The 62727-nt window shown below is 41.2% G+C and overlaps 3 protein-coding genes across 3 annotated transcripts; all 3 read left to right on the forward strand.

Moving 5' to 3' along the window:
* Positions 1–43217: 43217 nt before the first annotated feature.
* Positions 43218–44075, forward strand: LOC109791311 (uncharacterized). Its single transcript, XM_020350599.2, has one exon. The coding sequence runs from the start codon at positions 43218–43220 to the stop codon at positions 44073–44075; it is 858 nt and encodes a 285-aa protein (XP_020206188.2).
* A 10495-nt stretch (positions 44076–54570) lies between these two features.
* LOC145950506 (uncharacterized) lies at positions 54571–55887 on the forward strand. The gene is made up of 2 exons (XM_083061596.1): positions 54571–54775; positions 54851–55887. Exons 1-2 carry the CDS (start codon positions 54571–54573, stop codon positions 55885–55887), a joined length of 1242 nt encoding a protein of 413 aa, XP_082917722.1.
* A 177-nt stretch (positions 55888–56064) lies between these two features.
* On the forward strand, positions 56065–56412 carry LOC145950507 (uncharacterized). Its single transcript, XM_083061598.1, has one exon. It carries the CDS (start codon positions 56065–56067, stop codon positions 56410–56412), a length of 348 nt encoding a protein of 115 aa, XP_082917724.1.
* The last annotated feature ends 6315 nt before the right edge of the window (positions 56413–62727 follow it).

A 62727-nucleotide genomic window follows, 5' to 3' on the forward strand; every position in this document is an offset into this window, starting at 1 on the left:
GCTTCCATCTTCTTGATTTTCTGCGCGCGTGTGAGGACAGAGAGACGACCAGCCACTTTCTAAAATGAATGTTTAATTAGTTTATTTATGGGATGAATACGCTCTTGACGTGAGCTTGATAACCCTCCATTTTTAAGGCGATGCCTTTTTTAAAACGGAGTGTTACCACCCTCCTTGACTTATGATCTCTCTCCTACGGAGAAACTCAATAGTCGTGGGTCTCTTTTACTCATGTCAAGGGGTATTGGTGAACCTAAAATGCATGGTTTATGAGGATGCATGATGTCTTATTGGTAATGATGCACATGCTCCTTACTTTTATTATATTTTCACACATTGTCTTTCCTCTCATGCCATGGTATTTTCATGCATGAGGATTATTCTTAGACCTTATCACGAGGTTTATTTTTAGTGCACAAACAAGATCACATAAACCTATACACAAACAATTCACTCATCCACGAACAGTCACGAGCGAATCACGAGGTAGGGGTATCCTGCAGAAAAGTGCATATTCAAGGAGGTTCTAACTGTTCTCACTGGTCTGAGGCCCCCAAGGTGCCCCCATTATAGGGACCCAATTCCTCTCGTCGTAAGTCGATGGAAAGTTCCAACGCACTGTCGGACTTGAGTTCATGGTTATCACCTTGAGTGATGTTTTCCGACAACGGTCTGCGGGCACCTATAGACCCATTCGACAACCGGCCGTACTAACATCCACTCCCTATGGATTACCACTCATGCCCCCGGGTATAGAGGGAACTGTTGTGTGCAAAGGTTTGTGTGCAGTTTGTATTTCAAACAATTGCGTAAATTTAAAAATACAACAGTTATTAAAGCCAAATAGATAAACATGTTATCATACAAGTGAGGGGTAATAAAGTAATTTTAAACTATTATTTTGAAAAGAATCCATCACTAAATGGGACTGACTCTCGAGGCTTCCCCAGCGGAGTCGCCATCTGTCGCCACCCGCCGAAACGGACCTTGGCATTCGCGACGATGGTCGGACTCGTTTTAATGTTTTGAAAAGTGGTGGATTGTTAGAACGACTTATTCTCAAACTGAGACCTTATCGAACTAACAATTTTATTAAATGATTCACCAATCCATATTAATCCCAAGCGGGACCCTTCATGGATTAGTGGTTTTCACAAAAAGAAGGGTTCTTGGAGTCGCCACCAATGTTTTACTCAAAACATTGGAAAAAGGGATAAGGCAATTGATTTTCGCAAATCAACCTTGGCCATTACAACCAGAGTTGGGTAAGGGAGTCGGTTACGTGCGGGGAAGGTGTTAGCACCCCACAACGCCCCTTTCGGGTTCCCTATGACGGATTATTTCATAAATAACAGTGTAAAATTACTAAATTACCCCTATTTATTATAAGCGATTATAAATTAAATATCTACATGATGACGAATTTAAATATGCAACAATCAGAAAGCAGTAAAAGAAGGGATTTTAAGAAAGAAACCTTTGAAGCGTGCTTTTTTTATATATTTCAATGAAGTTTAGGAGGCTTTTTGGCGCTCCCTCCCTCTACAAGCTCACTCGCTCCTTCCTAAAAATTAATCTTTACTATGGAAATCAAAAAGATTTCCCTTCGACTAGTCCGAATTCTCAAGCTAAATGCTCGGAACTCAAGAACTTCGTCGGATCGACTCTCGGAGAGAATTCTAGGGCAGAACACTGCTCAAAAACCCCAGAATACTCAGCAAAAGGGTCCAGAAGTCTGGAAAAAGTGTGGAATGACGTCCAAATGACGTCCTATTTATAGGGATGAGGCGCAGTACGGCCCCTGGGTTCAATACGGCCCGTATTGAGTTTTTGTACTTCAATACGGCCGTATTGAATTCAGTACGGCCGTATTGAAATACAGAAACTTCAATACGGCCGTATTGGTTTCAGTACGGCCGTATTGTAGTACAAAATGTGCAGTACGGCTGTACTGAACTCCAAGGAGGCCGTATTGAGCTCCAAACCTCCCACTTTCTTATTTTTGGCTACTCTAAGACCTCTAAACCTACAGATAGTCATCCTATGGTCTTCTGGGAGTCCTTCTGGCTGACTTTCCTTTGATCTTTGAGAGTCTTCGAGTCTTATTTCCGACCCGGACAATTTTAGGGGTCTACTGAACTCCAAGGAGGCCGTATTGAGCTCCAAACCTCCCACTTTCTTATTTTTGGCTACTCTAAGACCTCTAAACCTACAGATAGTCATCCTATGGTCTTCTGGGAGTCCTTCTGGCTGACTTTCCTTTGATCTTTGAGAGTCTTCGAGTCTTATTTCCGACCCGGACAATTTTAGGGGTCTACAGCTGCCCCCCCTTTACTTAGTCGGACGACCTTTTGGTGTACCGGCTGACAAGTAAAGGAGTTGACCCAATTGTCCGGGTGATGTGCCATCCTTCTGACTTGTAGCGTCTTCCGGTGGAAAATTGTTGAGTAGCCTCTCCAGGTTGAGTATTAGTCGTCGCCTCTCCAGGCTCATGCATACCTCAGTGTTTCTGACAACCTCGGTAGCTGAGTACCGCCTCTCCAGGCCCTGCCTCTCAACATTCGGCAGTTGAGTATCGCCTCTCCAGGCCCTGCCTCTCAACATGAGTCAGTTGAGTATCGCCTCTCCAGGCCCTTCCTCTCAACATGAGGCAGTTGAGTATCGCCTCTCCAGGCCCTGCCTCTCAACATTAGGCAGTTGAGTATCGCCTCTCCAGGCCCTGCCTCTCAACATGAGGGAGTTGAGTATCGCCTCTCCAGGCCCTGCCTCTCAACATGAGGCAGTTGAGTTTGCCCTCTCCAGGGTTTTGCCTCTCAACATGGGCAGTTGAGTTTACCCTCTCCAGGGTTTTGCCTCTCAACATGGGCAGCTGAGTTTGCCCTCTCCAGGGTTTTGCCTCTCAACATGGGCAGCTGAGTTTGCCCTCTCCAGGGTTTTGAGATAAGTTTGTCTCCACAGTCCACAATGCTGCTTCGACGGTTTGTTTTTCTGATTTTGTGCCGCTGAGGGCTGGATAACGCAGGGATCCGTCTAGGGGATGTGCAGTCATTCATAGGTTTTTGTGCCCCAACTTGCATTGCTTAGTTGGTACCCATGGGGAATTTCTGACTCCTTGGGGTGTAGACACAGATGCTCTCTCTCTGAGTTGAGCGATGCCTTATGTTTGGCTGACGTCCTTTTGACGTAAGTGGAGTATCCCGGTTGTCCTTATTCGGGTGTCTCTTTTGATTTTCTGATTTTTGTAGCCTCTGTGTAGGCTGTTATCCGCTGGGGGATTCTGTCGTAATGATTTTGTCTCCACAGTCCACGATGCTGCTTCGACGGTTGTTTTTTTATTTTGATGCCGCTGAGGGCTAGATAATCGCAGGGATCCGTCTAGGGGATGTGCAGTTACTCATAGGTTCTTGTGTCCCAACTTTCCATTGCGTAGTTGGTGCCCACTGAGAAATTCTGATTCCGTGGGGATGCAGACACAAAGATGCTCTTCCTGAGGTGAGCGATGCCTTATGATTGGCTGACGTCCTTTCGACGTTGGTGGAGTATCCCGGTTATCCTTATTCGGGTGACTCTTTTTTGGTTTTCTGATCTTGTTGCCTCTGTGTAGGCTATCATCCGCTGGGGGATTTTGTCGTTTTGTTGTGATTAGCCTCTTCTGTTAGGCAGATCATCTTGACGCTTGATGTTTGGCTCGATGCCGAATTCCGCTTGGGGAATGATTATTGATCTTTTTTTGATTTTTCTCTTTTTGAAGGGGTGCCTCTGAGTAGGCGAGTGGGGATTTAAAGTTTATATATCCCAGAGTATTATTTAGAAAGCCTCTTCAGGCTTAGCTTCACTCGTCGCTCGAGTTGGAAAGCTATCTTCCACTGAGGAAGTCTGAGTCCTTTGACTTAGATATTCTGTTTGGATGATCAAGCCTCCCTTGGGGAATCTTGCTGATCTTGCTTTGATAGCTTTCACTGGGGAATTTGGCCCGTGAGTGGAAGCTGAGATATCTCTGGGGAGTATTATTTCGGCGAGCCTCTCCAGGCTCAATTATTCTGAGAGAGTATTATTTCAGCAAGCCTCTCCAGGCTCAATTATTCTGAGAGAGTATTATTTCGGCAAGCCTCTCCAGGCTCAATTATTCTGAGAGAGTATTATTTCGGCAAGCCTCTCCAGGCTCAATTATTCTGTACGAGTATTATTTCGGCAAGCCTCTCCAGGCTCAGTTATTCTGTACAATTGGGGAGTATTATTTCGGCAAGCCTCTCCAGGGTCAATTATTCTGTGGGAGTATTATTTCGGCAAGCCTCTCCAGGCTCAGTTATTCTGTATGATTTTTGGATTTTCTGTTCAGCCCAAGAGTGCAAGTTGAGATGTCTCTTGGGGAGTATTATTTCGGCAAGCCTCTCCAGGCTCAGTTATTCTGTACAATGCGGTTGATTTTCTGAATTTTTGCCTTTTTTGTCGTTTTTTGGCTTTTTCTGTTTTTTTTGCCTTCTTTGTTGATTTTGGCTTTTTCTGTACAGATTGCCTTTTCGTCGATTTTTCAGTTTTTTCTGCTGTCATACACAAGCAATTTTTCCTATTTTTTTTTATTTTTCATTTCATGCGATTGCCTCATGATGAGGTCTTTGAAAATTTCTTTATGGCCAATACGGCCGTATCCATTTCAGTACGCCCGTATTGAGTTGAAAATTTGTTCATAACCCTGATTTTAGTACGGGTGTACTGAACATGGTACGGGCGCATTGTTTTTTCTTGAAGTTTATATTTTTTGTTTTTTTTTTTTTTGGTTTTTTTTGTTTTTTTGTTTTTTTGTTTTTTTTGTTTGTTTTTTCAATAAACAGAGAATAAGTGATCTTCCAGTACACCTATCATCTGTATGCATGTATGCGGTATGATGCACCTAATTCTATTTGATTCATTTTTCAAAAGAATTAACCGATGCGTTTCTTTGTTTGGATTTTTGCCATTCCTCTAGACGGGCTGTGCGTTGCCGATTTCTGTAACCGAGGAATGATGCATGTTATATTGAGATGGGCGTCATCAACCAAGTGATCCTTCCCTTCCTTTAGAAGACATGTCAACCCTCCTATTGACCACTATATCTCCATGTTTCCACTAGATTATCCTAAAATCGTTAGGGACAAGAGAGAAAAGAAAGGAAAGATATTTTTATTCTGAAGTTTGTGTTTTAGAGGGGATTTATTTTTCAAAAATGGTTTTTGTAAGAATGTGATGGAGGACCATCCAAGGAAGAGGAATACATGAAGGCCATTGGACCTTTGACAAGGTCCATGGTAAGGAAGCTAGAAGAGACATCTAAGGAGGAGGTGCTTCTTAGACCCTTGCTCACCATGAGCATTGTGTACTTTTCTCCTTAGTAGTATCTTGGGTAGTTCCATTGTATATATTGTATATAGTAGACTTTGTATAGGATTGTTTTGCCTTTGTATTTTGGAGGCACCTTTTTCTTTTTAGAAGTAGGCGTAGGAGTGGCATTAGTAGACTAAAGTGTGCTCCTAGCATTTTAGCCAAATGTGGTCTTAGGATAAAGGGTTTACATATTGGACTCATTTAACTCCTAATTTTTCATAGATTTGATTTAGCTAGGTTCCATTCACATTGAATGAACCTAACTAAACCAAATAAACCATTTTCAAACCGGGTGGGGTTAAATGAAACCAATCAAAACCGTCCACACCTTTGTGTTCACACCTTGTGTTCACATTGGTGCACACTTGGCCAAATGCTTGGACCTCCTTTCTCTCCTACACTAGGGCGGTTTAGGAAGGCTCAACCATGGTTCCTAGAGAACCATGGTCTAGCCTTTTCTTGCTCCCTAAGTTGGGCGGACCCAACCATGGTTCCTAGTGAACCATGGTCTAGTCTAGCTTAACCCCTAGGTGGCCACGCCTATATAGCCTCAAATTTTCACTTGTATAACACTTTTGGCATTAATGAGAATTGAGTATTCAGCTTAGAGATCCGAATTCTCTCCTCCCCAAAAGTCCTAAACCTCTTTGTGCAAAACCAATCTCTTATCACTTCTCCAAGGACAAGTGTGGCGGGTTGAAGAGTGCTTATCCCTTCACCAAGAGTGGCGCATTCTTGAGAGGCTTCTCCACCATCTTAAGGTGGCCGTGAGGTTCCTCCCTCCATTGGAACCTTACACAAGCATTGGAAGGATTCTAGGAGCCAAAGATCTAGGGAGAGACTTGAAGGAAGCTACATCAATCCGGCCTCCTCCAAAGTTCTTCCATCATTTGGTATCAAGAGCTAGGTCTCCAAGTAATCCGAATTCCCTTGCTTCTTTGTTTTCTTTTGTGTATCTTGCATAATCTTGCTTGAGTCTTGTTCTGTTCTCCTTGTCTTCTTTCCCTTTTCTTTGAGTCTTGGTATGTGCCTTGAGTGATTCTTGTGTCTCACTTATAAATCTATAGAATTCACTCACATTGTCTTGTTTTCTTGATTCATTTTTGCTATTCTTGTGAATCAATCTTGGTATGTGCTGTAGGTAATCTTTGTATGTCTTTCTCCATGCTTTAGGATTGTCTTTATCTTCTTTTGAGTCCCTATAAGCTTCGGTCTAAAAAGAAAGTTCAAGAAAGAAACAAGAATGCATGCTTTTCCTTTTTGAATCTACTAGTTTTGTCTTAGTGTCATGTGTAGTTGCTTTGCTTGTCATTAAATCCGTGTAGTCCCTTTTTCTTTTTGAGTCTTGAAATATTAATCTCTGAACTTGAGTTGTGTCATTGCTGGTTGCATGATTAAATCATTCTTAGAGTGCTCACAAATTAATTCCTATGCATGTTATTAGACCTAACATGTTCTAGAGTCATTTTTGTGAAATTCTTTGCTATTAGTTTCATAGCAATATATGACCAGCAATTCTGTGGTGTGTCTTGTGCTTGCTTTGATTAAAGAAAAATTGAGAAAGAAGTGCATAGAAAACGCCTATTAAGTGTGCTAAAAGAAGTGACAAAAGTGAATAAAAACTAGTCACAAAAGTGCTGAAAATTTTGGTCTAAAAGTGCACTTGTATTTTCTTCTCTTCTTTCTCTCCTTTTCTCCACTTGTTTTGGAAACCTTTTTGATGTAATTGGCCTCTGTCCAGTGCTTAATATTCTGTGTTTAAAGAAAAGAAAAGAAAGAAAAAGATTTCAAAAGCAAAGAAAAAGAAAAAGAAAGCAAAAGAAAAGAAACTAGAAAAAAAAATTTCAAGCTGAAAATTTGACAATTTTGTAGCACTTGGCCTAGTGAATTTGTGTGAATTTTTCATGCGGTTTCCTTCTCTGTACAGTGGCTGAAAAGAACTTTTAAATCATCATAGCATTGCACAAAATTTTATTTTGGGTTTTGTAATCAAATCTAGTGCCATTCTTAGGAAATTCTTTTGAGTGCTAGCCTTGAAATTAGCCTTATTTGTTGCTTTGTGTCTTCTTTGGCTCTCTTTGTTTGTCACATCAATTCCCATTAGAATTTTGCCTATCCTAAATTGTGCTTTTCAGTTTTACTTCTTTGGCCTCTTTCCTCTCTTGTTTTGCTTGCTAAGCTTGGTGAAGTTATAGGCCTTGTTCAAGTCATTACACTTGGAAGGAAGGTATAATTGAGGCATGTGGTTGACCTCAAAGGAGTTTAGCCTTGAAGGAGGATTGAGGTACAAAATTGCTGAGTGAAACACCTTAAGAGAGGCTGACTTGTTTGCTCCTTGTGCAGCCAAATTTTGCTTTGAATTTGTAGGTGAAAATTGGTGGCAATTGGTGGCGGCTTTGGTGTAGATTGGTGGCGAGTTTGGTGCATCTTTGTGGCGGCTTTGGTGGAACTTTGTGGCTGTTTGTAAGGCCTTGAAGAAGACTTGGTTCCAGCCAATTTGGGGCGTGTCCCTGGGGTTCAAAACTGCACCAAACTGTCCCAGCTGCCTTGGTGGAAGATTGGCCAAGAAGAACCATTGTTTTGTGTTGAATATTTGAGTTGTAACTTCATAATTTTGTTGATTAGTTTTGTGTGATTTTTCTTGTATTCAACTTGCATTTAGGGGTGGCTACTTGGACATTAAATAAGCTCCACCACCTCCTAAATAGTCCTACTTCATTCTCTTAGCCTCGGATTAGTGCTTGTGGAAGGGTCCCCAAAGGCTTTAAGTGCCACCTTGGGCTTCCACTAGGAACCGACTAGACTTAGTTTTAGCTTTCATAAACCGTATTTCTAGGTTGGTGAAAGTGTCCCAAAAAGCCTTAGGTGCTACTTGGACTTTCACCTTAGGATAATCGACTAGTATATGCTTTATTTGCTTTCATTTTAATTGTTTAGCTCCTAGGTTCGTTTAGAAGGCTTCTATTGCCTACTAGGGGTTTCGTGCACACACACACACTACTTTACTTGTCTTGTGTGGAACTTTGTTTTGTAAGAAAAGTACAAAGGGGTTTAGTAATTTCCACTTGAAGAGGCTTGGTTATTAAGAGGCTCCTTAGAGCTCACCTCCCTTGATAGTGCAACTTGTATACTTAGACCTCTAAGTACTTAGTACTACACCAAAAACTACAAGTTTTTGTGAAAACTTTTATCACTCACTTGGCAATTTTCAAAGACTTGTGAAAACCTTTACCTTGCAAAAATGAGTGATCATTCTCATAATAGTAGTGTGCATGGTCATCACTCCCCTAAGAGTCATAAGAGTACTAAGGAAGAACTTAGGGAACTTAGGGAGTACATTAGAAAAAAAGAACTAGAAAATGAAAAAAACAATGAAACAATTAGAGAGTTGTTAAATAAACTTGTTGTGGGTGAGACTAGCAAACCCCACGGCCATGAGGGTCATGGACCTTCTAGGCCCAAAAGCTATCACTCGCACACACATTCACCAACAAGTGAAGGGTTGCATAGTAGTCATCATGATGATGGTTACTACCAAAGACCCCCTAGGCACCATAGGCCTAGGCATGAAACAACTCCTAGAGAACCTAGGTTTGACCTTCCTCCCTTCCATGGCAAGGATAGTGTGGATGACTATTTAGATTGGGAGATGAAGGTTGAACAACTCTTCACTTGCCACAATGTAGGTGAAGACCGAAAGGTTCCCATGGCTACTCTTAGCTTTCAAGGGTATGCCATGTATTGGTGGACTTCCCTAGTTAGAGAAAAACAAATGCATCATGAGCCTCCAATCCAATATTGGAATGAGCTAAGGAGTGCCTTGAGGAGAAGACACATTCCTCCATACTTTGAGAGGGAGTTAATGGACAAGCTCCAAAGACTCCAACAAAGAAATTTGAGTGTTGAGGAATATAGGCAACAAATGGAGTTGCTTATGATGAGAGCGGGAATTAGGGAGGAAGAAAGAACCACCATAGCTAGGTTTCAAAGTGGCTTAAACCTAGAGATTAGGGATAAAGTTGAGTTATTGCCCTATAGAGACTTAAATGAACTAATTCAACTTTGTGTGAGGGTAGAACAACAATTAAAGAGAAAGCCTAGTTTTAGGAAGGAAACTACCCCCTACCCTAAGAAAGACTTTAAGAAGGAGGGTACCCCCTCCTATTCAAAGGATAAGTCACTAAAGGAGAAACCTAAGGAAAGACCTTCCCATGAATCTAGAACTAGTTCCATTAAGTGTTTTAAGTGCTTAGGAAGGGGACACATAGCTTCCCAATGCCCAACAAAAAAGACCATGATCATTAGGGGCAATGAGATCCTAAGTGATTCATCTTCTTCATCCTCCTCAAATGGAGAAGACGAAAGTCATAGTTCTAGTGAGGAAGCACCATGTGAGGGTGATCTATTAATTGCCCATAGATTATTAACTAACCAACTTAAAGAACAAGACCAATCACAACGAGAGAATCTCTTTCATTCAAGGTGTAAGATTTTTAAGAAAACATGTTCTCTCATTGTGGATAGTGGCTCTTGTAACAATTTTGTAAGCCAAAGGTTAGTTGATAAGCTTAACTTGACTACTATAGCCCATCCTAAATCTTACAAACTTCAATGGCTTAATGAGGATGGACCTATAGAAGTCAAAGATCAAGTAAATGTGCCTTTTTCCATTGGGAAATACAAAGATGAAATTTTATGTGATATCATTCCCATGGATGCAAGTCATATTTTACTTGGTAGGCCGTGGCAACATGATAGACAAGCCATCCATGATGGTGTCACCAATAAGATTCGCCTAGTCCACCTAGGTAAAAAGCATACCTTGATCCCTCTTACACCTTCCCAAGTGTTAGAAGATCAAGTGGCAATGAAAAAGAAAATTGAGGAAGAAAAAAAAAAAGAAGAAAAAAAAAACCTCTTAAGTTGTGAAAGAGAGGGTGAGAAGGTTATAGAGTTGGGAGGAAGTGTCCCTTCCAAGGTAGTTGTTCCTAGGAGTCAATTTTCTATAAATCATTCCATTAAACAATGTCTCCTAGTTGATCAACCTCTTTTCCTTCTCTATACTAAAGAGACACTTGCTGCCACCAATCTTGGATTTGAGTCTCTACCAAAGGGGGTTCAAAACCTTTTAAAGGAATTTGATGACTTATTTCCCAAAGAAGTTCCAAGTGGGCTTCCTCCTTTAAGGGGAATAGAACATCAAATTGATTTGGTTCCCGGGGCAAGCCTACCCAATAGGCCCGCCTATAGGACCAACCCCCAAGAAACAAAAGAAATAGAGACCCAAGTTGAAGATTTGATGAAGAAGGGATGGGTTCAAAAGAGCTTAAGCCCTTGTGCTGTGCCAGTTCTTTTAGTTCCAAAGAAAGATGGGACTTGGAGAATGTGCACGGATTGTAGAGCTATAAATAATATAACTATTAAGTATAGGCATCCAATCCCTAGGTTAGATGACATGCTAGATGAGTTGCATGGAGCACTGATATTTTCTAAAATTGATCTTAAAAGTGGTTATCATCAAATAAGGATCAAGGAAGGAGATGAATGGAAAACCGCTTTTAAAACCAAGTTTGGATTATATGAATGGTTAGTCATGCCTTTTGGTTTGACCAATGCTCCTAGCACCTTTATGAGGTTAATGAACCATATCTTAAGGGATTGTATAGGTAGATTTGTAGTTGTTTATTTTGATGATATCCTAATCTATAGTAAAAGCCTTAAAGAGCACCTAGGACACCTTAGAAATGTCTTGCTTCTTCTTAGGGAAAACCATCTCTATGCTAACTTAGAGAAATGCACATTTTGCCAAGAAAGTGTGAATTTCTTAGGGTTTATAGTTAGCAAGGAGGGGGTTAAGGTGGACCCCGAGAAGGTTAGAGCCATCCAAGAGTGGCCTACCCCTAAGAATGTGGGAGACATTAGGAGTTTCCATGGATTAGCAAGCTTTTATAGGAGGTTTGTTAAGGACTTCTCCACCATAGCATCTCCTCTTAATGAGTTGGTCAAGAAGGATGTGCCTTTTGTATGGGGGGAGAAGCAAGAAAAGGCTTTTCATAACTTAAAAGACCAACTTACACATGCACCTATTCTAGCTCTTCCAAACTTTTCTCAAACTTTTGAGCTAGAATGTGATGCAAGTGGTCTTGGAATAGGTGCGGTCCTACTTCAAGGTGGCCACCCCATTGCTTATTTTAGTGAAAAACTTAGAGGTCCCACTTTGAATTATCCCACCTATGATAAAGAGCTCTATGCTCTTATAAGAGCCCTCAAAACTTGGGAGCATTACTTAGTGACTAAAGACTTCATTATTCATACCGATCATGAGTCACTAAAGTATTTGAGAGGGCAAGGTAAGTTAAATAAGAGACATGCTAAGTGGGTAGAATATTTAGAGCAATTTCCATATGTGATCAAGTACAAGAAGGGAAAAAGTAATGTGGTGGCCGATGCCCTTTCTAGAAGATACACATTACTTACTACCTTGAGTTCCCAAATTCTTGGATTTGACAACATTAGGGAATTGTATGAAAATGATCTAGATTTTCAGTCCACTTACAAGCAATGTCTTAAAAGGGCCTTTGATGGATTCTACATCAATGATGGGTACTTGTATAAAATAGGAAAGATTTGCATACCCAAAGGATCCATTCGAAAGCTCTTAGTAAAGGAAAGTCATGAAGGAGGTCTCATGGGCCATTTTGGAGTTGATAAAACTCTAAGTTTTGTAAAAGAAAAATTTTATTGGCCACACATGAGAATAGATGTCCAAAGGCATTGCTCAAAATGCATAGCTTGTTTACAAGCTAAATCAAAAGTTATGCCTCATGGACTCTATACACCTCTACCTATAGCTAGCACCCCTTGGGAAGACATTAGCATGGATTTTGTACTTGGTCTCCCAAGAACCCAAAGGGGTTATGATTCTATCTTTGTGGTAGTGGACCGATTTTCAAAGATGGCTCACTTTATTCCATGCCACAAGGTAGATGATGCTAGCCATATCTCAAGACTATTCTTTAAAGAAGTTGTGAGATTACATGGAATCCCTAAAACAATAGTCTCGGATAGGGATGTTAAGTTCCTTAGTCACTTTTGGAAAACACTTTGGGAAAGACTAGGAACTCAACTTCTATTTTCTACTACTTGTCACCCACAAACCGATGGGCAAACTGAAGTAGTAAATAGATCCTTATCTACTCTATTGAGGGTCATTTTAAAGAACAACAAGAAGTCTTGGGATGAACATCTTCCTCATATAGAGTTTGCATATAATAGGGTAGTCCACAAGACTACCAATCTTTCTCCTTTTGAGGTTGTTTATGGCTTTAACCCTCTCACACCTTTGGATATACTTCCTTTGCCTAGTACTTCTTCTTATGTTCACAAAGAAGGAGTTTCTAAGGCTGATTTTATAAGAAAACTCCATGAGAAGGTTAAAGACCACATAGAAAAACAAACTCAAAAATATATGAAATACAACAACAAAGGGAGAAAGCAAATTATTTTTGAGGAAGGAGACTTAGTTTGGCTTCATTTGCGAAAGGAAAGATTTCCTACTCAAAGGAAGTCTAAACTAAGTCCGAGAGGAGATGGTCCATTCAAAGTACTCCAAAGAATAAATGAAAATGCCTACAAAATAGATTTACCTTCTGATTATGGTGTTAGTACTACATTTAATGTTTGTGATCTTATGCCTTTTTCAGGGGATGCTAACATGGATGATGAAGAGGTAGATCTGAGGACAGATCCTTCCCAAGAAGGAGGGTATGATGGAGGACCATCCAAGGAAGAGGAATACATGAAGGCCATTGGACCTTTGACAAGGTCCATGGTAAGGAAGCTAGAAGAGACATCTAAGGAGGAGGTGCTTCTTAGACCCTTGCTCACCATGAGCATTGTGTACTTTTCTCCTTAGTAGTATCTTGGGTAGTTCCATTGTATATATTGTATATAGTAGACTTTGTATAGGATTGTTTTGCCTTTGTATTTTGGAGGCACCTTTTTCTTTTTAGAAGTAGGCGTAGGAGTGGCATTAGTAGACTAAAGTGTGCTCCTAGCATTTTAGCCAAATGTGGTCTTAGGATAAAGGGTTTACATATTGGACTCATTTAACTCCTAATTTTTCATAGATTTGATTTAGCTAGGTTCCATTCACATTGAATGAACCTAACTAAACCAAATAAACCATTTTCAAACCGGGTGGGGTTAAATGAAACCAATCAAAACCGTCCACACCTTTGTGTTCACACCTTGTGTTCACATTGGTGCACACTTGGCCAAATGCTTGGACCTCCTTTCTCTCCTACACTAGGGCGGTTTAGGAAGGCTCAACCATGGTTCCTAGAGAACCATGGTCTAGCCTTTTCTTGCTCCCTAAGTTGGGCGGACCCAACCATGGTTCCTAGTGAACCATGGTCTAGTCTAGCTTAACCCCTAGGTGGCCACGCCTATATAGCCTCAAATTTTCACTTGTATAACACTTTTGGCATTAATGAGAATTGAGTATTCAGCTTAGAGATCCGAATTCTCTCCTCCCCAAAAGTCCTAAACCTCTTTGTGCAAAACCAATCTCTTATCACTTCTCCAAGGACAAGTGTGGCGGGTTGAAGAGTGCTTATCCCTTCACCAAGAGTGGCGCATTCTTGAGAGGCTTCTCCACCATCTTAAGGTGGCCGTGAGGTTCCTCCCTCCATTGGAACCTTACACAAGCATTGGAAGGATTCTAGGAGCCAAAGATCTAGGGAGAGACTTGAAGGAAGCTACATCAATCCGGCCTCCTCCAAAGTTCTTCCATCAGAATGGTTGGCCAAGGTAGGCTTATGTGTTTAGGCTTGTTTGATTAAACACTTATGAAGTTAAGAAAATCTTGTTATTTGACGTTGTGATTTTGACAACTTAGATAGCTTTCCTTGAACCTTTCTTTTTGAATTTGGTTCATGGTACCATCATGGGTTTCTTTTGCTTTTTTGATTGTCCTTATTTTTGCCTAAAACACCCCTTTGTGGCGTCTTAGCGGACCTTTATTTTTGTTTATTTTTTGCAACCCTAATTTTTGCCTAGGTCACCCTTTTGTGGGATTCCTAGCGGGTTCTTTGCTCTTATTTTTGCGCAGCCCCCTTTTTGGGTTTCCTGCCGAGCTTTTTGTTTTTAGGATTTCTTTTTTTATCCATGATGGCACATGTCGAGGCCAAGGGAAGGTGCTCCAAGTTGTTACACACACTTCCACATAAAAATGATGCGGGTTTATTATTATTAAGATGATTTTAACCTCATTCATGTTTATTCAAACAGGGTTAAAAAATAATGTGGCTTAGAGATTTATTGCAAGCAAGAAAAGAAGCAATAAGAAAGAATAAAGAATGATTTTATTATAATCATAATGGAAACATGTGCCCTATCGAGGCTCGGGGGTCGGGCTGTCCCCGAGGAGTAATCTCTAATAGTCATCAGGTCTATACATCCCTATCGGAAGGAGAAGAACACTTGATGACGACGACCGACCTTAACGCTTGTGAACCGGCCTTCCTAAAGATCTGGCTTAAAGAACGTCGAGAAGGATCTTGGTTCCTCTTCGTCCTTTGATCTTTATTAGGGTTGTATCCTAACCCTTGTTTCCCCGGATTATCCTTGATAATGGGTAGCTCGGGAATTCCTTGGGAATCCTTGCCAAGTCCTTGTCCCGGCAAGTATCCATTCTTGGTGAGCATGGAGGCTACCTTCTTCATTTCTCGGGGAAACGTTTCAACATTGGCAATCTCCAATGCTTGGAAGGCGGTTTCTAGAGCTTCCTCCTCGGATTCTTTATTTTCCTTTCCTTTATTCTTGGGAGCTTTTATCATGAAGATCATTGGGAGTGTAGATCCTGCCACTCCTAGTCATGCCCCCAAGTCCAGCGATGTTAGAGAAATCGCTGTCGGCAGAAAAATGGATGTCGTATATCCATGGCACAGCCTTATTTGATTCGTAGGGAAAAGGCCTTGGAGTAGTGATCCTTAACGGTGTCGGACCTTCCCCTTTGTTCGTCTTGATTACCAACAACGAAGTTGTCGTGTGCTCGCTTGGCGCAGTTGTTGGTTTTTCATTTGATAACAAATGGCGTGCGATCCACTCTTTGATTATACGCATCGATTAATTCTTTCTTTTTATTAATGTTTATTATTAAATTACTTGGAGAGATGTATGCAAATGAATGACTATGAAATGCAAAGGCAATTGAGAGATTTTATAAATCAAAAACTTGATTTCATTGATCATAGAAAGTGTACAACTTATCATACAATGCTTTGAAGCAATTTTTTACAATATGAGAAAAGCCGATAAAAACCCACAGACGGGTTCATTTTTCTTCTCCATTCGTCTTCGGCTTCCTCCACATGACGTGCCATTGCTTCAACTTGCATATGGACGGCTTGGCTCATATCATCACTGATCTTCTGAGCGTCCTTCGCCTTTTGAGTGTGATAGTTGATCATGGCCTGCAGTTCGTTAAGCTCGTCTTCGGCTCGATCCTTCTCCTCTCGGAGTCTAGCCATCTGTGCTAGTCCTTCCCTTTCTCTCTTGCGGAAATCGGAAAGGCTTGCGGTTTGTTGTTGAGCAACTTCCCGCCACTGCTGTGCATCGGATCGAGTCAAGAGCAGATTGTCTTGCATGTCCTTGATCAACTGTGCCTGCCTTGCATGTTCGGCTTCAAGGTGTGCTATCTTTGCGTTGACTTCTTGGAGTTGACTACTCGGTTCAACCTTTGGCATTTTGGATGCCCGAGTAGCCTCCTCATTGAGGTTAGCACACTCATCCTTGAGCCGCTCTATCTCGTGGTCTTTCTTCTTGCATTGCCTTTGTAGACCATCGATGACGAAACTGGATTCTTCATTTTTCTCTTCAAGAACTCTCATTTGAGCTCCCATAATTTCCAGCTTCTTGGTCAAGGCGTCGACTTGTTCTTGCATTATCCTCCTTGTAGTTGCGGTTGCGCAAGAGGTGGATGGTTGGGACACCCCTCTCTCGCTCCTCCATATCTCGTAGTCGGTGGAGGCGGATACCCGAGGCTTTCCAAGCTCTCGATCTCCCTCATAGATTGGTTTCTCCCACGCTCTAATGACAGCGTGCATATCCCTCTAATGCTCGGAATCAAAGGAGAAACACAACCCTCCAAGCTCCTCTTGAACAGGAACAATCTGAGTCCTCATAAGTTGTCTCATAACCAATCTAGGTGAGTAGGCTATGCAACCTCTGAGGCCCATCAATGGTATGCTTGGATAACTACCGCATCTTGTCAATACATTGCTCGGACGGAACCAAGGGCAAACCCACGTGAAGTGCTCAATACTCCACTGTTCCATCTCTTCCTTCCATTCGGAAGCATATCGGCGGCGTACAGGGATCTTCGAAAAACTTCTCAAAGGATAGGGCAAGGTCCCCAGGTGACTAGAGGCATAAAAGTGTGTGATGCCCCACACATACAACAAAGAGGTGCAGCATCGAATAGTCTTCCCTTGCTTCTGCTGAGATAGGTTGACAGAAAGCAAGGTGTCAGCAAAAATGGCAGGCACGGGACTCTTCATGTGTACGTCCCAAGCGAAGAAAGCGTCCATGGCAGCGTGGTCCACTGTGTTAGCGTGAAAGGGGAATAAGATCGTCCCAAACACGGCTAACGCTAGAGTCTTGTTGAAAGCTAACCAATCTCCCTCATCAACCAAGGAAGAAAGGTGGTCTTCAATCATAGCAAGCTTCCAACCCCTGATACTGCCGTTCCCCACTAAAGCGGATGATCGTGATGGCAGTTTGACTTGAGTTGCGACCCTCTCTACGGCCACATGATTTCCATGGAAGATATAGACCCCTGCTGATTTGGGCCATCGTAGCATGAGCTCATACTCCTCGAGAGTAGGAACTAAGTCAAACTGGGGGAACTCGAAACAATGCAGATCGAGACTCCAAAAATGGACCAAGGCTCTCAGAAAAACTAGATCCACACAAATCTTCATCAAATCGAGAACTCGTCCATAAGATTTTTCAAACTCCAAACGAGCCTCTCGTGGCATCAAGGAACAGAGGTGATCCAACCTCTCGGCACGGTACAACAAGAAGTCCACTTTCTTCAACTGCCCTTGCATTCCCCTAGATCCCTCCATAATCTATAATAAAATGCATGATATGAGATGATGGTGGTTGAATATGCATGCATTGTGTTTTATTGAACTAAGCATTATCATGTTTTCGGGATGTCCCTAAGATGATGCATGATATTGCTTGGTTTTGGGTAAATATTTTTCTTTATTATTTTTTTGGGTATATATTTTTTTGTATTTTTTGGGTGAAAAGGGAAACTACCTATATGAATGTGATGAAGGTAGATGTTAACACCATGTAATGGAAGATTCTTATTTCTATTTATTCTTATTTTTAAAAAAGGGATGTTGTATGTTTAAAGAAATGCAATGTATGCTCAAACAATTTCACATAATCAATGCACAAACAATTCACTCATCCACGAACAGTCACGAGCGAATCACGAGGTAGGGGTATCCTGCAGAAAAGTGCATATTCAAGGAGGTTCTAACTGTTCTCACTGGTCTGAGGCCCCCAAGGTGCCCCCATTATAGGGACCCAATTCCTCTCGTCGTAAGCCGATGGAAAGTTCCAACGCACTGTCGGACTTGAGTTCATGGTTATCACCTTGAGTGATGTTTTCCGACAACGGTCTGCGGGCACCTATAGACCCATTCGACAACCGGCCGTACTAACATCCACTCCCTATGGATTACCACTCATGCCCCCGGGTATAGAGGGAACTGTTGTGTGCAAAGGTTCGTGTACAGTTTGTATTTCAAACAATTGCGTAAATTTAAAAATACAACAGTTATTAAAGCCAAATAGATAAAACATATTATCATACAAGCGAGGGGTAATGAAGTAATTTTAGACTATCATTTTAGAAATAATCCATCACTAAATGGGACTGACTCTCGAGGCATCCCCAGCGGAGTCGCCATCTGTCGCCACCCGCCGAAACGGACCTTGGCATTCGAGACGATGGTAGGACTCTTTTTAAGAGTTTGAAAAATGATGGATTGTTAGAACGACTTATTCTCAAACTGAGACCTTGTCAAACTAACAATTTTATTAAAATGGTTCACCAATCCATGTTAACCCCAAGCGGGACCCTCCATGGATTAGTGGTTTTCGCAAAAAGGGTTCTTGGAGTCGCCACCAATGTTTTACTCAAAACATTGGAAAAAGAGTTAAGGCAATTGATTTCGCAAATCAACTTAGGCCATTACAACCAGAGTTGGGTAAGGGAGTCGGTTACGTGCGGGGAAGGTGTTAGCACCCCACAACGCCCCTTTCGGGTTCCCTATGACAGATTATTTCATGAATAATAGCTTAAAATTATTAAATTACCCCTATTTATTAGAACGATATTAAGTGAATTATCTACATGATGAAAGCTTTAAACATGCAATGCAACAATCAGAAAGCGATAAAGAAAGCAATAAAAGACGAGTTTTGGAAGAAAACCTCTTGAAGCGTGCTTTTATATATTTAAAAGAACTAGGAGGCTTTTTGGCGCTCCTTCCCACTACACGCTCGCTTTCTCCTTTCCCTAAAATAAAAATTTTACTATGGAAATCAAATAGATTTCCCTTCGACTCGTTCGAATCTCAAGCAAATGGCTTATGATTCAAGAACTTCGTCGGATTGGCTTTCAGAGAGATTTCTAGGGCAGAGCACTGCTCAAAAACCCAAGAATACTCAGCCAGGGGGTCCAGAATAGCTGGAAAAAGTGTGGAATGACGTCCAAATGACGTCCTATTTATAGGGATGAGGCGCAGTACGGCCCCTGGGTTCAATACGGCCCGTATTGAGTTTTTGTACTTCAATACGGCCGTATTGAATTCAGTACGGCCGTATTGAAATACAGAAACTTCAATACGGCCGTACTGTCGCCACCCGCCGAAACGGACCTTGGCATTCGCGACGATGGTCGGACTCTTTTTAATAGTTTGGAAAATGATGGATTGTTAGAACGACTTATTCTCAAACTGAGACCTTATCGAACTAACAATTTTATTAAATGATTCACCAATCCATATTAATCCCAAGCGGGACCCTCCATGGATTAGTGGTTTTCACAAAAAGAAGGGTTCTTGGAGTCGCCACCAATGTTTTACTCAAAACATTGGAAAAAGGGATAAGGCAATTGATTTTCGCAAATCAACCTTGGCCATTACAACCAGAGTTGGGTAAGGGAGTCGGTTACGTGCGGGGAAGGTGTTAGCACCCCACAACGCCCCTTTCGGGTTCCCTATGACGGATTATTTCATAAATAACAGTGTAAAATTACTAAATTACCCCTATTTATTATAAGCGATTATAAATTAAATATCTACATGATGACGAATTTAAATATGCAACAATCAGAAAGCAGTAAAAGAAGGGATTTTAAGAAAGAAACCTTTGAAGCGTGCTTTTATATATTTCAATGAAGTTTAGGAGGCTTTTTGGCGCTCCCTCCCTCTACAAGCTCGCTCGCTCCTTCCTAAAAATTAATCTTTACTATGGAAATCAAAAAGATTTCCCTTCGACTAGTCCGAATTCTCAAGCTAAATGCTCAGAACTCAAGAACTTCGTCGGATCGACTCTCGGAGAGAATTCTAGGGCAGAACACTGCTCAAAAACCCCAGAATACTCAGCAAGAGGGTCCAGAAGTCTGGAAAAAGTGTGGAATGACGTCCAAATGACGTCCTATTTATAGGGATGAGGCGCAGTACGGCCCCTGGGTTCAATACGGCCCGTATTGAGTTTTTGTACTTCAATACGGCCGTATTGAATTCAATACGGCCGTATTGAATTCAATACGGCCGTATTGAAATACAGAAACTTCAATACGGCCGTATTGGTTTCAGTACGGCCGTATTGTAGTACAAAATGTGCAGTACGGCCGTACTGAACTCCAAGGAGGCCGTATTGAGCTCCAAACCTCCCACTTTCTTATTTTTGGCTACTCTAAGACCTCTAAACCTACAGATAGTCATCCTATGGTCTTCTGGGAGTCCTTCTGGCTGACTTTCCTTTGATCTTTGAGAGTCTTCGAGTCTTATTTCCGACCTGGAAAATTTTAGGGGTCTACAATGCTTAAAATGCAAATTTATTTTTACTTTCAAGAAATTAATCTATGCGCATTGATCAATGACATGGACTGTTAGCTTTTAGCCCTGTCGAATTCAGTTTTTCTTCTTGAACCTGAGGTTTGTGTAGTTCAGCCCTCTCGCTTGTACCGGATGTGATATGTTAGCCCTTAGATCAGGTGTACCTAGACTTTGTTCTAGGACACCTCCATCTTTTCCTTGAGAGTATTCACTGTGTATACTCTGTGTATCTCTCAAATTTATCTTAATGCCATATAGGTCAAGAGGAAAGAGAGGAAGAGGATATATATTTTTTTTTTTTGCAAAAGTTTTGTTAGAAAGGATTTTTTTTTTTTTTTTCAAAAATGATTTTAGAAGAATGGTTGGTCGAGGTAGGCTAGTGGTTTAGGCTGATGAACAAGCACATTCAAAGTGAGGAAATCATTTTCCACGTTGGCTTATTATTTCCTTCAAAGTTAAGCGATGACTTGGGATTTCATATTGATTAAATGATCTTCCCGAGCTGCCTTTCGGTTTTCAGCTCGTGATGCTGCTTTGTCCTAACTTTTGCCTAGGTTACTTGAGATGTGTTCCCTAGCGGACATTTTCTTTTGATCCTCCCTTTTGCCTAGGCTACTCTTTTTGTTTGTGAGTCTCCTAGCGGATCTTGCCCTAATTTTTGCGCAGCCCCCTTAGTGGGTTTCCTGCCAGGCTTTTGTCTTTGCAACATTTGTGATCATCTTTCATTCCTTCATTAAAGGGGGATGCCCATCGCGTTGATTTCATTTGGACTTTTATCCATAAGTCATGCCCAATTTGATTGATCTTTATGTGTTTTTTATTGCATATTAAGCCATTGTTTCTGATGACGTCCTTATTTCAAATGTACTTGTTCATTTAAGGTTTGTTGACGAGGCTTAGAGTGGATAAAAGGGAGAAGAGAAATGAAGTAGAAAAATGTATGACATTAAAATAGAATTTTCAATTTACACGTGCCCATTTAATATAGCTTGAGGGCCCGGGCATGCCCCAAGTTCGTGATTCGTACACAAAGAAAAAGAAGGAGGTTGTCCCGTAGAGAGGCTTAGGTCATCTAACTGTAAAGCTAGTCCTCCACTTTCTTGGATATGGGGCTTCAGAAGATTTCGAGTAGAGGGAGGGCCTAAGGCTTCTTCTCTCATGAAGGTGTTCTAAACCCGTATCTTTCCTGAGATGTAGGAATGGGTAGAAGCGATGATAGAGCTTACTATGAAGTCTCAAGAGGAACATTCAAGCTGTCTCTCGATTTTCAGCTCGAACGAACATTGCTTTTTTTTTTCTCTTTTATTTTTTTTGCCTAGAACGCCCTTTGCAGGTTTTCATTCTAGCAACTTCTTAACAAGAAATGGTTCTCTCTTGTTGAAATCACCTTTCGAGAAAGCTCTAATCGCTTTGCCTTAGTGTTTGAGAGATTCGTCCTCCTCAGGTGCTTACAACTCGTTAGGAGTGTTGATTCGTCCATTCCTATTCCGCCTAGATTTCACAGTTGCACGACACGGCTTTGTCCTCTTAGGACGTCTTGATGATTTACCCTAAACTCTTTATGCACAGTTTGCTTCCATTACTTCCGACTAACGCACATAGGTTAATTTCCCTTTTTATTCTCATTTATTCTTTTACAAGGAGGGATATGCTCTAAATGAATGTAATGCAGAATGTATAGAAAGTTGAGAATAATAAATATCAGTCTCATTGGTTTGTTTATCTGTGAATGCTCAAATAGATTTTGACACTATTAAGCGAGAATCTATATTAGATTCTAAGAAGACTTACTTTAAAAAACATATCAAAGCAAGGGCCAAACCATAATATTTTAAAGATGATTTGGGTTTTTCTTTAGAGCGCAGATACTGTTGTATATTAGAGCATTCACTTTCCTTAACTTTCTATACATATGGAAACCTAATCCTCCTTAGCTAATAAAATAAAATGAATGAAATTAATGAGTTAATCTAGAATGCATGTCATTTTTTTTTTCCTAGTCTTTACCATGTTCTCATTATCTAAAGGGGAATGATGTATGGTAAAGATGAGATTTCCTTTATTGATTTTTTTTATTCTTTTTTTACAAAAAGGAAACTACCTATATGATGTTAATGGAATGCTGACCTAAGAATATACAAAGGGGTATAAAATTTTATTATTATTTGTTTCCTAATTTTAAAATTCCAATCCACTCTTATTTGAAGAAATAGTACAAACAAATGCACACACACATGCTCAATCAACGTACACCCACGAACAGTGGTGTATAAATCCATGGTCTGTGGTCCCTGTTAAGAAAGTGCATTGTACAAGGCGGTTCTAATTATCCTCACTGGTCTTAAGGCCCCCAAGGTGCCCCCATTATAGGGACTCAGTATCTTTGTCACCGTTATCTGGCAAACTCTAAGGTCTGTCGCAGTATTTCGAGCTAGAGTAACTGGTTATCACCTTGAGTGTGATTTCCGACAAGGCTCGCAGGCTCCAAGGCCAAACTTGGGCCGGTCGTACGTCAACCACTCCCTATGTTTAATACCCTCATGCCCCCGGGTGTAGGGGGAACTTTTGTGTGCAAAGGTTTGTGTGCAATTTATTTCAAACATATGTGAAATTTAAACAGGCAAACAGATATTAAAGCCAAACAAATAAAAGAAAACAAAGTAAAGGGGAAAAATATTTAAATTAATATTTTTATTTTATTAACTTCATCAATTAAATGGGACTGACCCTCTTTAAACGTCCCCAGTGGAGTCGCCATCTTTCGTAACCCGAAAATTTTCGATCTTACGACGTATGGTTTAAACATCCTTTTAAAAATCTCATCAATTAAGGAATGTCCGGACACCAGACTAATCCTTAATCAATGGTTTTGAAAATAGGTTCTATGGAGTCGCCACCAATATTTTACTCAAAACATTGGAAAAAGAAAAGGTTTTTAAAAAAGGTCCAATAATGGCCTTGATAACCAGAATTGGGTTCGGGGGTCGGTTACGTGTAGGGAAGGTATTAAGCACCCTTACAACGCCCTCAATCGGTACCCTATGATGAAGTTAATGTGATAAAAAATAATAAATTAAATATTAAATCCCCTTTATTAATAACTATTTACATACTTGAAATTTAAATAATATAATTAACCCTAAAATGTCTACATGATTATTTTTATTATAACAATTAACAATAATTATTATAGATAAGAAATAAAAAAAGGAGAGAAAGAAATTAACTGAAATACCTCTTGAATGAGCTCTATTGGATCTTCAAAATAGGAAGATTTAGGTGCTTTGTGGCAACCCTTCACACCCACAGAAATCTCAAGAAATACAAAAGAGAGGGGGAGAGAGAAAAAGAGAGAAATTTCGTGCTCTAAGGAGTCTGGACGAAATTTTTGACTCCTCAGAAATGAGCCCCAGCTATCTATTTATAGACTTTAAAAAGGGTCCAGAATGGCCCGTTCCGAAATCGGAACGGCACGTTCTGGATATGGCCGTTGTGGGTTAAATTGTTAATTGGAACGGCTCATTCTAGAGACACAATTAACACACACTTGGCTAAGCTGGAACGGCCGTTCCAAAGAAAGGTTTTTAGGCCTTTTCCTTAACTTGGAATGGCCCGTTCCAGTTTAGGAACGACCCATTCCAGTAAAGGTTTTAACTCCTTTTTTATAATCTTGGAACGGCCCGTTCCAATTTAGGGTTTTTGGCCCTTTTAGAAACTTGGAACGGCCCGTTTCTGTAGACCCCTAAAATTGTCCGGGTCGGAAATAAAACTCGAAGACCCTCAAAGATCGAAGGAAAGTCAGCCAGAAGGACTCCTAGAAGACCATAGGATGGCTATCTGTAGGTTTAGAGGTCTTAGAGTAGCTTAAAATAAGGAAGTGGAGGGAATGAAGCCCAATACGGCCGTACTAAACTTAATACGGCCGTATTGAAGCTTCAACACGGCTGCAGTGAACTCAATACGGCGTATTGAAGTTTCTGAAACTTCAATACGGCCGTACTGAAATCAATACGGCCGTATTGAAGCTTCAATACAGCCGCAGTGAACTCAATACGGGCGCATTGAAATTTCTGAATTTCAATACGGCCGTATTGAACTCAATACGACCGTATTGAAGTTCAAAAATTTCAATACGGCCGTATTGATTCCATAGCCCGTATTGGGCCTGTTCCCTATAAATATGACGTCAATTGGACGTCATAAGACACTTTTGAACATAGTTTTAACCCTCTCCTTGAGTATTCTGGGGTTTTTGAGCAGTGTTCTACCCTAGAAATCACTCGGAGAGTTGATCCGACGAAGTTCTTGAACCCCGAGCCATTTTGCTTGAGGATCGAACCTAGTCGAAGGGAAATCCTCCGGATTTCCATAGTGAAAATTTTATAGGAGGGAGCGAGCGGGCTTGTAGAGCGAGGGAACGCCAAAAAGCTTCCCAGTTTCACTCGAAATATATAAAAGCACGCTTCAAAGGTTTCTTCTTAAATCCTTCCTTTTACTGCTTTCTGTGTGTATATTAAACTGTCATCATGTAGATAGTTAATTTATAATTGCTTAGAATAAATAGGGGTAATTTAGTAATTTCACACTATTAATTTTAGAAATAATCTGTCATAGGGAACCCGAAAGGGGCGCTGTGGGGTGCTAACACCTTCCCCACGCGTAACCGACTCCCTTACCCGACTCTGGTTGTAATGGCCGAAGTCGATTTTTGAATCGATTGCCTTAAACTTCTTTTTCCAATGTTTTGAGTAAAACATTGGTGGCGACTCCATGAACCCTTCTTTTGTATGAAAACCGCTAATCCATGGAGGGTCCTGCTTGGGATTAACATGGATTGGTGAGCCTTTTAATAAAATTGCTCGTTTGACAAGGTCTCAGTTTGAGAATAAGTCATTCTGGCAATCCATATTTTTAAACAAATAAAAGAGTCCGACCATCCTTCGCGAATGCCGAAAGCCCGTTTCGGGCCGGTGGCGACAGATGGCGACTCCACTGGGGAAGCCTCGAGAGTCAGTCCCATTTAGTGACAGATTATTTTTAACAAATAATAGTTAAAATTACTTCATTACCCCTTCTTGTATAATAACATGTTTTACCTATTCGGCTTTAAATAACTGTTGTATGTTTAAATTTTTGCAATTGTTTGAAATAAAAACTGCACACGAACCTTTGCACACAACAGTTCCCTCTATACCCGGGGGCATGAGTGGTAAGCCATAGGGAGTGGATGTTAGTACGGCCGGTTGTCGAATGGGTCTATAGGTGCCCGTAGACCGTTGTCGGAAAGCATCACTCAAGGTGATAACCATGAACTCAAGTCCGACAGTGCGTTGGAACTTTCCATCGACTTACGACGAGAGGAATTGGGTCCCTATAATGGGGGCACCTTGGGGGCCTTTGACCAAGTGAGAACAGTTAGAACCTCCTTGAATATGCACTTTTCTGCAGGAGACCCCTACCTCGTGATTTGCTCGTGACTGTTCGTGGATGAGTGAATTGTTTGTGTAAATGTTTATGTGCAATTGTTTGTGCATTAATAAATAACTTCGTGATAAGGTCTAAGAATAAATCCCCATGCATGAAAATACCATGACATAAGAGGAAAGACCATGTGCGAAAATATAATAAAAGTGAGGAGCATGTGCATCATTATCAATAAGACCTCATGCATCCTCATCAATTATTCATTTTAGGATCACCAATACCCTCTCGATGTGAGTAAAAGGGACCCATGACTATTGAGATTCTCCGTTGGGGAGAGATCATAGGCTAGGGAGGGTGATAAACCTTCATCTTAAAAAGGCAGCGCCTTAAAGATGGAGTCTTATCAAGCTCACATCGAGAGTGTATTCATACCATGAATAAACTAATTAGATTAAAACATTTTAGAAAGTGGCTGGTCATCTCTCTGTCCTCACACACGCGCAGAAAATCAAGAAGATGGACGCGTTGGAGGAACAAAATAAGAAGCTTACAGCCGAGCTCTCACAGCTCAAGGAGCAAATGGCGCAAATGATGGAACTCATGCGTCACCACAACATACACGGGGCTGAGCACAGTGACCATGAGTCCCATCATGTTGGAGGAAAAGTGGAACAAGAGCTGAAAAGTGGGAAGCTAGCTAAACCTTCCCAATCATTTAAAGCTAAGAAGACCTTTGGGAAGAAGAAGGAGAGAGGAGTCAGCGCCGTAACCATTTCCTCGTCTTCCTCCACTTCAAAGTCAGGAAAGTCGCAATACAACTCTGTGAAGTTTGATAAACTTCCGACCACATATAGCGACCTCCTGCCGAAGCTAGTGGAAGCACGTCTTCTAGCTTACGTTCCACTAAAGAAGATTGATCCACCTCATCCCTATTGGTACAAACCGCAAGACAAATGTCTATACCATTCAGGGGCATCGGGGCATTCAACAGAGAACTGTAGAGCTCTCAAATATAAGGTCCAAGACCTTATTGATGCCGGGTGGATCACTTTTGATTCGACAGCGCCCGACGTGAGCAAGAATTTTCGGCCAAAGCAGGAGTAGAGAGAAGAGCAAGCCACAATAGGGCCCCTCCATATTCTTCTTTTAGGGACTCATGATCAGTACCCGAGATCATGAGAACCTTTTCATGTAAATAAGGGTTTTTATACAGTTTTAATACATATCAATAAAGAGGCATTTTTCACATTACTCTCTTTTTTGTTCTTTTCTCTCCTTCCTCATTAACATTAATAATTCTAAACCTAAACAGAACCAATAAAATAATTATGTCTGTAGTTGTTCGCTCTGACCGGGATCCGAAAGTTGAGGATAAATGGGTTGAGTTGGACAGTGATGAGGAGACCATTTCTCCGGATCTGCAAAGATTGCTAGATCAAGAAGCTCGTCAAGAGAAATTGGAGATTGTAAATTTGGGGCATGGCCGAAAGATATAAGAGGTCAACATTGGTACCCATATCAGTGATGAAATAAGGACACATGTTTCCACTATGATTATAATAAAATCATTCTTCATTGCTTCTTTTCTTGCTTATAATAAAATTCTAAACCACATTTTTTTTAACCCTGTTTGAATAAACATGAATGAGGTTAAAATCATCTTAATAATAATAAACCCACATCATTTTTATGTGGAAGTGTGTGACAACTTGGAGCACCTTTTCTTGGCCTCAATAAGTGCCATCATGGATAAAAAGAAATCCTTTAAAATAAAAGAAGCTCGGCAGGAAACTCAAAAAGGGGACTGCGCAAAAATAAGAGCAAAGAACCCGCTAGGGATCCCACGAAGGGGTGACCTAGGCAAAAATTAGGGTTGCAAAATAAACAAAAAACAAAGGTCCGCTAAAACGCCACAAAAGGGTGTTTTAGGCAAAAATAAGGACAATAAAAAAACAAAAAAAATAAATCCATGATGGTACCATGAACCGAATTCAAAAAGAAAGGTTCAAGGGAAGCTATCCAAGTTGTCGAATCACAACACGACTTTTTTAACTTCATAAGTGTTTAATCAAACAAGCTTAAACACATAAGCCTACCTTGGCCAAACATTCTTACAAAAACCATTTTTGAAAAATAAATCCCCTCTAAAACACAAACTTTCGAAAAAATATATCTTTCCTTTCTCTTCTCTCTTGTCCCAAAAGATTTTAGAATAATCTAGTGGAAGCATGGAGAAATAAATCATCACTGAAAATGGATCTAATCTGAATAATAAAATGGTGGAAGAACTGTGCCAAGAATTCAGGATCCAACACCGCAACTCTTCCCCATATCGGCCAAAGATGAATGGGGCAGTCGAGGCAACCAAAAAGAACATCAAGAAAATAGTGCAAAAGATGGTTGTCTCATTTAAAGACTGACACGAGATGTTACCCTTTGCTCTTCATGATTATAGGACTTCAGGAGGCAATTCTACACGTCGAAGTCGAAAAACCTTATATAAGGGTAATCATGGAAGCAAAACTTTCCGAGGCAGAAAGGGTTCAAAGCCGACACGACCGGTTGAACCTTATCCCAGAGAAACGGCTGAACGCCATATGCCATGGTCAAGCCTATCAGAGGAAGATCAAGAAGGCTTTTGACAAGAAAGTCCACCCTCGAGTCTACCATGAGGGAGAGTTGGCAATGAAGAAATTACTACCAACTCAAAAGGACAAAATCGGAAAGTGGGCCCTAAATCACGAAGGACCGTACATGGTAAAACGAGCTTTCTCAGGAGGAGCATTGATCCTCACAAACATGGATGGAGAAGAACTTCGATACTTAGTCAACACTGACGTGGTAAAGAAGTACTATGCTTGAAGACGTTGCTTGCATAGGCCCGCTAGGATGAAAACCCAAAAAGGGCGTCCTAGGCAAAAGTTAGGGCAAAATAAAAAGCCCGCCAGTACAAAGGTACTAGGCAAAACAACGGCAAAATCATCCCCGCTAGGATACGTCCTAGGCAAAAGTTAGGGGCAAAAGAATAAGATGTAAAAGCAAAGCAAGCAACGATCGCTTGAATCGAAAACCAAAAGGCGATTCAAGTGATTATCTTCTAGAAGCAAGCATCTTGCAGCATCTACACTCCTGGCTCAGGCCGAAGCAATTAGGGGAACGTAAAGAGCAACAATTACAGATATAATTGTTAAGCCCAATGTATATAGCCTACCCTGGCCAGCCATTCTTCAGAAATTTCCTTCTGTATATCTTTCTGTAAAAACACTTGCGAATATCAATAAAATATCTATTCATTTCTTTTCTCTCTTGACCATGTGATTATGCCTCTAAATTGATGTTTCAAAAATTGTACGAAACTCTCTTAATAATCGGTCAAATAAAGAAAATTGGAGGGGTTCCTATAAAATCCATAAATCTCCTGCATAAAGGCTCATAAAAATACTCCCTCGCGTCAATGACAGAAAGTCCTCCAAGAAGAAGAGGATAGGGAGAGCCACTCACTTTTCTAAATAAATGAACAAAAATAAAAAATTGTATTGCATGCATCACACATATTAATTGCACATTTAAAGACCTTATCATGAGGCAATTGCATAAAATAGAAAAAATAGAAAAATTGCTTGTGTATGACAGCAGCAAACAAAATGCAAAGATTCAGAAAATCAACAGCGTCATACAAAATAACTGAGCCTGGAGAGGCTTGCCGAAAGAATACTCTCAGAATAACTGAGCCTGGAGAGGCTTGCCGAAAGAATACTCTCAGAATAACTGAGCCTGGAGAGGCTTGCCGAAACAATACTCCCACAGAATAACTGAGCCTGGAGAGGCTTGTCGAAATAATACTCTCTCAAAATAACTGAGCCTGGAGAGGCTTGCCGAAATAATACTCTTTCAGAATAACTGAGCTTGGAGAGGCTCGCCGAAATAATACTCTCAAAATAACTGAGCCTGGAGAGGCTCGCCGAAATAATACTCTCTCAGAATAACTGAGACATTTCTGTACAAAAAAAGCCGAAAAACAACAAAAAAAGGCAAAAATACAGAAAAAGCCAAAAAATGACAAAAAAGGCAAAAATACAGAAAAAGTCAAAAGTCGACAAAAAAAAAAAGACAAAGATTTCACATCTTTCAGAATAACTGAGCCTGGAGAGGCTCGCCGAAATAATACTCTTTCAGAATAACTGAGCCTGGAGAGGCTCGCCGAAATAATACTCTCTCAGAATAAATGAGCCTGGAGAGGCTCGCAGAAATAATACTCCCCAGAGAAACCTCAGCTTAAGCTCATGGAACAAATCCCCAGCGAGAGCTATCAAAGCAAGATCGACAAAATTCCCAATGGAAGTACGATCTCCCAAGCAGAATATCCAAGTCAAAGGACTTAAACTTCCTCAGTGAAGATAGCTCTCCAACTCAAGTGTTGAGTGAGGCTAAGCCTGCAGAGGCTTCCTAAATAATACTCTGGGATACATAAGATCCCTCATTCCCCAATCGCCTACTCAGAGGCATCCCTGCAAAAAGAGAAAAATCAAAAATATCAATAAGTATTCCCCAAGCGGAATCTGGCACTCAGCCGAACACTGAACTTCAAATCCCCAGTCGCCTACACAAGAGGCACTCCTTCAAAAAGGAAAACCCAAAAAAAAAAAAAGAAAAAATCAATAACAATTCCCCAAGCGGAATTTGGCTTTTTAGCCAATCATTGAACGTCAAGCTGATACGCCTAACAGAAGAGGCTAATCAAAATCAACGACAGAATCCCCCAGCGGATAACAGCCTACACAGAGGCGACAAAAATCAGAAAACCCAAAAGAGATACCCGAATAAAGATAACCGGGATACTCCACCAACGTCAAAGGACGTCAGCCAAACATAAGGCATCGCTCAATTCAAGAAGAGCATCTGTGTCTACACCCCAAGGAAACAGAAATTCCTCAATGGGTACCAACAATGCAATGCAAGTTGGGGCACAGGAACCTATGAATGACTGCACATCCCCTAGACGGATCCCTGCGTTATCCAGCCCTCAGCGGCACAAAATCAGAAAAACCGTCGAAGCAGCATCGTGGACTGTGGAGACAAAATCATCTCAAAGCCTGGAGAGGCAGTACTCAGCTACCCAGTTGTCGAGAGCACCGAGGTATGCACAAGTCTGGAGAGACAGTACTCAGAGTCTGGAGAGACGATACTCAAAGTCTGGAGAGACAGTACTCGAAGTCTGGAGAGACAGTACTCAGAGTCTGGAGAGACGATACTCAAAGTCTGGAGAGACAGTACTCGAAGTCTGGAGAGACAGTACTCAGAGTCTGGAGAGACAGTACTCAGAGTCTGGAGAGACGATACTCAAAGTCTGGAGAGACAGTACTCAAAGTCTGGAGAGACAGTACTCAGAGTCTGGAGAGACGATACTTAGAGTCTGGAGAGACGATACTCAGAGTCTGGAGAGACGATACTCAGAGTCTGGAGAGACGATACTCAGAGTCTGGAGAGACGATACTCAGAGTCTGGAGAGACGATACTCAGAGTCTGGAGAGACGATACTCAGAGTCTGGAGAGACGATACTCAAAGTCTGGAGAGACAGTACTCAAAGTCTGGAGAGACAGTACTCAGAGTCTGGAGAGACGATACTCAAAGTCTGGAGAGACAATACTCGAAGTCTGGAGAGACAGTACTCAGAGTCTGGAGAGACGATACTCAGAGTCTGGAGAGACAGTACTCAAAGTCTGGAGAGACAGTACTTAGAGTCTGGAGAGACGATACTCAAACAAAGTCTGGAGAGACGGTACTCAAACAAAGTCTGGAGAGACGGTACTCAAACAAAGTCTGGAGAGACGATACTCAAACAAAGTCTGGAGAGACGATACTCAAACAAAGTCTGGAGAGACGATACTCAAACAAAGTCTGGAGAGACGATACTCAAACAAAGTCTGGAGAGACGATACTCAAACAAAGTCTGGAGAGACGATACTCAAACAAAGTCTGGAGAGACGATACTCAAACAAAGTCTGGAGAGACGATACTCAAACAAAGTCTGGAGAGACGATACTCAAACAAAGCCTGGAGAGGCGAAACTCACACTGCTCACCGTCGTCACAAAGGTGCTTAGTTTCCGGCTCGAACAAAGAGCGAGACTAAGCCTGGAGAGGCGAAACTCACACTGCTACCGTTGTCACAAGGGTACTTAGCTTCCGGCTCGAACAAAGAGTGAAGCTAAGCCTGGAGAGGCGGTACTCACAGCTTCCAGCTTGGGCAGCAAGCAAAGCAAAACCTGGAGAGGCTACTCGACAATTTTCCACCGGAAGACGCTACAAGTCAGAAGGTTGGCACATCACCCGGACAATTGGGTCAACTCCTTTACTTGTCAGCCGGTACACCAAAAGACCGTTTGACTAAGTAAAGGGGGGGCAGCTGTAGACCCCTAAAATTGTCCGGGTCGGAAATAAAACTCGAAGTCCCTCAAAGATCGAAGGAAAGTCAGCCAGAAGGACTCCTAGAAGACCATAGGATGGCTATCTGTAGGTTTAGAGGTCTTAGAGTAGCTTAAAATAAGGAAGTGGAGGGAATGAAGCCCAATACGGCCGTACTAAACTTAATACGGCCGTATTGAAGCTTCAACACGGCCGCAGTGAACTCAATACGGCGTATTGAAGTTTCTGAAACTTCAATATAGCCGTACTGAAATCAATACGGCCGTATTGAAGCTTCAATACAGCCGCAGTGAACTCAATACGGGCGCATTGAAATTTCTGAATTTCAATACGGCCGTATTGAACTCAATACGACCGTATTGAAGTTCAAAAATTTCAATACGGCCGTATTGATTCCATAGCCCGTATTGGGCCTGTTCCCTATAAATATGACGTCAATTGGACGTCATAAGACACTTTTGAACATAGTTTTAACCCTCTCCTTGAGTATTCTGGGGTTTTTGAGCAGTGTTCTGCCCTAGAAATCACTCGGAGAGTTGATCCGACGAAGTTCTTGAACCCCGAGCCATTTTGCTTGAGGATCGAACCTAGTCGAAGGGAAATCCTCCGGATTTCCATAGTGAAAATTTTATAGGAGGGAGCGAGCGGGCTTGTAGAGCGAGGGAACGCCAAAAAGCTTCCCAGTTTCACTCGAAATATATAAAAGCACGCTTCAAAGGTTTCTTCTTAAATCCTTCCTTTTACTGCTTTCTGTGTGTATATTAAACTGTCATCATGTAGATAGTTAATTTATAATTGCTTAGAATAAATAGGGGTAATTTAGTAATTTCACACTATTAATTTTAGAAATAATCTGTCATAGGGAACCCGAAAGGGGCGCTGTGGGGTGCTAACACCTTCCCCACGCGTAACCGACTCCCTTACCCGACTCTGGTTGTAATGGCCGAAGTCAATTTTTGAATCGATTGCCTTAAACTTCTTTTTCCAATGTTTTGAGTAAAACATTGGTGGCGACTCCATGAACCCTTCTTTTGTATGAAAACCGCTAATCCATGGAGGGTCCTGCTTGGGATTAACATGGATTGGTGAGCCTTTTAATAAAATTGCTCGTTTGACAAGGTCTCAGTTTGAGAATAAGTCATTCTGGCAATCCATATTTTTAAACAAATAAAAGAGTCCGACCATCCTTCGCGAATGCCGAAAGCCCGTTTCGGGCCGGTGGCGACAGTTTCAAATTGGGAACAGCCCGTTCCAATTTTGGAACAGCCCGTTCCAGTCTTCTAAAATCAGCTTGTTTGGGCTTTTGGGCCCTCTAAAGTCCTGTCCCATTGTTTGGATGCCCCCAGACGAAATTGGGTGTCTACAGTTAGTAGAAATAAATTGCTAATGGTTTTTGTACTAGGAACATCCCTTCGGCCAGTACGAAGGTCGAACACCCAATCGGCCTAGAAAGGAGCCGAACACCCCCTCGGCCACAAGCCTAACCAATAGACCAGGATACACGACCATCAAGTACTGGGAACACCCCTTCGGCCAATGCGAAGGCCGAACAACCAATCAGCCTAGAAAGGAGTCGCACACCCCCTTAGGCCTCAAGCCTAACCGAGGAAGACCAAGACACGACCAAGTCTAGTGAAGGGAAACTGGACACCTCTTTGGCCAATGGGAAGGCCAAAACCTCTTCAGCCAATGGGAAGGCCAAACACCGTTTCGTTCAATAGGACGACCGAACACCTATTCGGCCAATGAGAAAGTCGAACACCCATTTGGCCACAAATCTAAACGACAAGTCAGCATGCGATCATAGAAAACCCTTTTGACTAATCAATGTCTAAAGACTAATCAAGGGATAGCAATCCTCAATTATCCATATTCCAAGACAGAAGGCCCATCAGGCTCAAACAGGCCCAAACCTGTCATTATAAATACAGGGGTGATGGGACAAAAACAGGTACCATATTTAATAGAATAACCTTTATTGCTCTGTACCGAATACTTACTTGAGCGCCGGAGTGCCTTTGGAGGTACCCTCCCCACCCTTTGAGGACAGTATCCGGTCGGCTCCGAAGACTTAGAAGATCACGAAGGAGGAACAATAGGAGGAGCGTTTCTAAGCAGGAACATTTTGGCACCCACCGTGGGGCCGAAACCAAAACGATTCTCGACCCTAAAGTAAGATGGTAGCAACTAGGAGTCAGCAAGAAAACACGGTAGTTCACAATCTCGGGATGCCCTAAGAACCGTGACAATAGACGAATCAAAACGAGGAAGGAATGGAGGAGTCATACGTGGATAGCTCCTAACCCCCTAATCTGTCATCGGCCATAGAACAGCTGAAGGCCGAAATGATGGAATTAAAGAGACTTCGGGAGAAGGACGCCCACGAGCTGTCGGTCCTAAGAAAGGAAAATGTGGAGCTTAGGAGCGATAACCGATCCTGGCATCCATCCCACGGAACCCCCAACACTCTGTCAACACGTGATCAGGAGGAATCATCGGGGTGGTACAAAGAGACAAGAACTCCTTGACCGCCTGGCAGAGTGACGACAACAACCCTGGATTGTAGACACTCAGGGGCATACAGTCAGCAAGATAGGACATTAGAGGACCCAAAATCCCAAATCAACTATTTTTAGTGGCCCAGAACGGGCTGTTCCAAAATCAGAACGGGCGGTTCCCAAGTCCGGAACGGGCCATTCCAAACCAATCAAAGGGCCTAAAATTTGTACCCCAGAACGGGCCGTTCTCATTTCAAAACAAGCCGTTCTGGATCCCGGAACGGGCCGTTCTGATTTCAAAACGGGTCGTTCTAGGGTGCAAAAATAATACATAACGTTCGGATCCGGAACGGGCCGTTCCGAATCCAGAACGAGCCTGATGCCTATAAATAAAAATCTCAGCCACAATTCTCAGGACCTCAAAAATTTCGTCCAAGACTCCTTAGAGCTCGAAATTTCTCTCTCTCTCTCTTATTGTATTTCTTGAGTTTTGTGAGGCATATTGTAGTGTGAAAGGTTTCCGCAAAGCACCTAAAATCTCCATAGTTGAATATCTAATAAAGCTTGCTACGAGGTATTACTCATCAATCTCTTTTTCTATCTTTCTCTTCTTTTATTTCATATATTTCTATAATAAACGCAATTATGTAGATATTTTAAGGTTCATCGTGTAATTTAATTTTCATGTAAATAATCATTAATAAAGGGGATTAAATATTTAAACTATTAATTCTTATTACGTTATCTTCATCATAGGGTACCGATTTAGGGTGTTGTAGGGGTGCTTAATACCTTCCTTACACGTAACCGACCCCCGAACCCAATTCTAGTTATCAAGGCCATTATTGGACTTTTAAAAACCTTTTCTTTTTCCAATGTTTTGAGTAAAACATTGGTGGCGACTCCATGAATCTATTTTTTAAAACGATTCATTAAGGATTAGTCTGGTGTGCGGGCATTCCTTAATTGATGAGATTTTCAAAAGGTTCTCTAAACCATAGGTCGCAAGATCGAAAATTTTTGGGTTGCGATAGAAGGCGACTCCGCTGGGGACGTTTTAAGAGGGTCAGGCCCATGATGAAATTAGCATTATAAAAAATAATAATTTAAATATTTTTCCCCTTTATTTTGTTTGTTTTATTTGTTTGGCTTTCATATTTGTTTGCTTGTTTAAATTCAGCACTTGTTTGAAATAAAAATTGTACACAAACCTTTGCACACAACAGTTCCCCCTACACCCGGGGGCATGAGGGTATTAAACATAGGGAGTGGTTGACGTACGACCGACCCAAGTTTTGCCTTGGAGCCCGCAAGCCTTGTCAGAAATCACACTCAAGGTGATAATCGGTTACTCTAGCCCGAAATACTGCGACAGACCTTAGAGTTTGCCAGGTGACGGCAACAGAGATACTGGGTCCCTATAATGGGGGCACCTTGGGGGCCTTAAAGACCAGTGAAATTAGAACCATCCTATACAACGCACTTTTCTTGACAAGGACCACAGACCAAGGATTTGATGATGATAGTTTGTGGGTATACGTTAATTGAGCATATGTGTGTGCATTTTTTTGTATTATTTTGTTCTAATAAGATGGATTGGAATTTTATAATAAGCAAATAATAAAGATAATAATAAATAATAATAATAATAATAATTTTATACCCTTTTTGTACATTCTTAGGTCAGTATTCCATTAACATCATATAGGTAGTTTCCTTTTTGTAAAAAAAAAATCAATAAAAGAAATCTCATATTTACCATGCATCATTCCCCTTTAGATAATAGAAACATGATAAAGATTAGGCAAAAAAAATGCCATGCATTCTAGATTAGTTCATTAATTTCATTCATTTTTTTTATTAGCTAAGGAGGATTAGGTTGTCGTGTGTATAGAAAGTTAAGAAAAGTGAATGCTCTAATATGCGACAGTATCTGCGCTTTAAAGAAAAGCCCAAATTAATTTAAAAAAAATACTATGGTTGGGCTATTGCTTTGATATGTTTGTTGAAGTAAGTCTTCTTAGAATCTAATATAGATTCTCGCTTAATACTGTCAAAATCTATTAGAGCATTCACAGATAAATAAATCAATGAGACTGATATTTATTATTCTCAACTTTCTCTACATTCTGCAATACATTCATTTAGAACATATCCCTCCTTGTAAAAGAATAAATGAGAATAAAAAGAGAAATTAACCTATGTGCGTTAATCGAAAATAACGGAAGCAAGCCATGCATAAAGAGTTCAAGGTAAAGAACTCCACAATCATTAAGACGCCAACTCTTGCCCTAAGAGGATAAAGCCATGTCGTGCAACCGTGAAATCCAAGTGGAATGGAAGAATGACTAGGAATGGATGGATCCACACTCCTAACGAGTTGCAAGCTAATAAAGAGAACCTGAGGAGGGCGAATCCCTCAAACACTATGGCAAAGTGAATAGAGCTTCCTTGAAAGATGATTTCAACAAGAGAGAAGCATTGCTTATTAAGAAGCTGCTAGAATGAAAACCCGCAAAGGCCATTCTAGTCACAAAAAAAAAGAGCAATGTTTGTTCAAGCTGAAAATCGAGAGACAACTTGAATCTTCCTCTTGAGAAGCAAGACTCCATGAAAAGCTCTATCACTACTTCTACTCATTCCTACTTCTTAGGAAACTCTCAGGATATGGGTTGACAACACCTTCGCGAGAGAAGAAGCCAAAGGACCTCCTTCTACACGAGATCTTCTAAAGCGCCCTCCCTCTACACGAGATCTTCTAAAGCGCCCTCCCTCTACCCGAGATCTTCTAAAGCGCCACATCCATGCAAGTGGAGGACTAGCTCTACAGTTAGATGACTTAGGTATCTCTAAGGGGCAAACTCCTTCATTTTCTTTGTGTACGAATCATGAACTTGGGACATGCCCGGGCCCTCAAGCTACATTAAATGGGCACGTGTAAATTGAAAATTATATTTTTAATGCCATACACTTTTCTACTTCATTTCTCTTCTCCCTTTTATCTACTCTAAGCCTCCTCGACAAACCTTAAATGAACAAGTACATTTGAAATAAGGACGTCATTAGAAACAATGGCTTAATACGCAATAAAAAAACACATAAAGAACAATCAAATTTGGCATGACTTGTGGATAAAAGTCCAAATGAAATTAGTGCAAGGGGCATCCCCCTTTAGTGAAGGAATGAAAGATGATCACAAATGCTGCAAAAACAAAAGCCCTGCAAGAAACCCATTGAGAGGGCAGTGTAAAGATTATAGCAAGGTCGCTAGGAGACCCATAAACAAAAAGGGTAGCCTAGGCAAGAGTGAGGATCAAAAGAAAATGTCCGCTAGGGAACACATCTCAAGTAACCTAGGCAAAAGTTAGGACAAAGCAACATCCCGAGCTGAAAACTGAAAGGCGGCTCGAGAAGATCATTTAATCAATATGCAATCCCATGTCATCGCTTAACTTTAAAGGAAATAATAAGCTAACGCGGAAAATGATTTCCTCACTTTGAATGTGCTTGTTCATCAGCCTAAACCACTAGCCTACCTCGGCCAGCCATTCTTCTATAAACCATTTTTGAAAAAAATCCTTTCTACCATAACTTTTACAAAAAATATATATGTATATATCCTTTTCCTCTCTTTCCTCTTGACCTATATGGCATTAAGATAAATTTGAGAGATACACGGAGTATGCACAGTGAACACTCACAAGGAGAAGATGGAGGTGTCCTAGAATAGAGTCTAGGTACACCTGATCTAAGGGCTAACATATCATATCCGGTACAAGCGAGAGGGCTGAACTAGACAAACCTTAGGTTCAAGAAGCAACACTGGATTTGACAAGGCTAAAGGCTAACAATCCATGTCATTGATCAATGCGCATAGATTAATTTCTTGAAAGTAAAAATAAATTTGCATTGTAAACATTAGCATAGACGCATCATTGCATAACATGCATATGGCACAAGTGTGCACAAAAGGGTATAAGTTCACAAAAAAATTTAAAAAAAAAAAATCCAATCCATTTCTACTTTGCATTTTCTTTTGCATTCTTGCATTCTTTGTGTGTGTCTATCCATCACTTGCTGGAGGAATCAAGAGGCCAAACCACTCGTAAAAAAGATCAACAACTATACAGTGCCTTAATATCCAAGATCATGTCAAAAAGCATAGCCCCAACAAGGGCATTCCATACAAGTGGTTTCATATAACCACCAAGAAAAAAGACACATCAACAACAAGACGGGGATAGAACCGGAGTCGACCGTATAAGCAAGCCCATAAGCATGAAGAGGCCATCGCGCCCTACTGCTCAACTAAATGAAGGATGATCTAAGAGAATGCCAAGACCATAAATGGCTCCCTAACCAAAGCCAGGAGTGGCTTCCAAAATAATACTCACCAATAAAGATTCAGCAAAGAACATCATGGGAATAGATCCCTCCACCAATGATGACAATAAAAAGCAAAAGCAACATGAGAAAAAGGCAAGCTTCGAAAATGTCGAAAAAAAAGCCGAAGCATTCAAAAAAATGATAGCAGAAAAAGGAAAGCTTCAAAGATGAAAGAGCCGAAGCTAAATAAAAATGAAATTCAGAAAAAAAAAAAAAAAAAAAAAAAAAAAAAAAAAAAAACCCTACCACAAACAACACCTGGAGAGGCATCACTCACATGACAAGGGAAACACCAGAATCCCTATCACCCATCTATCGCCCATCAATAGAGGGGCACATCAAGTACATCTCGCCCATCCTCCTTGGGGCATTTTCCATCACAAGTCAACAACTAGGGTACCATCGAGTACCTCAAATTGAAAAGGAATCACCATCAAATATCTACCCAAGATTTCAAAGGTTCTCCTTCAAAGGATATCAACAACCATCCAAGTTGAGAGTCGCCATCGAGCCGCTCAAATCAGTAATCAACAACGAGGATACCGTCGAGTTCCTTGAATTAAAAAAATAGGGATTGCCGTCGAGCACCCACCATAGGCTGGCTAAAGCCTTAAAATCAGTCTAGCTTGATCGAGAGCCGCCGTCGAGCCTCTCAAATCAGTGAATGACAACGAGGGTACCGTCGAGTTCTTCGAAGACAAAATTGGGATTGCCGTCGAGCTCCCACCATAGGCCGGCTGAAGCCTTAAAATCAGTCTAGCTTGATCGAGAGTCACCGTCGAGCCTCTCAAATCAGTGAATAACCATGAGGGCACCGTCGAGTACCTCAAGTAAAAAAGAATAAAAAAGAAGCATCGTCGAGCATCCATCAAAGGTTCGAGGTCCACCTTTATAAAGGACGTCAATACTCATCTTGATTGAAGAGCCATTGTCGAGCCTCTTAGATTAAGAACGACAATGAGGGTACCGCCGAGTTCCTCAAAGTCAAAATTGGGATCGTCGTCGAGCTCCCACCATAGGCTAGCTGAAGCCTTAAAATCATTCCATCTTGATTGAAGAGCCGTCGTCGAGCCTCTCAGATCAAGAATGATAGTGAGGGTACCGCCGAGTTCCTCAAAGTCAAAATTGGGACCACCGTCGAGCTCCCACCATAGGTTGGCTGAAGCCTTAAAATCAGTCCATCTTGATTGAAGAGCCGTCGTGAAGCCTCTCAGATCAAGAATGACAGTGGGGGTACCGTCGAGTTCCTCGAAGTTAAAATTGGGACTGCCGTCGAGCTCCCACCATAGGCCGGCTGATGGAGCTACTTGCAGAAGAATGTTAATTCTTCAAGTTCTCCATGCAAGGACCGAAGAAACTCTTGAGGATGCTTTGAGATGAAGTCCAAAACTCCTTGAAGCAAGCTTCAATGGAGTAGAAGCACTTGAAAGTGGATCGGTTACTCCTTAGCTTGTGAAGGAAGCTTGAGGAACCAAGGCAAAGGTTGAAAACCTTTGGTGAGAACCTTAGAGAGAAAATTCTCTTCGATTTTGGGAGAAACTCTTGAGAGAGAAATCTGAAGTTTTATTTCTCAAATGTTCAAAAGTGAATACAAGTGAAGAAAATACAAATATATAGGGAGAGGTAGCTTGTAGTGTAAGCTATCCTTAACCATGGTTCACTAGGAACCGTGGTAAGGTGTAGCTAACCATCCATGGTTTCTATAACTTGTAGGAGAAGCTAACCTTGACCATGATTCACTTAAGAACCATGGTAAGATCAGCCTAACCTACCAAGGTTTTGAAACTTGGAAGGAAAGCTTCAAAGCTTGAAGGAGAAACTAGCCAATTTCGGCCAAGAACAAAGATGTAGGCTAGGCGGCCAAGGCTCCAAAATGCTCCATGATTTATTTCAAAATTATTTGATTTGGTTTAGTTAGGTTCATCATATGATGATGAGACCTAGCTAAATCAAATCTACGAAAAATTAGGAGCAAAATGAGTCTAATATGCAAAATTTTGCCTAGGCCCAGTTCTGACCCAATTACTAGTCACACCCTCAAACATTGCTAAATACCACCCCTTTTTCCCTACTGAAAAAATATAAAATGCATGTATCAACTAGGGAGGTTAAATGGAGTTAAACTCTCCAAGTAACCTACCTTAAAATCAATATACAAACACTAGTAAAAACAAGTAAAGTGCCTCACAAATACAAAGGCAAAATAACCTATACAAGAGAACTATGTACAAACTATACAATATACACAAGTAGAACTAGGCCTTCTCTTTATGATAGAGTAGTTCAAGTGAAGAATACCTTGGGCTTGAGAAGCCCACTAGTCTTCAAGAGGTCCAACTCTTCTTGAATTCTTCTAGCCATATCTCTAGTGACTGGGCCCTTAGCCCATGGTCTATCACCAGCTGAAGCCTTGAAATCAGTCCATCTTGATTGAAGAGCCGCTGTCGAGCCTCTCTGATCAAGAATTACAGCGAGGGCACCATCGAGTTCCTCGAAGTCACAACCGGATCGCTGTCGAGCTCCCACCATGGGCCGGCTAAAGCCCTAAATATCAGTCCAGTCTGGAGAGGAGCTCATAATATACTTCCTTTTAAACAAGCTACAAATAAAGGGACACATCATCACAAGAGAAACAATGGAGCTTCTACTCGAAGACTGAAGATCAAGTGTACAGTTTGTCAACCTTATTACCCAATAGAGTAACGCAATCAATGCTCAACTGCTCTAAAGGGTGAGGATACGAGCAAATGTACCTATCCAAGGGAAGCAACGTAGGAGCATCAACACAGAGACGAGAAGAAGACATAGACGAAATGTCTACGTCTTTACTTGCCTTTGGAAAAGCAACACAACTATTCCAAAGGACAAGTAAAGAGGGGCAGCTGTAGACACCCAATTTCGTCTGGGAGCATACAATCAACAAGATAGGACATTAGAGGGCCCAAAAGCCCAAGTCAACAGTTTTAGTGGCCCGGAACAGGCTGTTCCAAAATTAGAACGGGTCGTTCCCAAGTCCAGAACGGGTCGTTCTTGAATTGGAACGGGCCGTTCCGAGACACCTAAAAAGGCCTAAAAATTGTAGGTTGGAATGGTTCGTTCCAGACCAGAACGGGTCGTTCCAAACCAATCAAAGGGCCTAAAATTTGTACCCGGGAACGGGCCGTTCTCATTTCAGAATGGGCTGTTCTGGTTCCCGGAACGGGCCGTTCTGATTTCAGAACGGGCCATTCTAGGGTGCTAAAATAATACATAACGTTTGGATCCGGAATGGGCCGTTTCGAATCCAGAACGGGTCGTTCCGGTCCACATCTGATGCCTATAAATAGAAATCTCGACCACAGTTCTCAGGACCTCAAAAATTTCGTCCAAGACTCCTTAGAACTCGAAATTTCTCTCTCTCTCTCTCTCTCTCTTATTGTATTTCTTGAGTTTTGTGAGGCATATTGTAGTGTGAAAGGTTGCCGCAAAGCACCTAAAATGTCCATAGTTGAAGATCTAATAAAGCTTGATACGAGGTATTATTCATCAATCTCTTGTTCTATCTTTCTCTTCTTTTATTTCATAAATTGCTATAATAAACACAATTATGTAGATATTTTAAGGTTCATTGATTAATTTAATTTTCATATAAATAATCATTAATAAAAGGGATTAAATATTTAAACTATTAATTCTTATTACGTTATCTTCATCATAGGGTACCGATTTAGGGCGTTGTAGGGGTGTTTAATACTTTCCTTACACGTAACCGACCCCCGAACCCAATTATGGATATCAAGGCCATTATTGGACTTTTAAAAACCTTTTCTTTTTCCAATGTTTTGAGTAAAACATTGGTGGTGACTCCATGAACCTATTTTTTAAAACTATTAATTAAGAATTAGTCTGGTGTCCGAGCATTCCTTAATTGATGAGATTTTCAAAAGGATGTCTAAACCATAGGTTGCAAGATCGGAAATTTTCAGGTTGCGACATGGATCAACAACGACGACAAGGGAAAATATCGTTCATTCCTGACATCGCCGGTGCCCGGTTGCCGGACAATTGGAAGAACTTGGCTTTGGAAAGGTATGACGGAACCACTGACCCCGAGGAACACCTTGATTCCTTCGTCACGCAAGTTGGTTTATATACCGACGAAGATGCGGTCATGTGTAAGGTCTTTCCTAGATCGTTGAAAGGACCAACATTGAGTTGGTTCACAAGACTCTCCCCAGGATCGGTAGACTCGTTTGCAACCTTATCCTCCCGATTTGTGATACAATTTGCCACGAGCCGACCCCATCAGCTCACCTCCATCGCGTTGGTCAATATTCGCCAGGAAAAGAAGGAACCTCTAAGAACCTTCATAGAACGGTTCAGAAAGGTGACCCTATCCATCCGAGACCTAGACCCATCGGTGGCAATGCACCACCTCACTATGGCATTAAGGCCAGGACCCTTCGTAAACAGCCTATGTAAGAAGCCACCCCGATACCTAGATGACTTGAGGCAGAGAGCCACCAAGTACATGCAGATGGAAGAGTTGGCCGAATTCAGGAACCAGAACTGGCCCAACCTCTTCCTCGAGAAAAAAGAAGCTGAAAAGGAGCATCCTCCAAGGTCTCTCCCTCGAGACGCATCTGATCGGGAGAGGAATAATAGGGGACCCAAATATGCACAATACACGATGCTTAACACCAATAGGGCCAAGGTGTTGGAGCAGGCCCTGGCCACAAAGATCCTCATAGTGCCCCGTCGTGCAATGACTCCGCCCCACGCGGACAAGACCAAAACATGTCAATTTCACAGAAACAGGGGACACACCACCGAGGAGTGCACAACCCTCTGAGATTGTATTGAAGACCTCGTTAAATCAAGGCATCTTCAAAGCTTCACTCAACCCTCGGGTAGAAAGAGATATGATAGTTACTGTCGCCACCGGCCCGAAACGGGCTTTCGGCATTCGCGAAGGATGGTTGGACTCTTTTATTTGTTTAAAAATATGGATTGCCAGAATGACTTATTCTCAAACTGAGACCTTGTCAAACGAGCAATTTTATTAAAAGGCTCGCCAATCCATGTTAATCCCAAGCGGGACCCTCCATGGATTAGCGATTTTCATAAAAAGGAAGGGTTCTTTGGAGTCGCCACCAATGTTTTACTCAAAACATTGGAAAAAGGGATAAGGCAATTGATTTTCATAAATCAACCTTGGTCATTACAACCAGAGTTGGGTAAGGGAGTCGGTTACGTGCGGGGAAGGTGTTAGCACCCCACAACGCCCCTTTCGGGTTCCCTATGACAGATTATTTCGTAAATAATAGTATAAAATTACTAAATTACCCCTTTATTTATTTATTCTAAACAATTACAACTTAACTATCTACATGATGACAGTTAAATATACACACAGAAAGCAGTAAAAGGAAGGACTTAAGAAGAAACCTTTGAAGCGTGCTTTTATATTCAAGTAAAACTGGGAAGCTTTTTGGCGTTCCCTCGCTCTACAAGCCCGCTCGCTCCCTCCTAGAAAATTTTAACTATGGAAATCCGGAGGATTTCCCTTCGACTCAGTTCGAGACACAAGCAAAAAGCTCAGAACTCGAGAACTTTGTCGGATCAACTCTCCGAGTGATTTCTAGGCAGAGCACTGCTCAAAAAAACCCAGAATACTCAAGAAGAGGGTTAAAACTCAGTGTAAAAGTGCGAAATGACGTCCAAATGACGTCTTATTTATAGGGATGAGGCGCAATACGGCCCCTGGATCCAATACGGCCCGTATTGAAGTTTTGAACTTCAATACGGCCGTATTGAATTCAGTACGGCCGTATTGAAGTTCAAAGACTTCAATACGGGTGTACTGAGTTCGCTGCGGCCGTATTGTAGTTCGAAATGCTCAATACGGCCGTACTGAACCTCTGGGAGGCCGTATTGAGCTTCATTCCTCCCACTTTTCTTATTTTAGCTATCCTAAGACCTCTAGACCTATAGAGAACCCTCCTTGGGCCTTCTGGAAGTCCTTCTGGCTGATCTTCCTTCAGTCTTCAAGAGTCTTCAAGCTTTATTTCCGACCCGGACAATTTTAGGGGTCTACAGCTGCCCCCCCTTTACTTAGTCGGACGGCCTTTTGGTGTACCGGCTGACAAGTAAAGGAGTTGACCCAATTGTCCGGGTGATGTGCCAACCTTCTGACTTGTAGCGTCTTCCGGTGGAAAATTGTTGAGTAGCCTCTCCAGGTTGTTGCATACCTCAGCGCTTCTGACAACCTCGGTAGCTAAGTTTACCCTCTCCAGGGTCAACTTCACTCGACGCCCGAGCCGGAAGTTGAACACCAACGTGCCTCTGATGACGCTGATGGTTGAGTACTGTCTCTCCAGACCTTGAGTACCGTCTCTCCAGACCTTGAGTACCGTCTCTCCAGACCTTGAGTATCGTCTCTCCAGACTTTGAGTACCGTCTCTCCAGACTTTGAGTACCGTCTCTCCAGACTTTGAGTACCGTCTCTCCAGACTTTGAGTACCGTCTCTCCAGACTTTGAGTACCGTCTCTCCAGACTTTGAGTACCGTCTCTCCAGACTTTGAGTACCGTCTCTCCAGACTTTGAGTACCGTCTCTCCAGACTTTGAGTACCGTCTCTCCAGACTTTGAGTACCGTCTCTCCAGACTTTGAGTACCGTCTCTCCAGACTTTGAGTACCGTCTCTCCAGACTCTGAGTACCGTCTCTCCAGACTCTGAGTATCGTCTCTCCAGACTCTGAGTACCGTCTCTCCAGACTTTGAGTACCGTCTCTCCAGACTCTGAGTACCGTCTCTCCAGACTCTGAGTATCGTCTCTCCAGACTCTGAGTACCGTCTCTCCAGACTTTGAGTACCGTCTCTCCAGACTTTGAGTACCGTCTCTCCAGACTTTGAGTACCGTCTCTCCAGACTTTGAGTACCGTCTCTCCAGACTTTGAGTACCGTCTCTCCAGACTTTGAGTACCGTCTCTCCAGACCTTGCTTCGGTTGTCTCTGACGACCTAGGCAACTGAGTTTGCCCTCTCCAGGGTCTGCATCCGTGTCTTCTGATCACTTCGGCAATGCGAGTTTACCCTCTCCAGGGATCTGAGATGATTTTTTTGTCTCCACAATCCACTATGCTGCTTCGATGGTTTTTCTGATTTTGTGCCACTGAGGGCTGGATAACGCAGGGATCCATCTAGGGGATGTGCAGTCATTCATAGGTTCTTGTGCCCCAACTTGCATTTACATAGTTGGTACCCATGGGGAATTTCTGACTCCTTGGGGTGTAGACACAGATGCTCTTCTTGAATTGAGCGATGCCTTATGTTTGGCTGACGTCCTTTGACGTTGGTGGAGTATCCCGGTTATCCTTATTCGGGTATCTCTTTTGGATTTTCTGATTTTTGCTGCCTCTATGTAGGCTGTTATCCGCTGGGGATTCTGGATGTTTTGACTTTGATTTGGCAAATTATCTTGATGTTTGATGTTTGGCTGACTGTATGCCAAATTCCGCTTGGGGAATACTTATTGATATTTTTTTTTTCTCCTTTTACAGGGATGCCTCTGAGTAGGCGACTGGGGAATGGGGGATCTTATGTATCCCAGAGTATTATTTAGGAAGCCTCTGCAGGCTTAGCCTCACTCAACGCTTGAGCTGGAGAGCTATCTTCACTGAGGAAGTTTAAGTCCTTTGACTTGGATATTCTGCTTGGGAGATCGTACTTCCATTGGGGATTTTGACGATCTTGCTTTGATAGTTCTCGCTGGGGATTTGTTCTGAGCGCGAGCTGAGGTTTCCCTGGGGAGTATTATTTCTGCGAGCCTCTCCAGGCTCAATTATTCTGTGAGAGTATTATTTCGGCGAGCCTCTCCAGGCTCAATTATTCTGTAAGATTATTATTTCGGCAAGCCTCTCCAGGCTCAGTTATTCCGTGTGCTGTGGAGTATTATTTCGGCGAGCCTCTCCAGGCTCAATTATTCTGAGAGAGTATTATTTCGGTAAGCCTCTCCAGGCTCAGTTATTCTGAGAGAGTATTATTTCGGCAAGCCTCTCCAGGCTCAGTTATTCTGAGAGAGTATTATTTCGGCAAGCCTCTCCAGGCTCAGTTATTCTGAGAGAGTATTATTTCGGCAAGCCTCTCCAGGCTCAGTTATTCTGAGAGAGTATTATTTCGGCAAGCCTCTCCAGGCTCAGTTATTCTGTACGAGTATTATTTCGGCAAGCCTCTCCAGGCTCAATTATTCTGTACGAGTATTATTTCGGCAAGCCTCTCCAGGCTCAGTTATTCTGTATGATGTGGGACCTTTGCCTTTTTTTGTCGAATTTTGACTTTTTCTGTATTTTTTCCTTTTTTGTCGTTTTTTGGCTTTTTCTGTACAGATTGCCTTTTCGTCGATTTTTCTGCTGTCATACACAAGCAATTTTTCCTATTTTTTCTATTTTATGCGATTGCCTCATGATGAGGTCTTTGAAAATTTCTTTATGGCCAATACGGCCGTATCCATTTCAGTACGCCCGTATTGAGTTGAAAATTTGTTCGTAACCCTAATTTCAGTGCGGGTGTACTGAACATGGTATGGGCGCATTGTTTTTTCTGAAGTTTTTTTTGTTTTTTTGTTTTTTGTTTTTTTGTTTGTTTTTTCAATAAACAGAGAATAAGTGATCTTCCAGTACACCTATCATCTGTATGCATGTATGCGGTATGATGCACCTAATTCTATTTGATTTATTTTTTCACAAGAATTAACCGATGCGTTTCTGTGTGGATTCTGCCATTCCTCAAGACGGACTGTGCGCTGCCGACTTCTATAACCGAGGAACGATGCGTATTAAGATTTGGTGTTATCGACCAAATGATTCTTTCCTTCCTTTAAAAGATGTGTCAACCCTCCTATTGACCACTATATCTCCATGTTTCCATTAGATTATTCTAAAATCGTTTGGGACAAGAGAGAAAAGAAAGGAAACGTATATTTTTCGAGAGTTTGTGTTTTAGAGGGGATTCATTTATTTTGAAAAATGGTTTTTGTAAGAATGGCTGGCCAATGGTAGGCTCATGTGTTTAAGCTTGTTTGATTAAACACTTATGAAGTTAAGAAAATTTTATTGTGACATAACAACTTAGATAGCTTCCCTTGAACTCTCTTTTTTTGAATTTAAGGTACCATCATGGATTTCTTTTGTTGTTTTGATTGTCCTTATTTTTTGCCTAAAACACCCTTTTGTGGCGTCTTAGCGGACCTTTGTTTTTGTTTATTTTTGTAACCCTAACTTTTGCCTAGGTCACCCTTTTGTGGGATTCCTAGCGGGTTCTTTGCTCTTATTTTTGTGCAGCCCCCTTTTTGGGTTTCCTGCCGAGCTTTTTGTTTTTAGGATTTCTTTTTTTTATCCATGATGGCACTTGTTGAGGCCAAGGAAAGGTGCTCCAAGTTGTCATACACACTTCCACATAAAAATGATGCGGGATTATTATTATTAAGACAATTTTAACCTCATTTATGCTTATTCAAACAGGGTTAAATAATGCGGTCTAGAAGTTTATTGCAAGCAAGAAAAGAAGCAATAAGAAATAATAAAGAATGATTTTATTATAATCATAATGGAAACATGTGCCCTATCGAGGCTCGGGGGTCGGGCTGTCCCCGAGGAGTAATCTCTAATAGTCATCAGGTTTACACATCCCTATCGGAAGGTGGAGAGCACTTGATGACGACGACCGGCCTTGATGTTTGTGAACCGGCCTTCCTAAAGACCTGGCTTAAAGAACGTCGAGAAGGATCTTGATTCCTCTTCGTTCTTTGATCTTTAACAGGGTTGTATCCTAACCCTTGTTTCCCCGGATTATCCTTGATGATGGGTAGCCCCGGAATTCCTTGGGAGTCTTTGCCAAGTCCTTGTCCCGGCAAGTATCCATTCTTGGTGAGCATATGGGCTACCTTCTTCATTTCTCGGGGAAACGTTTCAACATTGGCTATCTCCAATGCTTGGAAGGCGGTTTCTAAAGCTTCCTCTGCTGCATCCACATATGGTATGGCGGATGGCTTGCTGATGAGTATGTCGTCTTCAGCTTGTACAATCACCAGCTTGTCACCCACTATAAATTTGACTTTTTGGTGGAGCGTTGAGGGAATAGCTTTTGCATCGTGAATCCAAGGTCGGCCGAGGAGACAGCTGTATGCAGGAGTAATGTCCATCACTTGGAATTCGACATTGAAAATGGTGGGCCCAATTTGGATCGGAAGATTGATTTCTCCCACCACTTCTCTTTTGGACCCGTCGAAAGCTCGAACGATCATGTTGCTCGGGCGCATTTGGACTCCCTTGATTGCCACTTGATCAAGTGTTCTTTTTGGCAACACGTTCAAGGAAGATCCATTATCTACTAAGACTTTGGCGATGTGATACTCCTTGCACTTTACAGAGATGTGCAAGGGCTTGTTATGGTTCGGTCCCTCGTCGGGGATTTCTTCATCGGTAAAGGTAAGGTGATCATTAGCCGTAATGTGACTAACAATCCCCTCAAACTTGTCTTGGGAGATGGAATGCGACACATATGCTTCGTTCAAGACTTTCAACAAAGCTTGTCGATGCGGTTCAGAGCTTAGGATCAACGACAGCAGAGTGATTTTCGCTGGCGTCCTGTGAAGTTGATCCACGATGGAGTACTCACTTTGTCGAATGTACTTCAACAGCTCATCAGTCTCCTCCTCGGATTCCTTGTTTTCCTCGGTTTTCTCTTCTTTTTCTTTCCCTTTATTCTTGGGAGCTTTATCATGAAGATCTTCGGGAGTGTAGATCCTGCCACTCCTAGTCATGCCCCCAAGTCCAGCGATGTTGGAGATATCGCTGTCGGCAGAAGAATGGATGTCGTATATCCATGGCACAGCCTTATTTGATTCGTAAGGGAAAGGCCTTGGAGCAATGATCCTTAATGGTGTTGGACCTTCCCCTTTGTTTGTCTTGATTACCAACAACGGAGTTGACGTGTGTTCGCTTGATGCGGTTGTTGGCTTGCATTTAATAACGAACGGCGTGCGATCCATTCTTTGAACATACGCATCGATTTAATTCTTTCTTTTTATTAATGTTTATTAATGATTTATTAGGAGGGATGTATGAAATGAAAACCTAGATCCCTCCATGATCTTTGATAAGAATGCATGATATGAGATGATGGCGATGAATATGCATGCATTGTGTTTATTCAACTAAGCATTATCATGTTTTCGGGATGTCCCTAAGATGATGCATGATATTGCTTAGTTTGGATAAATAACCCTTTTCTTTTTTTTTTCGGGTATTTTGTTTTGTATATATTTTTATTTTTTATTTTTTTGGGTGAAAATGGAAACTACCTATATGAATGTGATGAAGGTAGATGTTAACACCATGTAACGGAAGATTCTTATTCCTATTTATTCTTATTTTAAAAAGGAATGTTGTATGTTTAAAGAATGCAATGTATGCTCAAACAATGTCACATAAACAATGCACAAACAATTCACTCATCCACGAACAGTCACGAGCGAATCACGAGGTAGGGGTATCCTGCAGAAAAGTGCATATTCAAGGTGGATCTAACTGTTCTCACCGGTCTGAGGCCCCCAAGGTGCCCCCATTATAGGGACCCAATTCCTCTCGTCGTAAGTCGATGGAAAGTTCCAACGCACTGTCGGACTTGAGTTCATGGTTATCACCTTGAGTGATGTTTTCCGACAACGGTCTACGGGCACCTATAGACCCATTCGACAACCGGCCGTACTAACATCCACTCCCTATGGATTACCACTCATGCCCCCGGGTATAGAGGGAACTGTTGTGTGCAAAGGTTCGTGTACAGTTTGTATTTCAAACAATTGCGGAAATTAAACATACAACAGTTATTAAAACCATATAATAAAACATGTTATCATACAAGTAAGGGGTAATGAAGTAATTTTAGACTATCATTTTAGAAATAATCCATCACTAAATGGGACTGACTCTCGAGGCTTCCCTAGTGGAGTCGCCATCTGTCGCCACCGGCCCGAAACGGGCTTTCGGCATTCGCGAAGGATGGTTGGACTCTTTTATTTGTTTAAAAATATGGATTGCCAGAATGACTTATTCTCAAACTGAGACCTTGTCAAACGAGCAATTTTATTAAAAGGCTCGCCAATCCATGTTAATCCCAAGCGGGACCCTCCATGGATTAGCGATTTTCATAAAAAGGAAGGGTTCTTTGGAGTCGCCACCAATGTTTTACTCAAAACATTGGAAAAAGGGATAAGGCAATTGATTTTCATAAATCAACCTTGGTCATTACAACCAGAGTTGGGTAAGGGAGTCGGTTACGTGCGGGGAAGGTGTTAGCACCCCACAACGCCCCTTTCGGGTTCCCTATGACAGATTATTTCGTAAATAATAGTATAAAATTACTAAATTACCCCTTATTTATTTATTCTAAACAATTACAACTTAACTATCTACATGATGACAGTTAAATATACACACAGAAAGCAGTAAAAGGAAGGACTTAAGAAGAAACCTTTGAAGCGTGCTTTTATATTCAAGTAAAACTGGGAAGCTTTTTGGCGTTCCCTCGCTCTACAAGCCCGCTCGCTCCCTCCTAGAAAATTTTAACTATGGAAATCCGGAGGATTTCCCTTCGACTCAGTTCGAGACACAAGCAAAAAGCTCAGAACTCGAGAACTTTGTCGGATCAACTCTCCGAGTGATTTCTAGGCAGAGCACTGCTCAAAAAAACCCAGAATACTCAAGAAGAGGGTTAAAACTCAGTGTAAAAGTGCCAAATGACGTCCAAATGACGTCTTATTTATAGGGATGAGGCGCAATACGGCCCCTGGATCCAATACGGCCCGTATTGAAGTTTTGAACTTCAATACGGCCGTATTGAATTCAGTACGGCCGTATTGAAGTTCAAAGACTTCAATACGGGTGTACTGAGTTCGCTGCGGCCGTATTGTAGTTCGAAATGCTCAATACGGCCGTACTGAACCTCTGGGAGGCCGTATTGAGCTTCATTCCTCCCACTTTTCTTATTTTAGCTATCCTAAGACCTCTAGACCTATAGAGAACCCTCCTTGGGCCTTCTGGAAGTCCTTCTGGCTGATCTTCCTTCAGTCTTCAAGAGTCTTCAAGCTTTATTTCCGACCCGGACAATTTTAGGGGTCTACAGTTACCATGATAAGAGGGAGTCCGAAAGGGGAAACTGCGAAAGGGCACCTCCAAGGTATAGATCCCGAGAACGCATCAAGTCTCAAGAAAGGAACGATCAGCAATGAGATTGGAATCAATCTAGAAGGGTAATAAATACAATCGTTGGAGGGTTCGTAGGAGGGGGAGCCACATGCTCGGCTCGTAAAAGACACTTGAGAGAGATCAGATCGATCACCGCGGTAACCTGAGCGGGATCAGTCCACATGCCCCCCATCACCTTCACCGACGAGGACTTTCAGGGGGTCGACCCAGTGCAAGACGACCCGATGGTCATCAGTATAGAGATTAACAACTGCATCGTGAGGAAGACACTAGTGGATTAGGGAAGTTCAGCCGATATCTTGTATTGGAAAACTTTCAAATAGTTGGGTATTCCCGAACACGAATTAGCACCTTACAACGAGCCCTTAGTCGGATTTTCGGGCAAACGAGTGGACACCAGGGGAATGATAGACCTATACACCTACTTTGGGGACGAACAACAAGGGTGAAGGGTTAAAGTATGATATGTGGTGGTGCACACTAATACCTCGTACAACATCCTATTGGGCTGCCCCTCTTTGAACAAGCTCCGAGCTATTTTATCCACCCCTCACTTGGCTATGAAGTTCCCCTCCGAAGCCAGAACGGTAATCACCCTACACACCGACCAGAAGATGGCTCGCGAATGTTACTTTGCCAGCTTAAAGGAACAGCCAACTCCTAAGCCTAGGCGAGATGTCAATGTCATCGATGATGACCGAGAAGAAAGGCCGATTTTTGACCTAGAGCTCGATCCGAGAATTGAAGATGAATACCGGGTTGAACCAATAGAGACAATAGTCTCATTTCAGCTAGCGAAAAATAAAGAACAGGTCACTTACTTGAGTTCCCAATTGTCAGAGGCCGAGGCAAGAGACATTAAGCAAATCCTCATGAAGTACACGGACCTATTTGCCTAGACGGTCGCCGACATGCCAGGCATCGATCCAAGCTTTCACTGTCACCGACTCTCAGTGTGCTGAGACGCCAAGCCCATCGCCCAAAAGAAAAGAAAAATGCAAGGAGAAAGGGCCCAAGCGGTAAAAGAAGAGACAACCAAGTTGATTCAAGCAGGGTTCATCAGGGAAGTCAAGTACTCTACTTGGTTGGCCAATGTGGTAATGGTCAAGAAGGCAAATGAAAAATGGCGGATGTGTACCGACTACACAGATCTGAACAAGGCATGCCCGAAAGATGCTTATCCCCTGCCACACATAGACGCGTTGGTCGACGGAGTAGCAGGTCATCAGAGGTTAAGTTTCTTATACGCTTACTCAGGGTATAATCAAATACCCATGTACCCACTGGATGAAGAAAAAACTGCATTCATCACTGATTCATCCAATTTCTGCTACAAAGTGATGCCATTCGATTTGAGAAATGCAGGGAAACCTACCAACGACTCATGGATAAGATCTTTCATCGGCAGATAGGGAAATGCATGGAAGTGTATGTGGATGACATGGTAATTAAGTCTACCTCCACCGACGACCACATAAGAGATCTCGGGACAATATTCGACGAGGTAAGGCGACATCACATACGGCTGAACTTGGTGAAGTGTACCTTTGGAGTCGCCAGCGGGAAGTTCTTGGGTTTCATGCTATCGAAAAGAGGCATAGAAGCTAATCTCGACAAGTGTCAGGCCATCGTCAATATGAGAAGCCCACGTAATGTGAAGGAAGTCCAACGACTAGCCGAGTGCATAGCTTCATTGGCTAGATTCCTACCTTGCATGGCGGACAAGTCAAGGCCCATAATGTCCCTATTAAAAAAGGCTAGTAAGTTCCAATGGACCGAAGAATGCGAATCCTCATTTCAAGACTTTAAGACAATGCTCGCAGCCTCGCCGTTGCTAGCTAAGCCAATTCCCCAGCTAGATATGATTGTTTATATCTCGGTGTTTGACAAAGCCATCAGCACAGCTCTGGTACAAGAGCAAATGGAACAAAGGCCTGTATATTTCATTAGTCGAGTCTTACAGGACGCCGAGACCCGATACTAGCATCTCGAGAAAATAGTCGTAGCTCTCATACACACAACCCGATGCCTCCGGCACTATTTCCAGAGCCACAGAATCATGGTCAAGACAGATAGCCCGATGGTCAAGGTCTTGCGGAAGCCCGAACTAGCTGGACGAATGGTTGCTTGGTCTATAGAGTTGTCACAATTCGACATTCGCTTTGAACCAATGGGACCCATCAAAGCACAAAGCATGGCCGACTTCATAAATGAGTTCGCCCCGAAATTGCCACCCGAGCCGCACGTATGGGCTTTGCACGTAGACGGGTCGTCAAACCAACAAGGTAGCTAAGCCGATATTATATTGGAAGGTCCTAGCAGCATAGTGGTTGAACAATCACTACGATTTGGTTTCAAAGCTTCCAACAACCAAGTAGAGTATGAGGCTCTTTTAGTCGGCTTGCGGCCGGCGAGTGACTTAGGCATCTCTAGAGTCAAGTGTTGGAGCAATTCGCAAGTGGTGATGGGGCAGGTCAACGACACATTCCAAATTAAAGAACCAACACTAATCTTGTACTTCCAGGCTTTCCAAAGACTGAAAAACAATTTTGAGGATGTTCGCGTTGAGTACACGCCTCGGGAACTCAATGCAAGAGTCGACCAGTTGGCCAAGCTAGCTAGCAGCAAAAGAACTAGCCACTTGCACAGCATGATACAACAAGAACTACCAAGCCCAAGCATCGTGGAAGCTGAATGTTTACAAGTCCAACAAGGAAGCACTAACTGGATGACCGGTATCGTTAATCATCTCTCAACTAGAGAACTACCCACAGACCCTCTAGAAGCAAAGAAGATGAGAACCATGGCCGCACATTATACCCTAATACCTGGAGAATTATATAAGCGGGGCATCTCTTCACCCCTTCTAAAGTGCCTAGCACCTGAACAAGCAAATTATGTCCTCCAAGACATCCACGAAGGCATATGTGGAACTGATTTGAGAGGACGAACCCTCGCAGCTAAGGTTATCTGGGCCAGTTACTATTGGCCAACTCTAACGGCTGATAGTACCAAGTTCGCGCAGCAATGCAAACGGTGTCAACAGCATGGACCCTTGACGAACCAACCGGCCGAGGATCTACACTTTATCATGACCCTGTGGCCCTTCTCAGTCTGGGGAATGGATATTTTGGGACCCTTCCCGCCGGCAAAAGGACAGGTGAAATTCTTGATAGTGGCCATAGACCACTTCACAAAGTGGATCGAAGCAAAAGTAGTGGAGGTCATCTCAACGAACAACGTCCAGAAGTTCTTCTGGAAAAACGTCGTCACGCGATTCAGGGTGCCTCACGCTCTCATCACAGACAACAACCTCCAATTCACGGATCGCCGCTTTAACGAATTTCTTGAAGGACTTCAGATCAAACACCGAGTGACATCGGTGGAGCACCCCTAGTCCAACGGACAGGCGGAAGCAGCCAACAAGGTCATTCTAAGGGAACTAAAAAGACGCCTAAGACCAGCTAAGGGACAATGGCCCGATCATTTGCACGAAATTTTGAGGGCCTATAGGTGCACTCCACAAAGCTCGACCAAAGAAACACCCTTTCGGCTAGCATACGGAACTGACGCTATGATCCCGGTGGAAATAGAGGAACCCTCTCTTAGGCGACAACAATTCAACGAAGAAGCCAACGTTGAAGCACTTAACGTAGAACTCAACTTGATTGGGGAAGAACGCGACCGGGAATTCATCAACATGGAAGCATGGAGAGCATGGGTTTTCCGGAAGCACAGGACCAAAATCAGACCTCGAGAATTCCACCAGGGTGACCTTGTTTGGAGGGTAGTCGGAGAAGCAAGAAAAGACAGGACTCAGGGAAAACTAGCCCCCAATTGGGATGGCCCTTTCCGAATATGGCATAATCTCAACAATGGAGCCTATAAGCTAGAAGAGCTAGACGACAAAGCCATCCCATGAACATGGAATGTTACACATTTAAAACATTATTTTAGTTAACACTTCACGTGTAATTGTTTCGGTGTACTCTTTTCCTTGCCTAGATTTTTTTCCTCTAAAAAAGAATGTAAAAGAGGTTTTTTCTGGGAAAGGTTTTTAACGAGGCACCACATCAATGAAACAAACCTTTTTGAAGAAATATCTCAAGTTACTCTTAATAGACGAATAATCAAATCCCTCTCGAGTACCCCCACTCGGCCAAGGATGAATAATCAAATCCCTCCCGAGTACCCCCACTTGGCCAAGGATGAATAATTAAATCCCTCTCGAGTACCCCTACTCAGCTAAGGATGAATAATTAAATCCCTCCCGAGTACCCCCACTCGGCCAAGGATGAATAATCAAATCCCTCCCGAGTACCCCTACTCGGCCAAGGATGAATAATCAAATCCCTCCTGAGTACTCCCACTCGGCAAAGGATGAATAATCAAATCCCTCCCGAGTACCCCTACTCGGCCAAGGATGAATAATCAAATCCTTCCCGAGTACCCCTACTCGGCCAAGGATGAATAATCAAATCCCTCCCGAGTACCCCGACTCGGCCAAGGATGACTAATCAAATCCCTCCCGAGTACCCCCACTCGGCCAAGGATGAACAGTCAAATCCCTCCCGAGTACCCTCACTCGGCCAAGGATGAGTCAAAACCCTCCCGAGCACCCCACTCGGCCAAGAATGAATAACTTGTTCCCTCCGAGTGCCCCCACTCGGTCGAGGATGGCAAACTTGGACCCTCCCGAGTACCCCCACTCAACCGGGGATGGCAAACTTGTATCCTACCACTCGGTCAAAAATGACAAACAAAGAAACCGACTGATAGAATATGCAGGTAAGATCAAATACAAAGGAGCATAACAAAATGGAGTCCGAATGTGTCAAACAAAAAATGCTTCATTAAAAGGCTCTAATGGCCAAAATGTGATGGAGGACCATCCTTGAAGCATCATATAGGGCCTATCACAAGGTCCATGGCTAGGACAGTAGAGGAAGATGAAGAACACACCACACCAAAGGCCATGATCATCATGTGTGTGGAATTTTAGCCATCTCCTTAATTTGTTGCTTCCTTTTCCCATTCTGCCCTTGTATTTTGGGGTACATTAGATATTAGGATTTTATTTTGTATTTTTATTTAGCCTTTGTATTATGGGGCAAAATTAGTCTTAGGATTTATTTTAGGACTTAAGCCTTATTTTTAAGGTCAAAAGTCCATTTCTTTCTTTTTTTGACCTAATGGTACTTTAGTCTTTTAGGAGGGATGAGACCCATTTCATTTGGGATGCATTTAGGGTTCATTTAGGGTGCATTTGGACACGAAAATTTCGGCCAAATGCTCCCAAGAAACCCTAGATGCCTTTCTTTCCCTATAAGTACTCTAGGTAACCCACCTTGTAGCCACTTTGGAAATTAATGAATTTGAGTGAGCCTTTGTGCCTCTTCATTCCTTCCTTAGTCCCCTAGGAACTCCATGGCTCCCTATCCTCTCCTCTCTACCTAGAGTGAGCTTGGGTCTTCCTTGGTTGGCCTTCATCATCCTAAGTGAAGTGAGCTAGCCTAAAGGAGCTACACCACCAAACACCATCCATTTCTCTCCTTCATTTTGTGCGTCACCCTTCACCTTCCCAAACACCAAATCCTCCACTTCCATACCCTTGAAGAGATCATCCTTCACATCATATCAACCTTGGAGAAGGGAAGGAATCAACCACTAACTCTCATGGAGAAGTTGGTTCCATCAAAATGGCACTAATGGCCGAGGGTACAATCAATTCTCGGCTCTACTGGCCCAAAAATACAAGCCAACAAAAGGATATATACCATACATCTATACAGCATCATCAAAACAATGTACATTCAAAAAACATAAAACGCCGAACCCCTCAGTCAGCACTGGTTGTCCGGTCGTCCCCACCTTGAGTCTCTTCATCATCGTTCACTGTAGTGTCGGGGTCTTCGGGGGCAGCCGAACGGGGTGGAGCCACTTCATCCGGCTCAGCATCATCGGGTGCGTCAGCAAAATCCATGTACGCCCCTTGGAAAAAATCCTTACTCAAATCAAATGAGAAGTTGTGAGGAAAGGTGCCGAAGTGGGTAGCCTATCGGACCGCATGCATAAAATCGGCTTCGTGTTCCTTGATGATCTTGTTCTCGCACTCGGTCTGGTAAAAGCTTAACGAAGCCTCGGCATCGGCCTTACTTTGCGCCTCTTGAGCCAAGACCTCTTGCATCTCTTGCACCCTCATCCTCTCGGCACCTTCAGCCGCTATTGCAAAATTGTTCAACATTGCGACGGTTTATCGTAAACCGTCGCAAAATTTGTTGAACATTGCGACGGTTTATGATAAACTGTCGCAAAATTTGTTGAAGATTGCGACAATTAATCATACACCGTCGCAAATTTTTTTTAACATTGCGACAGTTAGTCATAAACCGTCGCAAAAATTTTCAGCATTGCGACGGTTTACTATAAACTGTCGCAATCTACAAGACAATTTTTTATTATTAAAATTAAAAAAAAAATTAAGTATTATGTATATTATCTTAATAAACTTATATTTTATTAACAATTTTATATATACTTCCTTTAACATGAGGTACACGATTTTTTTTCTTTATATAATTTCAAAATCGTGACTAGAATATAAATTTATCTTTCAACAAACTTATGAATTTATCTTGTATGTAAGATGTATTAGAGTATATAAATAAATATAGTTATCATTTTATAACTTAATTTTTGAGTTATCAGATCACATATTATTGAATAATTTACAATGTTAAATTTTATAAATTTTATTTTAAATTCCATCTTTATAACACTATTAAAAATATAAAAATAAATATGTTAAATTTTATAAAAAACCAGTTTAATTTATTTATGATATAAATATGTTTTTAATATCTAATATATATTTTTAGATGATAATTTATTTAAAAATATATCTTATAATAACAATTCTAATTTCAGATTTTTCTTATTTTGATTTTTTTAATTAATATATACAATTTTACTATTTTGATTTTTTCAATCAACGTATATAATAAATAAAAAAGACAAAATATAAACATGCATGGACAAATTTTATTTTATCAAAAAATTATTTATTTTAATATATTACATTATATATGTGAATATTAAGACATATATATATATATATATATATATATCAATATATATATTATAATTAAACTTTTTTAAAAATTAATTCATTATTAAGAAATTTTTTTTATCACATGAGAATTAATTTCTTTCAAAAATTTGACAGATATCAAATAAATAAATATTTTTTTCAGAATCTATATTTTATTTTATTAGAATATAATTTTTATTTTTTAAAATATATTATTTTTTACATAAAAAATTATATATATGTCAAATAGTAGTGGCGGCAAGTGCCCCACTATTCAAACGTGCATCCGTCCCTATATATATATATATATATATATATATAATATAGGGGGTTATAATTATACCGGTGTAAGTTTCACTAAGTATTATGACGCTCAATAACTTTATATTAAATGTGAATTTTGTAAATCCAACCGTTAAATTGAAAGTTCATATCACTTTATAAGTGTATATCAAATTTTGTTAAAATTGAACTACTGGAAGGTAATCAAAGTGTTTATATTTTAGTGTATTTTGAAATGAATATATTACATCAATTTTGTTTTATAAAAATGAAGTATCAAATCATCTTGGATTAATATAAAGTTTTGTATATATAATCTATGAGAGATGTGAACTTTCAATCTAACAGTTGGATTTACCAAATTTACATTTAATATAAAGTTATTGAGCGGTGTAATACTTAGTAAAAGTCACATTTAATATATATATATATATATATATATATATATATATATGAGGGGGGTTATAATTACATCGGTGTAAATTTTACTAAGTGTTACACCGCTCAATAACTTTATATTAAATGTGAATTTTGTAAATTCAACCATTAAATTGAAAATCTTTTACTCTTAAATGATATATACAAAATGTTATATTAATCGAAGATGATTTCTTATAAAATTAAATTCAATCTGTCGAAAAATTTATTTTCGATGAGAAAATTTTTTGTAGGAAAAGCTATATTATTGATGGAATATTTCAGAAAAATTTATATTTGTCGAAAATGTAAGAACTGATTTTAAATTTGATATGAAAATATTATATGATATAATTAGATAAGATTTTAAGTTAGTATTTTATTAATGGTTGATAATTAAAAAATAAAACAAGGATAAATACATTTTTTGAATATTATATGTTTGATTTAAGATAACTTACAAAATAACTCTTGGTAAAGTTATTCCGCTCAATAACTCATGGTGTGTGTTGAATTTCATCGATCCAATTAATTGTTAATTTAAAATTTATTAAATTTTACTAATAATTAATATAAAAAATTTAATTAGTTTTGGAATAAATTATTTGCTAATTAACAATATAATTGAAACATTAATTATTTTAAATTATTTAACTAAAATTTTATTGACAATTTACTATATGAGAATAACTAATATCTGCTTTTAAATTTGATATGAGAATATTATATATAATTAGATAAGATTTTAAGTTAGTATTTTATTAATAGTTGATAATTAGAAAATAAAATAAGGATAAATACATTTTTTTGAATTTTATATGTTTGATTTAAGGTAAATAAATATATTAAATTAATTAATAATTATTTAAAATATTAAAATTTAATTTATAAGTATGTAATAAATATATATTTATAATTTTATAAATTATATTATCATTATAAATTATAAAATTAAATAATTTAAGTTATAATTTTAAATAGAACTAAGTAGATGTTAATTATAAAAGTAAGTACATATAAATAAAGAATAACTAAATATATTATTATTATTATTATTATTATTATTATTATTATTATTATTACTATTATTATTATTATTCATAATATAAAATTATTATATATTATTATTATAGTACAAATATGAGATTGTATATTTGAGGATAACTTAAATGAACTAATTTGTATAAGTTATACTGACAACATACATATACATTTCGGTAGCCTACTCATCAGAACTTCATAGTTAAGCGTGTTTGACCTGGAGTAGTACAGGGATGGGTGACCTTTTGGGAAGTTTCCCAGAAATTGCACAAGTAAGGATAAAACACGCTAAATAGTGAAATATTGTGAAATAGAACCCTTGAAAGGCCAAATATGAGGATTGTTACATTAATAAATTTATTAAAATTAAAAAAAATTATAATTTTTGACAGGTAAAAAAAGATTCGTAATATTAATTTAGAGGTAGTTGGTGCAACAGTTGCTGAAAGGGTCGCAATGTTAATATAGAGGCAGTTGGTGCGACATTTGATGAAAGGGTCGCAATTCCAAGTTTGCGACGGTTTGTGCAACGGTTCTGATAACCGTCGCAAAATTGCCTGGTGACGGACAATTCTGCGACGGTTCCCAAACCGTCGCAATGTTTTCTGTGCGGCAGTTCTAGCCGTTGCAATGTAGGCCATATAACCGTCGCAAAATCGTCATTTTCTTGTAGTGTGTACTAGGAACACCCCTTCAGCCAGTACGAAGGCCAAACACCCAATCGGCCTAGAAAGGAGCCGAACACCCCCTCGGCCACAAGCCTAACCAATAGACCAAGATACACGACCATCAAGTACTGGGAACACCCCTTCGGCCAGTGCGAAGGCCGAACACCCAATCGGCCTAGAAAGGAGCCGAACACCCCTTCGGCCTCAAGCCTAACCGAGGAAGACCAAGACACGACCAAGTCTAGTGAAGGGAAACCGGACACCTCTTCGACCAATGGAAAGGCCGAACACCTCTTCGGCCAATGGGAAGGTCGAATACCTTTTCGGTTAATAGGACGGCCGAACACCTATTCAGCCAATGAGAAAGCCGAACACCCATTTGGCCACAAATCTAAACGACAAGTCAGCATGCGATCATAGAAAACCCTTATGACTAATCAATGTCTAAAGACTAATCAAGGGATAGCAATCCCCAATTACCCATATTCCAAGACAAAAGGCCTATCAGGCTCAAACAGGCCCAAATCTATCATTATAAATACAGGGGGGATGGGATAGAAACAGGTACGATATTTAATAGAATAACTTTTATTGCTCTGTACCGAATACTTACTTGAGTATCGGAGTGCCTTTGCAGGTACCCTCCCCACCCTTTGAGGACAGTATCTGGTCGGCTCCGAAGACTCGAAGGAGGAACAACAGGAGGAGTGTTTCTAAGCAGGAACAGTTTTTAAATACT

Source organism: Cajanus cajan, chromosome 8, assembly GCF_000230855.2.
Source record: "Cajanus cajan strain Asha chromosome 8, NIPB_CcT2T_4, whole genome shotgun sequence".
NCBI classification, from domain to species: domain Eukaryota; kingdom Viridiplantae; phylum Streptophyta; class Magnoliopsida; order Fabales; family Fabaceae; genus Cajanus; species Cajanus cajan.

Coding starts and splice junctions, on each gene's coding strand:
- LOC109791311 (XM_020350599.2), top strand. CDS start 43,218: ATGGATCAACAACGACGACAAGGGAAAATATCGTTCATTCCTGACATC.
- LOC145950506 (XM_083061596.1), top strand. CDS start 54,571: ATGGTCAAGGTCTTGCGGAAGCCCGAACTAGCTGGACGAATGGTTGCT. Junction 54,776..54,850: donor CGGGTCGTCAAACCAACAAG/GTAGCTAAGCCG, acceptor TTGGTTTCAAAG/CTTCCAACAACCAAGTAGAG.
- LOC145950507 (XM_083061598.1), top strand. CDS start 56,065: ATGATCCCGGTGGAAATAGAGGAACCCTCTCTTAGGCGACAACAATTC.